Source organism: Hevea brasiliensis, chromosome 4 (assembly GCF_030052815.1).
Source record: "Hevea brasiliensis isolate MT/VB/25A 57/8 chromosome 4, ASM3005281v1, whole genome shotgun sequence".
In the NCBI taxonomy this organism is placed as follows: Eukaryota; Viridiplantae; Streptophyta; class Magnoliopsida; order Malpighiales; family Euphorbiaceae; genus Hevea; species Hevea brasiliensis.
The window spans coordinates 12048555-12106626 of NC_079496.1; the positions used below are offsets into that span (position 1 = coordinate 12048555).

General features: G+C 35.9%; 4 protein-coding genes across 4 annotated transcripts; all 4 read left to right on the forward strand.

Moving 5' to 3' along the window:
• Window positions 1–16374: 16374 nt before the first annotated feature.
• LOC110641926 (probable WRKY transcription factor 31) lies at window positions 16375–19312 on the forward strand. Its single transcript, XM_021793828.2, has 6 exons — window positions 16375–16722; window positions 16855–16959; window positions 17106–17270; window positions 17385–17807; window positions 18308–18421; window positions 18545–19312. Exons 1-6 carry the CDS (start codon window positions 16504–16506, stop codon window positions 19145–19147), a joined length of 1629 nt encoding a protein of 542 aa, XP_021649520.2. The 5' UTR covers window positions 16375–16503; the 3' UTR covers window positions 19148–19312.
• A 1192-nt stretch (window positions 19313–20504) lies between these two features.
• LOC110641937 (aspartic proteinase A1) lies at window positions 20505–26632 on the forward strand. The gene is made up of 14 exons (XM_021793838.2): window positions 20505–20923; window positions 21714–22093; window positions 22308–22368; window positions 23601–23695; window positions 23789–23901; window positions 24028–24196; window positions 24290–24329; window positions 24422–24486; window positions 25136–25249; window positions 25354–25418; window positions 25520–25676; window positions 25754–25873; window positions 26150–26238; window positions 26333–26632. The coding sequence occupies exons 2-14, from the start codon at window positions 21722–21724 to the stop codon at window positions 26415–26417; spliced, it is 1545 nt and encodes a 514-aa protein (XP_021649530.1). The 5' UTR covers window positions 20505–20923; window positions 21714–21721; the 3' UTR covers window positions 26418–26632.
• A 3146-nt stretch (window positions 26633–29778) lies between these two features.
• On the forward strand, window positions 29779–31999 carry LOC110642262 (mitogen-activated protein kinase kinase kinase 18). The gene has a single exon (XM_021794251.2). It carries the CDS (start codon window positions 29889–29891, stop codon window positions 31284–31286), a length of 1398 nt encoding a protein of 465 aa, XP_021649943.2. The 5' UTR covers window positions 29779–29888; the 3' UTR covers window positions 31287–31999.
• A 13262-nt stretch (window positions 32000–45261) lies between these two features.
• On the forward strand, window positions 45262–50680 carry LOC110642255 (imidazole glycerol phosphate synthase hisHF, chloroplastic-like). Its single transcript, XM_058146216.1, has 10 exons — window positions 45262–45323; window positions 45808–45863; window positions 46160–46290; window positions 46950–47012; window positions 47082–47144; window positions 47254–47336; window positions 47512–47620; window positions 47727–47780; window positions 50043–50130; window positions 50546–50680. The coding sequence occupies exons 1-10, from the start codon at window positions 45262–45264 to the stop codon at window positions 50575–50577; spliced, it is 741 nt and encodes a 246-aa protein (XP_058002199.1). The 3' UTR covers window positions 50578–50680.
• The last annotated feature ends 7392 nt before the right edge of the window (window positions 50681–58072 follow it).

A 58072-nucleotide genomic window follows, 5' to 3' on the forward strand; every position in this document is an offset into this window, starting at 1 on the left:
ATTATTTAGATAATAATGTTAAATATAAATCTAATGCAAGCAATCTAAATGAATATAATAACATGATAAAAATCAACTCAAGTTCAAAATATATTTGGCACTTAAGATTACGTCATGTTGCAAAAGATAAGATTGCAAAGCTGGAGAAAATGGGGATTTTATCCTCATTGGGTTCTGAACCTACTCCAACTTGTGAATCCTGCTTTCAAGGCAAAATGACTAGATCACTTTTTGTTGGACAAGGGTTAAGAGCTAAAAATATTTTGGAATTGATACATAGTGATGTATGTGGTCCATTTAAGGAAATGGCTAGAGGCGGTTTTCATTACTTTATTACCTTTACTGATGATAAATCAATGTTTGGGTATTTGTATTTGATAAAATACAAATATGAATCCTTTGAAAAGTTCAAAGAATTTAAATGTGATGTAGAAAATCAAATAGGAAAAAGTATTAAAACTCTTCGATCAGATCGTGGAGATGAATACTTAAGTACTGAATTTGATGAATACTTGAAAGAGCATGGCATTGTCTCCCAACTGACTCCTCCAGGAACGCCACAACTGAATGGTGCATCTGAAAGGAGAAATCGTACCCTATTAGATATGGTACGCAGTATGATGAGCTATACTAATATGCCAATCTCCTTTTGGGGATTTGCATTAGAATTAGCTTTGCATATTTTGAATAGGATTCCATCAAAATCAGTTTCTTCCACACTTTATGAGATATGGCATGGAAGAAAACCGAGTCTTAATCATGTTAAGATTTGGGGTTGTCCAACCTATATTAAAAAGGTAAACAGTGATAAATTGAAAACCAGATCAGAAAAAGGTCAATTTGTTGGATATCCAAAAGAAAGTTTTGGATATTATTTTTATTTGCCTACATCACAAAAGGTTATGGTAAGCAGAGATGCCATATTTCTTGAACAACAGTTTATTCAAGAAGGTGGCAAAGGAAGGCAAATAGAGTTAGAATTGGAGATTTCTGACCAACCAACAGATCAAATGGATATAGATCCATCTAGTCAACCTACACCTATTGATGAAACATCTACAGTAATTCCTCGCAGATCGACTAGGAGATCTCACCTACCAGTGAGATATGATTTTCTTCATGAAGATGAACAAGAGTTGTTTACTCATGAAAAAATAGATCATAGAGATGATCATCTTACCTATGAAGAAGCTATGTCAGATATAGACTCGCCTGAAGGTATTGTACCTATAGGGAATAAATGGATTTTCAAAAAGAAAATTAGTTCTGATGGAAAGGTAGAGACCTATAAAGTAAGGCTAGTTGCGAAAGGGTTTCGCCAAAGGCAAGGAATCGACTATGAGGAGACTTTCTCGCCTATTGCCATGCTTAAATCAATTAGGATTTTATTAGCAATAGCTGCATACTATGATTATGAGATTTGGCAGATGGATGTCAAAACAGTTTTTCTCAATGGATACATTGATGAAAACATTTTCATAGAACAACCTAGGGGTTTTGAATTCCAAGATAGTTCCAAGGTGTGAAAGCTAAAGCGATCCATTTGTGGGTTAAAATAAGCTTCGAGGAGTTGGAACATCCGTTTTGATGAAGTCATTAAGTCATTTGGTTTTATAAAAAATGTGGATGAAACATGTGTATATAAGAAGGTTAGTGATAGTGCTGTCACTTTCCTTGTCTTATATGTAGATGACATTCTGTTGATAGGTAATGACATAGGTATGTTGACAACTTTCGAGGTATAGTTGTCAAATACATTCTCCATGAAAGACTTAGAGGAGGCAACCTATACTCTTAGAATTCGCATCTATAGAGATAGAGTGAAAAGAATAATTGGTTTATCCCAAAATCTATACTTGGAAAAGGTGTTAAAGATGTTTAACATGCTTGATTCCAAGAGAGGATTGTTACCAGTGAGACATGGTATCCATCTTTCTAAAGAGATGTCTCCAAAGATGTAACACCCCTTACCTGGTCTACAGTATAGTCGAGTGAGGCGTGCTACATTCAGTGTCGGAGCGCCCTATTTTATCCTGTCTTATACCATATTAATTTAATTATATTATTTTACGTGTAGAAATTTTTTTTTTATCTCATTTCATTTTTATGGAGACCCAGACAGAGTCTTCCCTATTTTTAATTAGTGCATGGCGGGTTTTACTGTTACCTGTTAAAACAATTTATATCCATTTCATCTATTCATTCATCACATCATGTCTCATTTGCTCATATAAATTTTTCAAGAAAATCTAATAACTCATTTCATTCATATAGAGTCAAGTACAATATTTACAATTTATATACAATCTAAAATTATTTACATCATTTAATTACATACAATACCAAAATGAAAAATCCAATATGTACATGAGCTCTACCAAAAATAACTGATGAGGTGACAACCCACACTGTAGCAGATCTGGTCCAAGTCCGGTCTAAGCACTACTGCTGCTGCTGCTCTCCAGTACCTACGCGTGGTAAGAACCAACACGCTAAGCATATTGCTTAGTGGCGCATAAATTGAAATAAAAATATCGAAATAATTGAAATAATTATCCTGCGTATAACATTATAAAGAAATATACAATTATATGAATTTAAAGTCTTTTGGAAGCAATTAAGTTAATAGGGATATTTTTAGTCATATATATTATATTCGATCTTATATAATTTATATTGATGGTTCTTTCATGTACTTGTTTGAATTTAAAATTTTATTTCTCATAACTGTGCCCAAGAAACCTATGACAGACTATAAAGACTGGATACACGGGAGTATACTAGTTAGACATCCGCATGTCTATCCAGTATACAACGGTCATATCAAGCACATGGCCAGCGGATAGGCATAAGCTAGTAATAATGAAAATTGACATTATGGCCATCGGGAAGGCATAAAGCCAGTAGAACAATCATCTTAGACATATGTTGTCTGTCAATGATTATCCTTATGGGCAGTACTGCAATATGTAGTCCCTAATTGGTATACTAATCGATCTATGCTATATAAATGAGTCTAGGTATACTCTAGGCAAAATAATATTATTTAATACTCATAGTTTCATTGATTTATGTCATTTTCAGGCTTAGCAAGTTATTGTAATTTATTTTATCTCATATGCCAAATCATATTAGGAACCTTTCTCAAGGTCCAGGTTTAGTATCTTAGATTCACCTAGCAATTTGGCCAAGATGTGGCCCTTATTTAGCTACACTTCCTTCATGGAAGTTGTTTCTCTATGTCTTGTCTTAGTTTTCCCATTTGAATCATGTCATTTGAAGTTTTAGAACTCAATTTATGATCAAATAACTATAACTGGTTCATTTCTCAATTCTGGTTCCTTAAATAGGCAGATTTTGGGCTTAATCTTTAACTAATTAATTGAACATGTTGTAGACACTTTTAGGCTTAGTGTTCTTCATATAATTTATTACCCTATGCTTAGGGTCACTCAGAAATTTTAATTACAATTTTCTAAGTTTTGTAAAATTAATTATGGCCAAATCACTGGCCTGGACTCATGTGCCCTGTTCTACCAAGATTCATGTTCAGGTCAGAAACTTTGACTCCTATTTTAGGGTTCTTATATTCATAATTTGAGGACCATGTCTAAAACAAAGTTGGAGTCCTATTTCTTAGGGTTCCAAATCAGTATGGCTCATCCTAATTGGAGTTTTCTAGTGGGAGATATGGCTAAATGAGTGTTCTGGGGTCAAATGGTCACTTAGGTAATTTTCAGAATTCATATACTTACTTAACCTAGTAAATTGACCTAGTTTCCTTGCTTTCTGTGTCACACCCTACTCCTCGTAAGATATAACATGATCTCATAGTATATCTAATAAATTATCGTACTTCGTCTACCAGTAACCCTTTAAATATACTACAATAGAATTTAAAACAATTTCTGATCATTTTTATAACGGTGGGAACATTGAATATTTATTAAAAAGCCTTTAATTGAAATTTTGATCATGGATCAAATCCTCGATTAAAATCTGGTGTTACGAAAATTTTTTAAAATTTCAGCAGAGTGCCGACTGTATTTTGAGAAAACAGTTCTTCAAAACTATAAAATCAAAGTTAATATTTTCAATGATACAAATCAAGTATTTAAGTGACATTAGTCAATAATTAAAATTTTTCCAATCGTAATTGGACATTTGAAACAATTCCATCAACTATGAAAATAATTATTACAAAACAAGTAAAGGCATAAAAGTTTAAACCAATTAAACAGATAATCTCTTTCAAATCAATTATATCCAAATATAATTTTAAAATCACCATTGCTCACTTTCCAAAAACCATTTTTTATTCTCATTAACTTTATGCAGGACTAATCCGTAAGGGTCATCTTCGAAGTGATTCTCACTCCCTATGGTTGGGGAGATCGAATCGTGCTCATTACATCCATAACAAATTACTTTCGAAAATGGTCAAGTTAAACTTAGATCTAACCTTTGATAAGAGGAAGATCTAAGCATGTGCACATACCATGGTAATCAAAACAAAGCTAACTCCAGTGTCTCCTCAACAAATGAGGGACGGATAATAACTATGTCAAGCATTTGTAGTGACATATAAAATAATATCATAAATTTCATTATCCTTTTTGTGAGCATAAAATCACAATACAAATCAATTTCAATGCCAATTCCAATGACTGATAATTTCCATACCCATCACAATTCAAACTAGAATTTGTTCATGTCCCATGTAAACCATTTTTCAATCACAATTTTCCAAAGCCAATTTTATTCAATCCACAATAAATTCCAATAATTGCTAAAATAAATTCAATACTTGCTAAACATAATACATAAAGGAAAATAAAATTATTTAATCAAATGAAATATGCAAAACATAATCAACTAAAAATTAGTTGTGCATAAACCTCTTTGTTGGCTTAGTTTACTCCAATTTTCGTTTTTCCTTCGAAGATCCCTTTCAACCTGAAATATATAAATTTACAGTGCTTCAGTATCCATTCAATCCATTTCTAATAATCAATTCTAAAAATTTTGTTTTTGCAGACTTATCCTACCCATTACGGTTTAAAATTTTTGGTCCTTTACATTTTTGTGTATAGTGGCACTATTCAAGTCAACATATTCACTTTTTTATACTAAATAGGTATGTGAATTCTAATTACACCCTCATACCACATTTTAAATATCAAATTTGTTGGCATTAATTGCCAATTCAATTTCTAATTTCTCTAGGTGAAATTCCAAAAATTCAGTTTTGATTCACTATTTTATACTATTCTATTGGTCTATCTACAGTGGGAATTTAGCTAAGTGCCCTTCATCAAAGTTGTTCCTTATTGTCTTAGCTTTAATTTCCTTTTTGAATCACTCCATTTCGAGTTTTGTAGCTCAAGTTATGCTTATTTTTCTGAGGCTAGCCGGATTGGTAACAACCCAGAATTCTGGGCAAATTCTTGGTTCTGGCAGTTTTGAGCAACCAAATTTGATTGACAAATTGACTTAGTTCTGGGCAGAATTTGGGTCTATGTTCTCCATGAAAGTTGTAGTACTATATCATAGCTTTCTAATGGTTCAAAAATCAGGTTATTTGGACCTTCCTACACCAAGTTATGGCCAAATGAACAAATAGTCATTTCTGTACAGTGACAGTGTGCCTAATCCGGGTTTGACCTAATTTTTCACTAACTTAAAGTCATTTTCAGGGCAGGGTTTCTACATGAAAATTGTGACATTATGTGTCTAATTTCATCTCCAATTGGCCTCACACCAATTGGAGTATCAAAATTGCAGTTTTGGTCCCCTAAGTGGACCAAGGTCTGACTGTCCAGAATTAGACCCTTACCAATCCGAATTTGGTTTCACTTCTCACCATTCCAACACACACTAATTGGTCCCAATTGACTAAATTGAGTCACAATTAGGTCAATTTGTCTCAATTTCAAAAACCCCCAAAATTTTCCCTAATTTCTCTAAGGTCAAGAACCCTAATTTTCCAATTAACACCATTCATTCAAATTCACTTTACTAACCATGCTCAACACCTCTTAACACATCACAATTCATGTTTAATTTAAATAAACAACATCAAAACCCTAAGTACCATGGCTGGCCAAAATTCCATGAAGTTCTATACATGTTATTTTTTTTTATTTTTAGCAATTTCTAACTTAATTCTCATGCTTAAACATGAATATAAAGAGAAAGTTGGGAATAACTTCACTAACCTTACATGGAGCTTTCCTAACTTCTTAATTCTTCAAGCTTTCTTCTTCCTTTTGCTTCTAATCTTCCTACCAAGGTGTAATTTAAAATTTTCTCTCAAAAAAATTATGGGAAATATGGAGGATAGACAAGGTTTCATGAGCTTGTAAAAATGAAAATGGAGGGAGAGGAAACTAGAGATGGTTCGGCCATTACTAAGAGGTGAGGAAGATGACACAAATTCTTTTTACTTAATTTCTTATATATCATTTTAGTGTTTTGTCAAATTTTAATTGGGTAGTATTTTATTTATTTACTTATTTATTTATGATGCTTGCATGATATCATAAGTCACTACATTTAAAATTTCCCTTCTTTTTTTTTTTTCTAATTTGTCTCTTTATGTAGGCATTATCCCATAATTTCTATAAATTACAATTATAAATTTATGAGGTCATGCTTACCTCACTTGGATGATGTCATAAAAAGTTATTTTAATTTCTTTTCTTTTCTTTTCTTTTCCTTTCTTTTTCCATAACCTCTTCAATTTAAATCTATATTTCGAAATTTTAATTTCTTACATTTTATTAGATATTTAGGCCAATAGTCACCTCTAAGGGTGAATTGATCAAATTGCCCCTCGCCGATCTGACCCGGTTTACCAATAATTCTGTATTTCTTTCTGAACCCTGACCTAATTATTTGACCTACTTCTCATATCTTTTCTGCGGTTTTCTCATTTCTACCAACTTCGCAATAATTCTTAGGACTGCGATATCACAATGTCCTATACGAAATTGGGGTTACAACTAACCTCGCAATCACTTCCCAGTACAGTCACCCATTGCTGTGACCTTGGCTCATTTAACCCATTATACTTTGTTTTCTTCATTTTTATTTTAAGTTCATGTAATTGCTATTAATTTTTGTTCATGATTTTTCTAGATGTCACAGATATAGTTCTAGACATCCTGACTGTCCGGACAAACATTTGTCGCCGGAACAGTAAATTGTACGGGGCTGTCAAATGTGAGAGTGTTACATTTTAGGTTTTGATCAAATCATCAATGTTGTAGATTTATGTCTTGTGAAAATTTTTGCCACTGGTTTCATTGGATTTGGGTTTTTATAGACCAAGTTATGGCCATTTTTCCAAAACTGGTCGGGTAGGCTTATGTCCAGAAAATTCTGGGCAGAATGGATTCTAGTCAGTTTGGTGACCTCAGTTGGGCCAACAATTTCATTTGGTTAGATGCATTTTTAGGCTTGGTATTCTTAATGAGAGTTGTAGTCCTATGTTTAAGCTTTCCAATGGTATAAAATTTAGGTCATTTGGACCTGTCTAGAGGGACTTATAGCCAAATGAACATGTACTGTTCAATTGGTCATTTTTTTGGGTTCAGTGTTTGGATATCCGGATTGAGACAGTAAATTGATCAACTTATGGACAGAATTTGAGCAGGGTTTCTTCATGAAAAATGAGGTATTTTGAGTCTAGTTTCACCTTCAATTGGCTTCATACCAATTGGAGCTACACAACTTCAGTTATAACTCAAAAAGTATACTGGACTCATAAGTCCGAATTCCTGCATAAGAGAAGCACTCCCAATATTCATTCCTCCTTACTTCCAAACTACAATTTGTCATTCATAACACTTCTAAACATCATCAAACAATCTCACTTTGGTCAATTTCAAATAATTTCACAAAATCCCTAAATAGTTATATCAAAACCCTAACTCAAGGTTCACAACACATGAAATTTCCATTCACTTTAATTTCTAATATATACAATCTCATCATATGTCCTCACTAACCAATTTAAAACCATTAAAGTCATCAATTTCACACAACCCTCATGGCTACTGAAAATTTAAGTTCCCATATTCTCAAGATTTCTTTTAATTTTCATAAGATTTACACTTAGTTTGACATGTTTTTACTAGTTAAAGAATAAGAGAAAGTTGTTTAGTGCACTAACGTCTTTGATCTCTTTCTTGGCTTGTATAAACTTTGAAATTTCTTCACTTTATGATAATCAAAATATTCCTCTTGATTGTGAAGAGCTTTATGGATTTTAGTGGATGGAAAGGGAGGAATTTAAGCTTTAAAATCAAGAAAATGGTGGGAACTATGCTTCCATGGTGGATCGGCTAAGAGAGGGAGAAGGGAGAAGAAGACCAAAGGAGATAAGAAGGCATTAAATAAAATTTGTCTTATATATATATATATATTTGTTTTAATTTAATTGGGTTAATTTTTTTTTTAATTAATTCATCCCTATGTCATGCTCACATAATAAATACATTTAAATTTTTATTTCTTTCCTTTTTCCTCTTCTTTTCTTTTCTTTTTCTCATTTTCCTACCATAATTCATAAATTTTAATTTATTTTATATAATTTATTCTCTCTTATTTTAATTAACATTTAGGTCAAAATTCAACTCTGGGGTTAAAATGACCAAAATGCTCTTCATTGGACTTACCGGGTTATATTTGTCTGTGCTAATTTACTAAATTTTCTTAAATTTTTTCTTGGCATTTTTAGTGCCTTATAAAACTCCTAAAGCCTTCAATTTAGTCATATTATTTATCTTATAGGGTTTCCCTATGGATCTGAGATTGGCAACTATCTCTGCAGTTGCTTCCGGGTAAGGTCACCCATCACCGCGCCTCCCAGCTCGTTTAACCGAGTTGCACTTCGCTTCTTTTATTTTTCTTTGGTTTTTCTTAATATTTATTCAGTCAATTTATGCCTCCTCACTCTAGTTTAACTATAATTCTAGACATCCTAGCTGTTTGGACAGACGTTAGTCACCGGAACAGTAGAATTTACGGACTACCTAAGGTGAGAGTGTTACAAAAACACCAGAAGAAAGAGATAAAATGGCCAGGATTCCATATGCTTCGGCTATTGGAAGTTTAATGTATGCAATGATGTGTATTAGGCCAGATATTGCATATGCTGTTAGTTTGACTAACAGGTTTCAATCCAATCTAGGTTTAGAACACTGGATAGCTGTCAAGAATATCCTTAAGTATTTAAGAAGAACTAAGAATTTATTCTTGATTTATGGAGGTGGTGACTTGTAATTGGATGGTTATACTGATTCTGATTTTCAATCAGATATCGATGATAGAAAGTCTACCTCTGGGTTTGTGTTCATTTGTAATGGAGGTGCAGTTAGTTGGAAGAGTTTCAAACAGAGTACGGCTGCTGATTCCAATACAGAAGCCAAGTACATTGCTGCATCAGATGCTGCAAAAGAGGCTGTTTGGATAAAGAAGTTCGTGACAGAACTTGCAGTAGTTCCTTTCATTGAGTCAGTAGTTCCTCTCTACTGTGACAACAATGGAGCTGTCATACAGGCTAAGGAACCCCGGTCTCACCAGAAATCCAAACACATAGAAAGGCGCTACCACATTATCAGAGAGATAGTTGGACGAGGAAATGTAGCCATGCAGAAAATAGCATCAGCTGAAAATCTAGATGATCCATTCACAAAGCCTATGTCACAAACTCAGTTAGACCGACATCTTGAGAAAATGGGTCAAAGATATTGTAATGAATGGCTCTAGTGCTAGTGGGAGATCGTTAGTAGTATGCCCTAGAGCATATCATTTTATATGTATCTTGTACATATTTTATTAATAAAAAAAGGCAATATCACTTTTTCGTTTACATAATATATTTATGTGTGATAGAAAATGTCCATTGATATTTTGTTAGAAATTCTATTCTTAAGTTGTTAAGAATATGAGTGACAGTATTTTTAGCACAAAGTATCATAAATTGATTCACAATCGAGGATACTTCACAAAGGACATGACTTATCCAGAAAGATTGTAATCATGTTTGTTCCCAAGGTATTTATATGAAATATAAATAAGATGGAGTGGTAAGTCTCATACTACATAACAAACATGATAGGCACTTATACATGATAAATAGGTCGAACCAGTGACGCTTATAACAAGCACATGGAGTTTACTCTTATCAATGCATTGTCATATATCATATCAGTGCATATAATCTTTAGACCTAAGATAACACGGTTATCTTATATATAGGTAGTTTGAGTTTGATACTACTTTCATACTTGTACTGTGTATGAGTATATGGGCATGTGTTGGCTCCTACTAGTTATATATGGAGATAGGTGTTGATCAAGATACCCTAAGTAAATAAGGATAAAATCCTATGTTCATTTAATTGTTCTTGATGTTTCAAGTTCCTGGCCAGGACAAACAGATTTAGTCAGAAAAGAGTTTCTGATAAGAAAATCTAATTAATTAAGAACTGGAATTAAAAGAGAACATAATGTTCATAGCAAATGGGGTTTGACATTAACCATGACTCCAGCTCGAGTTGGGATTTTGTAATTGAAAGATTCTAGTGCATGGTAACATATGATTAAAGGTTCATTTAAGGTATTCCTTATTACTGATTGGGTGGCCATGGCATACTATGTTAGGTGTCAACCATAGTCTATGAGATGCCTGAAATGATTTAGAGAAATCATTTACGGTAAGAAAGAGTTCTAATGATGTTAAGAGTTAATATCATTTCTCATTTCCAATAAGTAATGAACCTAGTAAGTCACACATCTACACAAGCTAATCACTAATTAAAATGTGATTTAATTGATTAATTAAAGAGTTTAATTAATTAATTAAAGAGGTTTGGTTTGCAATAAGATTGCAAAGTCCCCAGCATGACTCGAAATCAAATCTAGGTTATTTGATGTATAGTATAAATTAAATTTATATTTAATTAAATTAAATATTTATTTAATTATGAGAAATTAATTAATGGAGATTAATTAATTTATTTATTTATATTTGATATAAATTGATTTAAAGAGAAAAAATTATAATTTTGGGTTGAGAACTCAAATTAAAGAGTAAGGGCAAATTGGTCTTTTCATATGGTGACACATGGCACCATGACATGGTGACACATGGTACCATATGATCTTGCCACTTGTCTTCCTATGATGGAAGACCACATGTCATGATTTAAATGGAGCTTGACACTTGGCTTCATAAGATTAAATCAAATAATAACAAGATGGGATCTTGAGATGACATGTGGCAAAGGAATTAGGATTTGACCTAAGTATATAAAGAGAGGTTATAAAGAAAAATCAGCCCACTCTCTCTTTCTCTCATATGGGACGGCAACATGGTGTCCCCTTCTCTTCTTCTATTTCTCAATTAATTCAAAGGGAAAAACTTAGATTTCTTCTTGAATTAAATTATTAGAAAGTGTTTCTAACACCCAATACATTCATACAACCTTCACAAAGCATAAACCCCATCCCATAATTGGTTGACAAGGCTTGAGAAGCCAATCTAGGGGCTGCCATTGCTGTCTTGGTGTGTGCTTGTGGTGAACAAACTAGAAGGACAACATTTGGGGTCCTAAGAACATCCTAAGATTGCATTAATTGTGCATCAAGAGATTAGTATCTAAAAATCCCTCTTTTAGTTAGGGTTTAATTGAATTAAATGTTAATTCATAATCTTTAATGGCAAATGAAATTTTAATGCATGCTAAAATATGTTTTGGTATGCAATTGGACATTGGAAATTGATTAGGTTCATAAAAATCTTGGTATGGTGCATGTAACCTTAGAAATAATTTTTGAAATTCACGGTTCTAATGCCCAATAATCACGCTTCCACTCCTTCATCTTTGACATCTTCTCGATGATTGGCTGATCAGGGTACCATGTCAAGCCCTTAGTTTCTCTTGGGTAAGTATGACTTAAAACCCAGAGATACAATAGCTGACTATAACATTTCAGGATCCCTTGGCCCTTTTGTCGGTAGTAAGTCAAAGATAGAAAGGTTTCTAATGATGGCAGGAATTGGGTATATATTCTATTTCTTGATTGCCAAAAATAACTCCATCACTTTGCATGTCACTACTTCCAAAGGTCTAGGTAGCAAGACTAACCCATAGATGCTTAAAGCCAATATCCTCATAGCAACCTCTAGCCATCCCTCTTAAATATATTGATCAAGAATCTTTTTAATATAAGACCATGACCAACCATGAGAATTGCCTTTGGTTGTTTCTTTAGCCTTGGCTTCTTCCACCGAAACACCCACTATGCTGGCAAACCATTTCCATGTTTGTCTATAATCAAGGTGGAGATATATGCGATTTTGAGCTACGTAAGGTATCTCCAGTAGAGACTAATACTCTTCTATTATTGGGGTTGTATCAATGTCATTAAAAGAAAATACCCTGTATATGGGGTTCCACATTTATAATAGTTCCTTTAACACTGAGTCTTGCACTTGAACTCATTGTAATAAAGTGATCTTCCCATAATTTCTTCTTAAAACCCGTCAAAATGAGTGACACTGGAGCTCAGAGAAGCCCACTGTCGGTCAACATCTCCTGGACCTCCGACGAGGAGGTGGTGGGAACAAGTAAGCGGGACGTCATCGCAGTTCAAGTCGCACCGATCACCACTGGTCCGAGCAAGATACCGATGAAAGAGTCTCTCCCAATTGATAAAGTGGTTTCGATCCTGGGTCGCTCCGAGCTAACTCAGATTAGCCAGGAGTTTAACCTCCCAGGCGAGGTGTATGAACTGATTCGATGCCACAGAGATTTCTGAGCCGAACACTTCTTTGAGGAGACCGACCAGATAGTGATATATGAAGAACAACTGAAGGCCGAGCTCCGATTCCCTCTAGAGTAATTTTACAAGGATATACTCAAGTATTATAGGGACTACATCGCCCAACTGCACCCGAACTCCTGGCGCATTATGGTCGCCTGTAGAGGACTGTACCGAGCCAAGGGGTTGGAACCCAAGGTCAGGGTGTTTCCCGAGCTGCAATGACTCAATCGAAAGAAGAATGATGAGTATTGGTCATTCCAGGCGAAACTAAACTACGGACTCTTCACCAAGCTCCCATCTTCATTAAAGGACTGGAAGAACTGCTTCTTCATACTCCAGGCCAAGGACCTTCAGGGGTTCGAAGGCATCCCGAGGAGCTGGGACCACTTAGCAATGAGGTCTGGAGGGAACTTGGTACTGAACCAGAACCAGGACGAGGACGCTATGGTTAAGGAATTGAAAAACCAAGTGAATAACCACCGGTTCGTTTGCTCGGACGTGATCAGTGCCAAACTCAAATGGTGGCTGATGAACATTATTGCTGGTGAACACGTCCCGCTCTAGCTCTCCGACCTCGGGCCTGGCAAAGGTAAATCCGATCTCCTTACTTGTGTTAAAAAATTCTCACTAACTCTTTTTGGTGCGCAGATATGACTAGAGCCGAAACTGAGTAGGTAGGGAGGAAAAGAAAGAGAGAACTCGTGCAACGGGTTCTCCAGAAGAAGGAGGCTGCTGTAAAGGCCACTGCTGCAAAGGCCGCTGCGGCCGCTGCTGCACGGGCCAAGGAGCTGGAGGCTCTTAAGTGGGCTTGGGTGGAAGCGACAGACTCCCCTAAGCAAACCGATGTAGAGCCAACCCTAGTAAGATCGACTCCGCCCCCTGAACCTGTACCTCAACAACTTTTACTTTCGAGCTCATCCAAAGTGGGCTCGTCAAGGCAGGCGACCTCTTCCGAGCGAACTCTCTCCCGAGGGGCTCAAGTCCTTCTGAGTTCTCTAGAGGGGAATCAAATAGTAAGGGGGAATATCGACCTAGCTCGAGTCACTACGGTGACAATAAGCTTCCAAGAGGACTGAGCTAAGATGTTTCGAGACAGCGTGGATGACCTACTTAGCCACTCTATGAGTCTGAGCTTAGAGGCGATCGCCAACCAACACATGGTGTGGGAGAAGGTTAACTTCTTAAGGAAGGAGACATCCAAGGCGGTCCACGAAGCTCTCGCATTCAAGAATCAATTAGCTAATGCACACACTCAGATCGTGGAGCCAGAAGGACAAGTGAAGTCTTCAGAGGAAGTCATAGCTCGGCTACAGAGAGAATTGGAAGATGCGCACACAAGTTGAGCTATTGACTTGGCTAAATTTTCTGAGGATCTCCGGGCTAAGGAAGAAGAGCTGAAAGCCAGGGAGAACGATGCCCTCGAAAGGGAGGCGAACGCATATGTAAGTGCCCACGGAGACTTCTTGACCGAATTATTGACACGCTACCCTCAAGATGACTTCACTTGGCTGGAGAAGCTCACTCCGGGTGCCGGAGAAGTTAAGGATGTGAGTGAGGCTCAGGGGGTTGAAAATATATATTGGGCAAAGGGGGGTGAAAATGTAAATGTGGATCGGGCAGAGGGGAGTCAACCTGAGGCGTGACTGTGCTTGTAATAATTTTTCAGAATTTTAATGAGGTACCTTTTACTTTTCAAACTTGTCTCGTTATTATTTTTTATTTGTTATTTCTGAACTTCCTGACGCCATTATTTGTTGAGATCGGACCATTAAACATATGAGATCGGATAATCAATGAAAATAAAAACCGACTTAATAATTCAGACTAAACTCGACTTGAAGAAGATTAAGCCGAATTGGAATTTTGTGCAAAATTTTAATGAGATCTGATGAAATCGGGCTAATATCAAATTGTCTAAATTACCAAGTGATATGAGACCGAACTTTAATGTGATCGGGCAAAACCGGACCAAGACCGAACTGAATCGAAGGGGGATCGGATTTGAATAGTCCACCTAATAAGGTGTTCAGATCCTTCTGGGATCGGTGAACCTCACTATGTTCAGGTCTGGAAGCTTGTAAAACTCAATGAATTCCATTTGAGCTTTATTGGTTGACCAAAATATAGTGTCTACATACATCCACCACTGATTCTTATTGCATAGAAAAACCAAAATTGATAGTGGGTTTCAAACGCAATTGAGCTTATTATCGTTTCTAATTTCTATTATTTAATTATTTTAAAATTAAATAATTATATAATAATTTTAATATTGATATAGTGAAAATAATTAAAATTAGTTTAAAATGAAATATATATAAATGTGAAAATATAATAAATTCAATACTAATAGGACTTGAATCCTTGACTAATTTTACTAGACCAAGTAACGTTTCAAAAAACATTAATAGATACCATAATATGAACACACTAATCATCACTATCTTCAACTGCCACATTTTACACATTCAATATAGACAAGCAATGTTATCTTAATTATAATAGCCGCAATTTATGATTTTTTTGGCCAAGTCCATGACAAGGGTTTAAGGTAATTTACAAAGATCAAAAAACCAATCGCATAAGTCAAATTGGCATATATGCTTTTAATATGAATTTTTTTTATTTAGATCCAATTTATTATAAATTCAAGATACAAGATGCACAATTAAATCTATCTATTAAATTTAAATATATGAATCTTACATATTTACATTTTGGATAAATGATAGATCAGGTTAATATAATCATTTTATTCATGTCTTAATTTCATCTTTTTATATATTTACACAAAGAAAATTAATTAATTAATTAATTACAGTTCATTTTCATCAAACTCGAAACACAATCTTTCTTAATTATCAATAAGCTAATTCAGGTAATTTGGATCTATATCCCATCATTGTGTCGTATGAAATGTGATGACAAGTTACGATTATTTTATTAGTCATCTCTATACCATTAATTAAGATAAGATATATCCTGCTAGACCTAGAAGAGATGCACACTATATCGCTCTAAAGTGGGATTCGCTTTTCACAATTTCAAGAGATGATCTTTATATATATATATATATATATATATATATATATATATATATGTACGTGTGAATGGAAGATTAATGTGATATATATATATATTTTGGTTCATTTGACTTGATTGAGATGGAACTCATACATGATTGAATTGATAAACGAGGGCACCCATTTCTATTGTCAATATGAGCAGACAGAATGCGGTTTAGTTTCTTACCTACATGATTGTGTTCTATTTTTTTTTTTTTGTGTTCTATTTTTTTTTTGTGTTCTATTTTATAAACAGAAGAAAATCTCCCTCTCTATCTCTCTTAATTATATATAGGATCAAGAATGCAAACAAAGCCACCTGTCCAATTGACGCACGACCTTACCTCACTTGGCCAATTCTTTTCTGCATTTCACGCTCTAAGATGGATCACTCTTTTCACATTTGGTCTTAGTCCACTTCATCTTTGTTGCCTAGTCCAATGCATTTGTTCAAAAATGACTTCATCTCTTTCTCTCTCTCTTTCTCTCTCTACCCATTTCCCTCTCCTTTTTAATGGACAAAAGTAAGAAGACTCTCTTGTGGCGCTGATCCCACAAGTTCCTTGATCATTTCCCCGCCGCCTGGAATAAACACTACGTGGATGCACGATATCATTGTCATGGACCCATCTACTGATCGTCGTGTAAGCCACTCTTGCGATGATGGGCATCGTTCCATTTCCCATGGAAACAGAATAATTACTGAGATGGATTTCTTTGCCGATGCAAATTGTCCCAAGCAAAAACCTCCGCCGGCTGCTATAGTCAAGACAGAGGCTATGGATGATGGGGTAGGGCGACAGAATGAAGAAGATATAAATGTAAGCAAAAACTATATCACCCACAATCTCTCTCTCTCTCTGAATAATATCGGTTCTTACAGGAGTTTTTGATTCGTTATTTCTCTGTGTTTCGATCCTTATTTTTTTTTTTTCCTTATTACAATTACCTAGACTAGTTTGAATCTTCTAACGGGAAGCATTGGTCGTGATAATAAATCAATTGTGGAAGATGGAGCATCTCAAAACAAGGAAGCTTATAATCAAAGAAAGAAAGAGGTATATATGGAACCGTGATCTACATATAGTACAACAAAGAAAAGTTAATTTTTCATCTGGAATTTGAATTTTGATGTTATTTTATATTCTTTTTTTCTATTAAAAGATAGTTATTCATTTCTCCAAGTGTTTTTTTCTTGGTTCAGCTCGAACTTTTACACGCCAAAATAAACCACATGAACGCAGAAAATCAGCGTTTGAAAGGCATACTTAATCAGGTGAACAACAACCACTATTTCCTACAGATGCACCTTGTTGCACTCATGCAGAGGCTCCAGAATCAGAACACTATAACTGTGAAAAATGAGGAGGTAACTTAATCTCTCTATACACAACCACACACCCAAGTAGCAATTATCAGATCAGAATAAAATGATGCATACTACAGACAAGTTCTTAGTAAAGATTTGCCACCAATTTTTCAGGTGATACATGGAACGCTTGAAGAGAAACAGCATGTGGGATCCATCATTGCAAGGCACTTTTTGGATCTGGGTAAAGCTGAAATAGGCGAAATAGGCGAAGGTTGTTCACAGTCAGTGTCTGAAGAAAGATCTCGGGATTGCTCAATATCTCCTAATATAGTTGAGTCAATGGAGAATAATAAGCCACCAGTGGTCAGTAGTAGCTCTATTAGTGGAGTTGTTCCAGTTCTTGATCATTTGAAAAGGAGTGCTGGTGGAATAAAAAATTATGAGACTTCAGAAGAAGCATTTCATGGATGGGTTCCAAACAAAGTCCCCAAGTTTAATACTTCAAGGGACGTTGACGATGAACAGAAAGCAGTAACCTCGTCTATGATTAGAAAAGCCCGTGTCTCAGTTCGAGCAAGATCCGAGGCATCCACGGTAAGTTTTGGTTAGCCATGCACATGTATACTCAGGCACCTAATTTAGTGGGCGCATTTGGTAGGATGTAAATGCAAAGAAATGTAATCAATTAAAAATTCAATAGAACAATGAATTAAAAATTCATTTAATTAACCCATGAGCTTTACCCATTAATGCTGAAGTTTAATTACATTACTTTTAATTATATAACATACTGAACATTTGCTTAGTGCAATTCCTGTAATACATTTTCCACAAAATGTTGATTAGCAACAGAGGAAAGTAAGCTAGACAATAACACAGCACAAACGCATGCTATAAGATACATGCACCGCTCAATAGGAAGTAGGAACGCAGTTTCCTCTCCGCTACTCTCTGACGGCCGAAAGAGAAAGACACTTGAAAAGGACCACCAGAAATCATTTTGCTGGTCCTTGTTTGTAACACGAGCTCTTTTTCTTAATTAATAAGGATAGTCTAATACTGTTACTAATCAATCTTTGATTACTATATGGCAGATATCTGATGGATGCCAATGGAGAAAATATGGGCAGAAATTGGCTAAAGGTAACCCATGTCCTCGATCTTATTATCGATGCACTATGTCATCTGGATGCCCAGTTCGCAAACAGGTAAACTACTCTATTTCTTCATTTTTTTTTCTGGATAATTTAAAGTTAATTAATTAATTAGTTCTTATAAAAAAAAAAAGCAAATTAATTAGTACTAAAAGGTTCTTGGTAAACAATATTTAGGTACAAAGGTGTGCAGAGGACCAAGCAGTCCTTGTAACAACCTATGAAGGTTGTCACGACCATCCACTCCCTCCAGCCGCAATGGCCATGGCATCTACCACATCAGCAGCAGCATCAATGCTACTTTCAGGGTCTATGCCTAGTCCTGATGAGTTAATGAACGCTAATTTATTAGCAAAAACTTTTCCTTGCCCACCCGGCTTCGCAACACTTTCAGCTTCAGCTCCATTTCCTACTGTAACACTGGACGTCACTCCACCTCCAGCTTCCAACTCCTCACAGAGACTTCAAGGGCATTTCCTCCTCCCTTCTCTGAACTTCCCCAACAATTTCACGTCCACGCCGCATGTTTCTGCGCAAGCCCTCTACAACCAATCTAAAGTTTCAGGTCTTTTAAGCCCCCATAAGGGAATGGAGCTGCCTCAAATAATACCTCCATTGGCGGACAGTACTGTTAGTGCAGCAACTGCTGCTATCACTTCAGACCCTAACTTCACTGCAGCTCTAGTTGCAGCGATCAGTTCCATCATTGGCAATATTCAAGCAAACAGTAATTCTAATAGCAGCCCCACATTGAGGAACAGTATCGACAACAGCACATAAAATAGCACGACTAATCAATTAGCTTTAGCTTTTTGTGGTAATAGAGTTCTCTACACGACGAGAAAGTCTAGACGTACAGTTCGAACATAATAATAAAAAAAAAAAAGTGGACGAATATTCGTATTGATCGACAGTGAAAGTGCAATGAGAATTTCTTTGCCAATATGAAGGTGTTTAGTTTCAATATACTTCTCCTTTTTGGCCTAACAGAAGAGTTTAATGGGATCCTATTTACTTGTCAATTAGCATTCTTACGTGACCCTGGTCAGCAATTTTACTGGTATGAGAAGCATTAAAACTAGTATAAGTACTATCATCTAGGGTTCCAATTAATAAACCATATATACTTGCCTAGTAAGGTATCATCAAGATATATAGAATGATTGTTCCTACTTTTTCCGTCATGATGTCAGGATGATTGTGAGCGATGGTTAGTTTTCGTATAATTTAGTGTATAAAATTATATTTTTCTTAGTTAATTTGATGACTTTAAAAGATTAATCTAATTGCAAATTGTTTACTTCTATTAAAAACTATTAACTAATATATATAATGTTGACAAATGTAATTATATTTCACGACCTGACATGGGCATGGCACTATTGTTTAGGGATGAATCCCATGTTTTATTTTTATTCATGAATGCACAGCATGTTTATGGACAGTTGGTAATTCATACTTGGCTTATATGTACGTAAAAAAATTGGGATTAAGCTATGTATATCACACCTCAAATGATTCCACAGATATCATAGGCTAGATTAGGTCTGATATAAAAGTGGGCTGGAATCTGTACTCAAATTGAGATATATAATTATATACGTGCTTACTTGAGAAATTGGATTAGTTCATGGACGAGGGTTAGGCTTACACTTTTCTCAAGAATATGCCAAGATCTTATAATTAGGTTTCTTTTGGAACCAAACATGTAAATGACCTGCGAGTTAAAACTTTGTTGCAAAAGAAGAACCCTAGGTGTTTTTATTTTTTTATTTTTGTCAGGTGTATATTTTGGTGGGGGCAACCCCAAAAAATTACTTAGAGTGAGCGATGTCTTAACCACTTAGCTAAGCCTGGACTAACTTTGAGGTGATAGTTATAAGGATAAAAGTTTCGATTTACTGTTTATAAATGATTCTCAAACATTTAATTCTCGATTCGAATAGTCCTTTAAAATTTGACATTAGACTTGAAATATGTAAATTATATAAAAATAAAAATTTTGTTTTAATTATATTTATTCTTATCAAAATCTATAAATTTTAACTACGTGGGGCAATTATTTTGAAAAACTTTCTGTCGGTATATGCATGAGCGTATATCACTGGAAAAATTAAAATTCTTTGTCACAGTGATTTGATGAATAATCTAATAATTTTTAGCCCAAATATGGAAATGAATTCAGATATTTTTAGAGGGAGGAAAGGATAGATTCTTTCTCCAAACCAATCCAACTAATGTTTGTTCTTGCACAGCAAATTTTCACGTTGTAATTAATGAGAGATTTTTCTATTTTTTTTCCTTTTTTCCAGCCGAGTCTCTGTCTGGTTGGAGAAAGCTATAAATCCTCATGGACTTCTGCAACACCTAATAAAAAATTCCTATACTCTTAGCATATAAGAAAAGAATATCTCACCAAAGACACGTGTACGGCTCTAGCTTCCCAAGTTGCTCGCTTAAGTCAATTTCTCCCTTTCAAAAAATCAAACCGGACGTAAATTTTTAGTCCCTCAGTGGGTTTCTCATTTTTCCTCCCTCAATCGATCGTCAGAAACTGTGAGTGATTTTGATCTTAAGCTCATGATTGCTGTTGGATTTTGTTTTTATAATCGTTTTTAGTTGTTTGAATTTTTGTAATTTTTATCGCGCTATATGATTTTTTGTTTGGGGTTTTCTTTTTGATGTGTGAATTTGACTGTCTAGTTTTGTTTGGCTGCTCAGAATCTGTGGGAAAAGGAATTGGTTTTGTATTTTTTTTCTCTGGTTTTTGAATTTTATGGGACCCGGCTAATCTAGTAATGCTTTCATTTTAGATTTATGGAATTCTTTGTGAATTTAATAAGCGTGGGATATCGTCCATTTTGGAAATTTATTTTCTGATTTTCGTTTATGATTCCATCTAGTAATAGTTTAAGTTCTACAATGGATTTAGTTCAACACGATTATATTCAGAAGTTCACCGAATGCAACTTAAGAAATGCTTGGTCAGAAAAGAAATAGAGTATAATTTAGATAGTAATTGTTTCTCATTTAGGGGAAAAATGGTAGTTGTTAAAAATAAGAGTTGTTTCTATTTCAGTGTCCAACTTCCACTATTGAATGCTGATTTTTTGTACTAAGAAATTTCTCTTATAACATGACTGTGCGCCTATGTGCACTTGTTGCATGCAAGTCAAGCTTAGGTGAGTGAGTTTAGATAGTCTGATCTTTTGCTTGTGTATAAGTTTGTTGAGAGCACAAGAGATAAGAGGTTTTGTTATGTGTTCATGTGATATTTGCCATAATCCGGTTTAGGGTTTTGATCTATTATAATTTATTTGGTGTATTCTGTTTTTGAATTGCTCAGTTTTCAACATGGGTACAAGATCCAAACCCATTACTACTGCTCTTTTCCTTTGCTTCCTTCTGTTGCCTTTGGTTTTTGCTGCACATAATGATGGATTGGTCAGAATTGGACTGAAAAAGAGGAAGTTCGATCAAAACAACCTTGTGGCTGCGCAGTTTGAGTCCAAAGAAGGAGAGTCATTGCGAACTTCTTTTAAAAAGTATCATTTCCATGGGAATTTAGGTGATGCAGAAGATATTGATATAATATCACTAAAGAATTACATGGATGCCCAGTATTTTGGTGAGATTGGTATTGGTACTCCCCCACAGAAGTTCACTGTGATATTTGACACTGGTAGTTCTAATCTCTGGGTGCCCTCTTCCAAGTGCTATTTTTCAGTAAGTTCTTTGCCTTAGTTAGAGGGTCATTATGTGATTTTACCTTACAGCTTGGGATTTTTCATCACTTGGAAGATCAGATTGAGAAGTATTATGTCGGAGGTCTTTAGTTTGTTCTGAAGATTTTGTCTCAGATACTTAATCAATGTATAAAATTCTCTGGAAATAAAGGTTTGTTATACGGTGTAATTTCTTGTCTAACTTCTGTTTTCAGGTTGCCTGCTATTTCCATTCCAGGTACAAGTCTGGCCATTCAAGCACCTACAAGAAGAATGGTTTGTACTGCATCTCAATTCATTCTAGTGTTTATGCAATTTTTTTTTAAGTTTCTTTTCTGTTTTTGTGCTTAATTTCAATTGCATAGTTTTTAGCTGGATGTATACTTATCAGAAATTCAGAATGGAAGTCCATTCATTTTTGTGATTTATTTCTCATGGTTTTATATGTGTGCAATAATGCCCGTATAAGCATTATTCCAATATAGTTTTCCCTTTGTATTTCTAATTCATTAATAATATGGTTCCCATAAGATTCCTTTTTCTACCAAAAAAAAGTTGTGAAGCTGAGTGAAGCGGATACTTCTAATTTCACAGCCAGCAAAGAAACAAGAGACCTGAAATTGAAGCGTTGTAACACCCCCCCTTCCAGAAGAGTTACGGTCCTGAAAAAGTGTGTAGGGAGGATAACCACAATTATCCACATGAATTAATAACCGATTTTCTTTTCTTGACAAAATAGCTCTAGCTCTGGGCAGTTAATTTTCAATTGGGGTCTTTGTATTAGCAGATCATGATGCTGTTATAATTTCTACTTCCTAGTAGGTTATGGTTTTGCGTGTCTAAATGTAATTTGGTGCTGCATATCTTCTTTGGTGAGTGCGTGTTACACACACACACACATATATATATATATATATATATATATATATATATATATATATATATATAACAAGCTACAGTGGGCATGGAGAATACAAGAACAAGCAATGCAGTCTTCTGTTGTTATTATAAATTATTCTTAAAATTTGCACTGTATCTTCCATATGATGTGTCCGTAGTTTACTCCCATGCATGAGATGATTTCATGATATTCTGTCTTTTGTGGCCTGGCTTCTGCCATGGATTTTTGTTAAGTGAACATTAACTTTGCTCACGTGTATTCTTCTGTGCAAGTTTTTGATGAACTTTGCTTCCTACACACTGATGGATCTCATGAATATTTGCTCAGGCAGATGTACATGCTTATATGTTGCAATTTTTTATTAGTTGATCATTGAACATTATGTCTTTAACTGATTTTGTTTTTATATGAGCTTTCTTTGTATGTTTGAGGACAGAAACATTGTTGAGATGCTATTGCAGTTGTAGTGATAGGGCATACTGCATCATAAATTTTTTATTTGCAAATGATCCTGAGTGCATGCACTGTGTGTGTTGATATGTTTGTGATTTGGTGAGAGAAACTTTCCCTCTGAAGACCTAGTGTGATGTAATTTCATTCAACACAGGAAAATCAGCAGATATCCATTATGGAACTGGTGCTATTTCTGGCTTCTTTAGTCAAGACCATGTAAAAGTTGGTGGTCTTGTGGTCAAGGATCAGGTAACTTGAAGCTGGTTACTTTATACTATAAATGCATTAACGTAATAATGCTAGTTTGTGGTTTGCATTTACTAATGAGGTGGTATATATTAGGAATTTATTGAAGCTACTAAGGAGCCCAGCATCACGTTCTTGGTAGCAAAGTTTGATGGTATACTTGGACTTGGATTCGAAGAGATATCAGTTGGAAAGGCTGTACCTGTGTGGTATATAATTGCACATTGTTCTGTTTTGATAGTTGATTGTTCATTTTTTTTGTATTGATCATGCCTGGAAAGTTAAAGAGTGTCGGGACTTCAATTATTGTATAGCTGACTTTAGAACCATCACAGGTACAACATGGTCAATCAGGGTCTTGTTAAAGAACCTGTTTTCTCATTTTGGTTTAACCGCAATGCTGATGAAGATGAAGGAGGTGAGATCGTTTTTGGTGGGATGGATCCCAAGCATTACAAGGGTGAGCATACATACGTCCCTGTGACACAGAAAGGGTATTGGCAGGTTGGTTCTCTAAGCATCACTTCTACCATCTGTAATATTTGGATATTGATGATCTCATGATTCTGATCATACCTTCTTTTCTTTTTTGGGTAGTTTAACATGGGTGACGTCTTGATTGATGGTAAAACAACTGGTAAGCAAATCAGTAATCATGTTTCACTTTGTTTTATGGAGAATGTTGTTTCTTTGTATCATTTATGATCCTGATTTTTGTATCTGTTTCAGGAATTTGTGGCAGTGGCTGTGCAGCAATTGCTGACTCTGGAACTTCTTTGTTGGCTGGACCTACTGTGTGTAGTCAAACCATGTTTCTTTTGCATTATAATTATGCATATTGTTTGATGTGTTGGTTCCATCTTGCCTGAGGGGACTATCATGACCCGATCATGTAGGTTTTCAAAATATAGATGCACCAGGGAAAAGGAAGGAGATAGTAATTCCCAGCAGAATTTCATATAATCCTGTTTTTTATTTAAAAAAAAAAAAAGAGCCATGATGTGCCCTTGCTTGCTTCTGAATGACAAAAGCGAGATCATTTGCTGTAGGAACTAACTAACCCATATATAGACTTATCATTGTTCAATGGACGGATAATGAATTATGTTTCTACTTTTCTCCAATTGGATATCCTGCTCTAGTTTCCTTCCAATTGGGTATTTTGCTGAGAGTTTATTTAATTTATTCCCTGCTTGATGGTAGCACTTAAGGTCTTTTGTATTTGATACAGTAGTCAGCCGTTTGATTTTAGGTTGTAGTAAATGTTGTTGCCTATTTTGCAAGGAACTATGCATCTTTTTTGGCTTTTGGGCTTTCTTCTATGTTGGACCTTTTTTGGTAGCATTATCATCTGGGTAGTTGATGGTGATATTTATTATTGTTTGATGAGCACTGTTAGTGTCTGCTTGTGTTTGACTTGTACTGTCTTTGCATTATTTGCAGGGCATCATTGCTGAGGTAAACCATGCCATTGGAGCAACTGGAATTGTTAGTCAAGAATGCAAGGCTGTTGTTGCTCAATATGGAGAAACCATAATTGAGATGCTTTTAGCAAAGGTATCGGCTAAGTTACTGCACAGCATGAAGAAACTGTTCATATTTTCTGATGTTCGTCTTTTCTCATTGGATGTTCTAAAAATCATCTTTATTTTATGTGACAGGACCAACCACAAAAAATTTGCTCACAAATTGGTTTGTGCACATTTGATGGTTCTCGAGGTGTAAGGTCAGAGCGCATGTTTTTCGCCATTGCATCTATTAATATGTTTCTTTTGCTGTTTGCGCATCTAAAAAAGGTGAACTACAATTCATTTTTTATGTGATCAGTGTGGGCATTAAGAGTGTCGTGAATGAGAATATTCAGGGAGTGGCTAGTGGTTTGCGTGATGCAATGTGCTCTACTTGTGAGATGGCAGTTGTATGGATGCAGAATCAGCTCAAGCTGAATAACACTCAGGAGCGCATACTTAACTATGCCAATGAGGTAAACTTAACTACAATTTGGCATTTCTAATTAAATTGTACTTCACATTTGCTGATACTGTAATTTTGTTATTACAGCTATGTGAACGATTGCCCAGTCCAATGGGAGAATCAGCAGTAGATTGTGGTGGTTTGTCTACCATGCCTAATGTTTCATTTACAATTGGTGGGAAGGTTTTTGACCTCTCCCCTGAGCAGGTATGATTGATCATTTGGCTTTGTTGGGTTTGTCTGTATTCCCAGAGCATCACATGTACCTTGGTACCTGTCATGTTTACCCACATTACTTGGATTTTGAGTTGAGAAATGAAAATTGACCTATGGATTCAGAACACCCTACCCACCCCCAACAAATAAAATGAAATAAAATTATTCATTTCACTCTTTGGAGTAGCATAATTTTCCATAAGCAAGCTTATATGTCACGTTTTTTAAGTGTTTCACTGGCTTGTATATTTTTTGTGATGGTGATAGTATGTCCTCAAAGTGGGTGAGGGAGAAGCCGCCCAATGCATTAGTGGATTTACAGCTTTAGATGTGCCCCCACCTCGTGGTCCCCTCTGGTATGCCGCACTCTTTATCATAGATGCAAAAATTCTTCCGTCCAAATTTACTGGTCTAAATGAAACGTCAACTTTAATGATTACTGCATTGCAGGATATTGGGAGATGTTTTCATGGGTCGCTTCCATACAGTATTCGACTATGGTAATAAGAGAGTTGGATTTGCGGAAGCTGCATAAATAATTATCCCTCGTTCATCTGTATGCTTTTTACATGAAAGTGTTTCGTGGCCGACCTTGACTTGCCAGAATGTAAATATCAGAACAGTAATGTGGCTTGTTATGTTGTCAAACTAGTACAATACCTTCACATCTCGTAGTATGAAGGTTGACAATATGAATGTTGGGTCTTGGAAAAGAGCCTTAAATAATAGTATATGTAAATTTTATAATCATCAGGCTTGTCCGCAGCCCAGTGTGAATGCCGTGTATTCGTTAAGCTTATACGAAGCTAATCCTAAATCTTTTTAGGTGGGGAAAGAAGAGGGGAAAATAATAATAATAATAATAATAATAATAATAATAATAATAATAATAATTGATCGTCTCCATTTCCTTGGCCGAGTTTGTATGGGTTTTACATGTTACATAGCTTGGTGAATGCCAGATGAAGTTAGAATATCTAAACCTATCCATTAAAGTGAATTATGGAACACCTAACGGTACAAAATTTTACATGCATAGCTTGGTGGATGCCGGATGAAGTTTAGAATGTCTAAACCTATCCATTAAAGTGAATTATGGAGCACCTGGCTGTACAAAATTTTTACGCAACCTAAAAGTTAGTGTTCCTTCTGATCTACGTGTGTTAATCAATAAAGTGTTTCATTGTATGTCATAACTCTGCCTTGTCGCATAGGCTTCCCAGTCCATGCAACGGGCACAATAATCGAGTCGAAATGAGAGGTCGCTCTCTTATTGCACCGTCAGAGTCTCATCTATGTAGAGGTTTGAGCTAAAGGTGGCATGAGAAATTGGATGTCCTGAAAAGTTGATGGGCCTAACGTGCTTGTGATCTTTATAATCCAGTCAGTTTATGCGGCTGAGTCTTGTATAATGCATCTAAAAATTCTAATAATCGAACCCTTTTGGATGCCTTTGCTTCTGCGTCATGGAGCCTGCTTCGATGGGCAGATTTTCTAGCTAAGCCAATCCTATTAGGAAAGAAGCGTGGAAAGAACGGAATCAACACCTTGTTGCAAGTTAAAACAAAAAGTAAGACCCCAGCAGGCACGTTTTGCTTGCTGTACTGTGTTGCATAGCTGGAAAAAGGGGTGGGATTAAAATTTGCTTCCATGTTAAAAGGGACTTTGGCACCGACTAGCTGCAAAGGGCAATTGATGACCCCACTGTCATCATCCAAAGGACGCAAAAACATGGAAAGAACATGAAAACTTGGGATTTGCAGGTATTGGGAAATTAAATCCATGGACCATAATCTTTTTCATGCAATTACCCATTTCTCAAGCTTTTATCACTAATTTAGAATATGAACACTTTATTTAAAAAAATTATATTCATAATATCACAATCTAAGTACACTTGAATTGTAGAAAACCACAATTAAATGCTCCAAGGATCTAGGAGAACCTTACTTTGACAATGCTCACCCAAGCATACACCAATTGAAGCACCTGCGATCAAAAAATTACACTGAATTTTCAATCCAGTGGAACCAAATTTTGTTTGTTCTAGGCTAAGAAAACTGCAACATTTGCAAGTTGCTGTATGCACGCACGCACTTGTACCAGCCTATGGATTCTAACCCATTTACTGGTTGCAGCACTCATGCCCTCATTCCAAGAAACGTGCCCCTCTGCATGTTATTGTGCAAAAGCTCTCAAGCCAAAAAAAATGTGCTTACTCTTGTGCCTTTTTTTTTTTTTTTTCTTAGACACTGTGCCAAGTTGTTCCTCATTCTCTGCCGAGACTAGGAAGTTATCCTCCACTTGAGTTGATATGCATGGTTAACCAAAAAGGTGAATCTGACCCTCTCCTTGTTTGGATGATAATTTCCCATGATTTCATAATATATGGCATAGTAATACTATTTATTTGTAAAGATTATTATGAAAATGATGGTTTAAAATTGTAAAGTGATGATTCATTAACTATGATTTTATCACATATTATCAAATTACTAAATAAGTAGTTTTATATGGTTTAAAATTTTTGTATTTCAATTTTATACTTACACAATTTATAAAATTTTAATTATATCTTTTTTTTTTTTTATTTAGAAACATTCCTTAACTCTCATCTTCAGTCTTTCCCTTCGACAAAAAATTTTTAGTCTCTCCCATATAAGCTAGTCCTCCATCATCTCTCATAGGTCCTACATATATCATACCATTATTCCAAACATGTTAACATTTAAAATCATATAATATAATACAATACAATACAATATGATATTATACATTAATAAATCATGCTGCACTATCGGTTTCAATTTCTATTCATGTCTGATTTTCAAATTTAATGATTTAATTTTTTTTTAACTTTTTTAAAATAAAAAAAAATCTAGTTTGGCTTGGAATCGAGTTGTATAGTTTTAGTTTAATTTATGTCTGATTTATTCGCAGTTCGAGTCAAACACGGGTTAATCAATTCTGATTCTGAATCGCTCAATGTCCGGGTCTAGTCATAGGTGATTCAGATCCATTTCCTTTCAGCATGACACACCTATCACCTTTTCACAAATAGAAATTGCTTGATGACCAAACAAACACATTTGCCTGAATTTCTAATCCCTGTTTCCGCTACTAAGCGCAACTTGTAACGAAGTTTTGAACTTGTATTCTAATGTAATCCCAAAGACAAGCTTGGGTTAGTGTTTTCTTTTCTCATAATTATGCATTTTTTTGTGCTGGATGCCCCCCATTACTTATGCATTGATAATGATTCGCCAAATCAAAAATCAAAACGCCTGCAGCAGGCCTGTGGGCCATTTGAGTCATGCTACTCGGTTTTGTCGGCTGATGGAATTTTGAATTAGGCCCCCAATTTCACGTTGAAAAATTAGTGCCAGTTTTAATCAAACGCTGTGTTTAGGTCCCAGCAAGTGGCTTCAGTCCTCCAATTCTGACGCAGTCTTATTCATTTTAGATTATGTGATTATAATAATTAACAGCTTGGTTAAATTTGCAAACGCGGTTTACATTTGACAATTACATAAAATTTGCCTTTGCCGCCGCAAATGCTACTCCTCTAATTTGGGATTATTCTTTATAATCACGCTTCCTTGCCACATTTTCTCATGTCTTCGTGTGGATGGCTTTATACGTATCTTCCCCTAAGTAACCCACCGTCCACAAGCGGCCGAGCTGCCAAAGTCCTCCCTCCTCTTGCCACGCGGTTCCCCTTCACTATGGGACAACATTACTCAAATTTGGCCAAATTGAACAAGAAAAATACCCTTTAGATTTAACTGGGAGCTGGCGAGAATACATAAATCCCATTTTGTACTATGTGTACAACTCCAAAACCAAACGACAGGTCGCATATGTATTATATCCGGTACACGCACTTTAAATAGCTAAACCACCCACCCCCCCCCAACTAAAACTCAAACCTCCTCCCACTTCATTCTCTTCTCATTTCTCGTGTCCTCTCTCTCTCTCTCTCTCTCTCTCTCTCTCTCTCGCCAATATGGAGTGGACTAGGGGGCCTGTTGTCGGCCGTGGCTCCACCGCCACTGTCTCGTTAGCCACCTCTGCCTCCACTGGTGAGCTCTTTGCTGTTAAGTCCACGGAGCTCTCTAGGTCTATGTTCCTGCAAAAAGAGCACTACTTTCTGTCTAAATTAAGCAGTCCTTATGTAGTCAAGTACTTAGGCTATGATATTACAGACGAAGATAGTAAGCCTATGTACAATATTTGCATGGAGTACGTCGCCGGCGGCACCCTCCACGATGCGATTCGGAGACATGGAGGTCAGCTAGATGAGCCGACGATAAGATTATACACACGAGATATCTTACAAGGCTTGGAGTACTTGCATACGAATGGCTTGGTCCATTGTGATCTCAAGAGCAAGAATGTTCTGATAAGCAAAGAAGGAGCGAAAATTGCCGACTTTGGCTGTGCTAAATATGTTGAAAAAGTTGGTGGTTGTGCCATGTCAGAATTTTCTGGTACACCGGCGTTCATGGCGCCAGAGGTAGCTCGTGGAGAAGAGCAGGGGTTCCCAGCAGACTTGTGGGCTTTGGGGTGCACAGTCATAGAAATGGCAACTGGGACTATCCCATGGACAGAGCAACAGAATGACCCAGTATCAGCTTTGTATCAGATTGGGTTCTCTGGTGTGGTGCCGGAGTTTCCCAGCTGGTTAACAGAGAAGGGTCAGGATTTCTTGAGCAAGTGTTTAAGGAGAGATCCAAAAGAGCGATGGACGGCTAAAGAATTACTCGATCATCCATTTCTTGGTAATTTGGACTTGGAGCTTAGGGAAATGGAGGATTTTACCACGACTTCTCCAAGTTGTGTACTGGATCAAGACTTCTGGGATTCAATGGAAGCATTGGAAAGTCCTCAGGGTTTAACACTTGAAGGTTTTTCGAATTCTCCAGCTGAAAGAATCAAGAAGTTGATTGAATGTACTTTCCCTGCCGAAGTACCCAACTGGACTTGGGCCGAGGATGATTGGATTACAGTTAGAAATAGTGACACTGAGGAAATCTTGGTGGATACGCCTTCAGTTCCAACTGCATTCTTGACCTCAGATTCAATTTTTTATGAACAAGAGCTTGAAAGATCAATTTTTTATGAAGATTTGCTAATGGAATTCTTTGTTGAAAATGAAAACATCAGCAATAATAGTAATGTTAGTACTAATGAAGGATATGATTCTGTATCAGAAAATCTCAATTTCGAGACATATAATAATAAATCTTGTTTTCTTAAATCTCATATCTTCTTAGTTGTCTGTTTTAACTATATATTCTTGGCAAATATTTTCCTTGACAAACCAACAGCTCTCTTTTTGTTTTTCCGGTTAAGCCAGATACAGATGCCGATTCCTCTGTTCTGGATTATAGGGTTGACTTAGAACCCAAGTCCTGCAACGGTCAACCTTGGGTTTGGTTTTAGAGGCCTGTGAAGTGTGAACAGAGAAGACTTTAGGTGAATGTTCCATAGTCAATGTCGGCTTCCTGCTATTTTAACAAGTCAACTAAAAATTTTTAATTTTCCCCCTCTCTCTTCCAAGTCCTTCAACTTGCTCCAGGTCCAACTGAGTTGGCCCTTATGGGACCTGGTAAGACACGAGTACCTGTTCCACAGCTGTTTCTTAAACCCTTCAGTGTGGACCGTGATTTGTTGTCTCATAATGGAAGTTTTGAACATCATAATCCATAGTTGGTGGCTCCACTCGTCGGGTGTTTTAGTGGCATTTAACTTTTTCTTGGCAGGTGAAAATGCAGGAACTTGGTTTCCCACTGGAAATTTATAAGGGAGGTGATTAGTTGGCTTGTGTCCTCGTAGGATATGGTTCCTATTACATGGGGGCACACCACTATTAAATGGATGGCTGCATTTTTCTACCAAGAAATCTCTGATGAGTCTACTGAACCTTCCTTTTCTTTCTTTTTTTTTTTTTTTTTTTCTCAGAATCCTTTCATCTCAATTTCTCAATATAAACCTGATCCCTAATTGTCTTTTGGCATGAGTGGTAATAATCTTTGGCTGGAAGGAAAGAAGCCTCCTTTATGTGTTCTGATCAAGTAGGCTTTGACTCTAAATAAAGTCTAAGTTATTTAATAAGTCAATGGCTATTAAGATTATAAAAAATCCAATGTGAAAAGAAGAGACTTTGGTTAGGCAAGTGGGAAAGTCAACATCTTTTGTTTTGTTTAGGCAAGTGGGGGAGAGAACATCAATGAATTATGACCAAGTAGAAGCTTTTTATGATAAAAAATACTAGTTGTAGTTGACTGTATCTAAACGGCAATTAAGAAGAATCAATTTGGAATATGTCTGCAAATCAAGAGCATGAGAATGGAATCTATCCCTTAAACAATTGTCACGGGGTTGACTATGATGGAGCTTGGTTTTCTACCATTTCTTGCAATGTTATACAAGTTACTTCAAAGGCATCAAGTTGCCAAGCTAAAAAGAAATTGTTATTATGCAACTTTTGACAGGTTCTATTCATGTAACCTTCCATGACTGGCAATTTGTTCCGTATTTCTACAGGCGTATGGGTCGTTCTTTCTTCAATTTGAGCTGCCATTTCATTATCTGTTCAGGAGGTGACATATTCTTTGGACTATTACACAATTAGGATCATTGAAACTGAGCTATTGGACTAGTAATTCAATGGTCGAGTGTATGACAAAAGATAATCCAAAAGGCGAATATATGGCTGTAAGCAGTAGAATTCCAATCATAAATTAGAAAGGCAATAGATCATATGGCTGGGAATTGTTGGTGTTATTGTGATCTCTGGCACGGCATGTTCTCACATACAATTTCTATTTATCAATGTAAAGATACATATTTCCTGCAACTGTGACACTCAGAGAGAGAGAGAGAGAGAGAGAGAGAGAGAGAGGCCACATTCTTCTATCTTTTAAACAACTATGATTTTTCATCAAGCATACAATGGAGTCCTTGCATTTCTTTTGGAGACATTTTCCGACTCTTTTAACTTTCTGTTCCTTCATTCTCCTCCATTGTCCGATTTTTCTTGCTTCCATAATCCACTTTTAATTTTTTCACCTCTTCCAGCTCATTCCTTACAAGATAAAGTTCTTTGATATAATAATGTAGCCTATCTGTCATCATTGCAAGGAATAGAGAGAACCCTGTGAAATAATCAGCAAGTCGGTCGTTGTAACTTCTTATTGAGGGGGAAACAAAAGATTTAATATATGTCCTGAAAATGCTAAGATTTTATGCAAGTGGTAGGTAGGGAGAGTTTGCTCAAGAGAAAATCTTTCCAAGTCACCTGCTGGGTGACAGAAAATTCCTCACATCTTACAGCTTTCTAGATTCCTAACTATATATGCAAACAACATTTAAAGAAATGAAACAACTAAAAATTTTTTTCCCAGCAATAAAACAGCACATGATTGATTGATGTACTATAGGTTCAAAAGCGCCTCTCAAGCTTGAAAATTTGGATCCAGAAATTCAGAAACCCAAAACACAGAAATTAAGCGCCAATATATGATAGATTAGACATGTTAATTACCCATTGGAGATGCTTCCAACAGTTTTTCTGCCATGAGAACCTCATCAGTTGAATTAACCACACCAGACTCCAGAGCACGTTTGTGAATTTCCATTACACTATATAAGATAGCACTAAAACACCACAAGCAAGATAGCTACCACAGTTTTTGCCACCAATGGAACCTCTCCTCGCTTCAAATGGTCGATCCCTACAATCAACAGGTTTCTTAGAAGGGTTCTAAACAAAAGGGCTAGAATCAGAGCCATTTGAGCAAACACAAGCGAATACAAAACACTAATCATGTCTGAAACCCACCAACAAGTTCTTTTTTTCTATCTTTTCCTATGGTTCAGAGAATTTGCAGAGATCTTATGGGATGAAAAAGGAGATAAAAAAGTAAGCCTCTGTGTTATGTGCTTTTCAAGACTCACAATTTAGTTAAAGAATATTACAGCTTCCATGATCTGAGGTAGCAGCAGAGAATATCTTTACCGTGGGAAATCAAATGGTGCACGTTTGCTAAGAATTGGCAATTTAATAACCCGCAAGTTCAGTTTCAGATGTACATATTTCCCCTTTTAGGAATTCTGACAGCAAGAATGAATACTGAATTGAGTGAAATGAAAAAAAAATGGGAAATAAAACGACGTCGTTTTCCTTGACTCTATTCTTCGAAATGCTTCGCTAATTGCTACTGCACGCCCAACCAGTCCCCCGCTTCTAATGGAGAGAGCGGTTTCTGTTTTGGAGAGCTGATGGAGGCGGTGCCATTTGCTTCTCCTTGTCCTTCTTCTTCTAAACTTTCCAGAGTTTCATCTTTGTCCTCGTCTTCTCTCATTTCACTTCCCAAAAAAATTCTATAATACTGACCTCAGCCTATCAAAGTTCAAGCCTCCAAGAAACCTCTCAGTCCGGGGTCTTCTACCTCCGATTCTGGTCCCCTTTCTTTCTCTCTAAGTACACTTTCATCTTTTTATACTCTTTTTTCTCTGCATATATGATCAGAATTCTTGCTTGTTATCTCCTTTTTCAGTAGTGACAATGCTCGACTATGGCGCCGGAAATGTCCGTAGTGTGAGAAATGCCATTCGTTATCTGGGCTTCGAACTCAAAGACGTACGCTTGCTTCATTTCTTTGAATCGTTATTGAACCATAAGACTATGAACGACTATGGCTTTTGATTCTGATAGTCTCTTGATAGTATCGTTTTAATTTTGAAAATCAAAGCGTCCAATGAGTAACTTGATGCAGGTGCAAACTCCAGCGTACATTCTAAATGCAAACCGTCTTATTTTTCCTGGGGTAGGGGCTTTTGCGGTCGCCATGGATGTCCTTAACCAGACCGGATACGTGCTAAATGCAGTTTGAAACAATTTGTGCGCGTGAAGCTATGAGTTTAAATCAATGTTTGGCGGTTGTTTAACTATTTCATTACATGGAAGAAACTTTCTCCTACTTCTGTTTTTTGCATTCTTTCAGGATGGCTGAAGCACTATGTACCTACATTGAGAAGGTCGCCCATTTTTAGGCATTTGTCTTGGACTTCAATTACTTTCGAGTCTAGTTAGGAGAATGGTCCAGGCAAATTGTTTCATGTCTTCTTATTAGAAGTGGATCAACCTGAATAATTTTGGTTGTGGAAGTGAAGGATGATGCTAATCTTCCTGTTATATTTTCTCTCTCAGATGACCAAATTATTTTTAAAGTGTCATAAAAAAGAATCTGTAGAAGATAGGAAGTAAAGTGCTTTCAGCTTTTTAAAGCTAAGGTTGTTAATCTCTTATTTTGTCATCATACTTCAGTTGCAATGCTAGCATATCATCATCTTAATCATCTTCACCTTCATTTTATTAGAATAGATAAGACATCTTAGAAAGGGGGCTCCTCAAAGGTTAATGGTTAGAGATTGAGGAAGAAAAATCACTAATATAATTTTGCTAAATATATAGAGGATCTAATGTGAAATTGTTGCTGAATTGGTAGAGCAGTCTGTGATACAAAGCATATGCTGATAAGATGCTATTTTCTCTACTTTTCCTTTTAGTTTTCTGATGTCTGAAATTTTACACGTACATGTGTCTCAGTGAATGGTCTTGGCTTGATAGTGATACCTGGTGTGGTGGGGCCTTTTGACTCGTCAAATGGTTTCAGAGTAACCCATATCGGCTGGAATGCTTTGCAAATTGCAAAAGACTCTGAAATTTTGTTTAATTTTTTTGTTTTAATCTCTTTTGTAACAAAAAAAAAAAAAAAAAGACTGAAATTTTGGATGATATTGGAAACCGCCACGTGTATTTTCTTCACTCTTACCGTGCCATGCCAGTGTGTTTTTCCTTTCCTCATCTTCCCAATTTTTATAATGAGGCGATTGCATATGTGCACCTTTGATTTGCGTTGATCTGGTGATCTAAATCCTTCTATATTCTTTTGCAGTCACTTGAAAATAAAGAATGGATTTCCTCTACCTGCAATTATGGTGACAACTTCATAGCATCAGTTAGAAGGGAAATGTGCATGCAGTTCAGTTCCATTAAGAGAAGTTGTGAAAATCCATATATATTTATTATTTATTATTATTTTATTTTAATTAATTAATAATAATTTAATATATTTATAAAAATATATATATATTTTATTAGATGGTTTGTTTATTTATTTTTATATATATATTATTTTTGAAATTAAATATATATATACAATTTAAACAACTCAGTTCAATAATAACTCTTATCCCATTCTACACCTAATAGGACTCTTGAAATATATATATACCCTAATCATCTCTTCTGCTAAACTTTGCTCTCAAAACCTGTTTGTCACCTCCTTTTTCTATCAAATACTCTCAACAGAAAATCCCTAAATTTTTCCTTCTCTATTCATCATATTCGATTCTGTTTTCAAGGTAAGAATTCTCAATCCTTATTTAATAATGGGTGAATTTGATTTTATTTTCCTTCATCGATTTGTTACAACTACTCTAGAAATTTATTTTTTTTCCTTTGATCATTGGTATTGAATTGGATTGATCACAATTATTGTGAGATAATAACCTTCAATTTAGATTTTATATATATATATATTTGTTGGCTTCTCTTCGCACGCATTCTTTGTTGGCTTCTCTTCGCACGCATTCCTGTGCGTTATATTTGTTGGCTTCTCTTCGCACGCATTCTTATGCGTGTGTGTATATATATATATTTGTTGGCTTCTCTTCGCACGCATTCCTGTGCGTTATATTTGTTGGCTTCTCTTCGCATGCATTCATGTGCGTTATATATATATATATATTAAAAATCATTTTATTTTATATTTCTCTTTAATATTTTGGGTGTGTAGGAGATTCGAATATTCAATCAGCCAATTGAAATTGTCTTTCTTTCATTGAAAATAACTATTGTCTTGGAGGTTCCAGGTGAGTGGTAATTATAGTACATAGCACCGTTTTAGTCACTTTTAAAATTTCTTAGCATTAAGTTTGTTATTAAATAAAATTTTAAATCAATATTTTTAACGATTATTTTATATATGATTTTTTAGAGTTTTATATTATTATTGAATTTTATTTCTATTTTGATTAAATAATTGATTTTGTCAACTATCTCTGCATTAGACCCATTAGGATTCCGGGAACAGGCCTTTAATGTATTTATATTGATTGATATTTGACTATAAAATTTACTGATGTGTTACTGAATTGATTTGAGATTGATTTGATTTTATTGATTTGATTTGAAATTGATTTGATTTTATTGAATTGATTTGAGAGTGATTTGATTTTATTGACTCTCTGAAACTATTGAAATACACTATTGGAATTGCACTATCAGTTATTATTTGCTATCTGAAATTTTTATTGATTTTGATTGATTTGTACAAATTGATTTTCTGTTTTGAATTGGTACCTGTGCCCAGTATCTGTTTCTGTTATCTGGCCCCGCCGTGTGGACTATCACGGTATTAGGTTGCATTGCCGAGTCATGCATCATTGCAGTTTATGGTTTGCATTAGTATCATATGCATTGATATCTGTGAAGGAGGAGGAATGTATCTAATATTTGGTAGCGCGCTTACCATCTGGCCTTTGGTGATGTGGTGTATTATCACCCTGGTGCACTGTACCATAAAATTTTTATTGAATGAATTTCTTTTATATTTATGTTTTTATGAATTTATTTTATTAATGATTTTTGACAGCATGAGCATGATTTTATTGAATAGAAAAATTTATTGTGAAATTAATCAAACGTCTGCCTGTTCCTATTCCGTTGTGTGCTATAATTATCATTCACTGAGCATCTAGCTCAAACCACGTTTTCTGCATGCATTATCATTTTGGATCAGTAGAATTCTGCAGCTGATCCAAATATTCACTCCATTTTCTGGAGAGGGACAACTTTGATTGGTTCTCATGGTATGCCCGAATTCATGTTTTCTCGGGCTAATAATTAGTTTAGTTTATTGAACAATTTAACTTTTTATTTGAAATCTGTAGAGACTCCGCAGTTTACCTATGGGATATTTATGATGTTTATTCAGCAGTTTATTTATTTGGATTTTGTCTATTTTTGGGATTAGTAATTGACAATATATTTATTCAAGATACTCTGATAAGGCTTGCATGATTTAAGAATACTTAAACTATGCGCCAGTCACGGTTCAGAATTTTTGGTCGTGACAAAGTTGGTATCAGAGCTCGATTGAGGTCCAGTAAACTTGCGGAGCATAGGATCCTTAACGTCTTTTCAGTTTATCATTGCTTCAGATATCTGCGTCCTTCGTACTTTTTCGCTTATCTTAATTTGGCTCACATTTTCAAATTTAATGCTTGTTTATTAAAATAAATAGGTGCCTGGGTCTATTAGACGTAAGAGGAGAACTAAGGCCAAGGGTCTTAATGGTGCAAACCTTGATCCAACAGGGTAGGTACCACCTCAAACTATTAATCAGACATCTGAACAGACGCCTATGGCTAAGACTGGGGCACAACCATTCCAATTAGCTACTGCAGCTCAAGCACCTAGGGCTGGTCAAGTTACTGTGGCAGATCTGGCAGCGGGATTACATGCAGTGAATCATGCTGTTAATACTATAGCCGAGTACCTTACAACTCAACCACAACAACCAGTGGTTGGCTCTACTTCAGCACCAGCTCAGGATAGGGCTCGATTCCTTGACTCTATAGATTTTCTCAAGCTAAAACCAAAGGAGTTCACTGGAGAGGATGCATTAGCTGATCCCTTAGATTTTCTAGATGACATGGAGAGGTGTTATGACACTATGGGTTGCAGTAGTGCTAGGATGGTGATGTTGGCAAGAAATCAGCTTAAGGGAGTTGCTCGTGAGTGGTATATCTCTAAGAAGAATGGGAGACCCGAAGGTTCTATCCTTTGGCCTGAGTTTCACTCTCTCTTCTTAGAGCGATTTCTCCCTCCTAGTGTTCAAGAGGCTAAAGCCTTGGAGTTTGAAACCTTGAAGCAAGGTAAAATGACAGTTACAGAGTATGAGATGAAGTTTACAAAATTATCCCGTTTTGGTAAACACTTGATTCCAAATGAGGAGAAGAAGGCTCGTAGGTTTGAAAGGGGCTTACGAGACAGGCTAATTGATCGTGTAGCTCCTTTACGACTACCTAAATATGAGGAGGTGGTTGATCGGGCTAGACAGATGGAGATGTATGATGATGAACGTTGGGCTCGTGAGCAGCGCAAGCGATTTAAGAAAGATAGTCAAGGTAATCAATTTAACAGAGGACAGAGTCATCAGGGTTCTTATCAGGATAATAAGCAGGGTTCTCAGTCTACAGTTGGCAATAGGGCACATCAATCTGGAGTTGGTCAGGGACGTGAGCAGAGGACACATGCAGGGAATGCTCGGTATAACCAGATTAGCACTGAGCCTATTACCACTCTTTGTCATCATTGTGGTAAGCCACATAAGGGCACTTGTCATTGGGTCACTGGAGCATGTTTTAGTTGTGGACAACTGGGACACCGTAGACAGGACTGTCCTACTAGTAAGACAACTCAGGGTGCTGGTCAAGCAACACATTCTGCTCCCTCTCAGGTTCAACCAGTTTCACAGTATAGTGGTAGAAATCAGGGTTTTGGTGGTCGTGGACAGGGTGGTAGAGGTTCTGGTGGTAGAGGATTTGCTCAAACTCAGGGACAGACATCTGGTGGTAGAGGTCAAGCTAGAGTTTTTGCTTTGACTCAGCAGGATGCTCAGGCATCTAATGCAGTAGTGACAGGTACACTTCCTATTTGCTCATTTGATGCTAGAGTACTGTTTGATCCTGGTTCCAGTCATTCCTTTGTTTCTCCATACTTTTCCATGAGATTTAGTACACCACCTACTTTGTTAGAGTATCCTTTATCTGTATCAACACCTATGGGGGATGCAATAGACACTTATATGGTGTACAGGGGATGTATAGTTCACATTGGAGATAGGGAATTAGCTGCAGATCTTGTTTCCTTGGATATGTTTGAGTTTGATGTGATTTTAGGCATGGATTGGTTAGCCACTTATCACGTTTCATTGGATTGTCATAATAAAGTTGTACTCTTTAAAATTCCTGGGGAGGCAGAATTTCAATTTCAGGGAGATCGCAGTATGGCCTCTAGTAATCTTATCTCTGTAGTGAGTGCTAGACGATTATTGCGAAAGAGGTGTAAAGGGTATCTAGCTTATGTTAGAGATGTTCAGGTAGAAGGTGCAGGTTTGGAGAATATTGCAGTGGTTAAGGAGTTTCCTGATGTGTTTCCAGAAGATTTATCAGGTTTACCCCCGGAGCTAGAGGTAGAGTTTGGTATAGACTTAGTTCCTGGAACTGAGCCCATATCTATGACACCTTATCGTATGGCACCAGCAGAACTTAAGGAGTTGAAGGAGCAACTACAGGACCTACTAGATAAGGGGTTTATTCACCCTAGTGTTTCTCCATGGGGTGCTCCTGTGTTATTTGTACGAAAGAAGGATGGGTCTTTGAGAATGTGCATTGATTATAGGCAATTGAATAAGGTACCTGTGCGTAATAAGTATCCTCTTCCACGCATAGATGACCTGTTTGACCAACTTCAAGGTGCAAAGTATTTTTCCAAGATTGATCTTCGATCTGGGTATCATCAATTGAGGGTCAAGAAAGAAGACATACTCAAGACAGCCTTTAGGACTAGGTATGGACACTATGAATTTCTTGTAATGTCTTTTGGTCTTACCAATGCTCCGGCCGCTTTTATGGATCTCATGAATAGAGTTTTCAAGCCTTTCTTAGATCAATTTGTTATAGTGTTCATCGATGACATTCTATTGTGCTCAAAGAGTAAGGAGGAGCATGAGCAGCATTTGAGAATTGTCCTTCAGACCTTACGAGAACACAAGCTATATGCCAAGTTCTCAAAATGTGAGTTTTGGTTAGATAGTGTGGCCTTCCTAGGCCATACAGTATCTAAGGATGGGGTGTGCGTTGATAAGAAGAAAGTTGAGGCAGTGCTTCATTGGCCTAGACCCACAACTGTGTCAGAGATTCGTAGTTTCTTGGGTTTAGCAGGGTATTATAGACGGTTTGTTCAAGACTTCTCTCGTATTGCAGCACCTTTAACTAAGTTGACACAGAAGAATGTGAAATTTCAGTGGTCTGAGGCTTGTGAAAAAAGTTTTCAGGAGCTTAAGACTCGCTTAACTACTGACACAGTGTTAACCCTTCCATCTGGATCAGGGGGTTATGTAGTATATTGTGATGCTTCTAGGATTGGTTTAGGATGTGTTTTGATGCAGCATGGACGGGTTATTGCATATGCTTCTCGTCAGTTGAAAAGACACGAGTAGAATTATCCAACTCATGATTTGGAAATGGCTGCAGTAATTTTTGCTTTGAAAATCTGGAGGCACTATCTGTATGGTGAGACTTGTGAAATCTTCAATGATCACAAAAGTCTCAAATACATTTTTGACCAACGTGATCTTAATCTTAGGCAAAGAAGATGGGTAGAATTGCTGAAGGATTATGATTGCACCATACAGTATCACCCTGAAAAAGCTAATGTAGTGGCTGATGCTCTAAGCAGGAAGTCTTCTGGTAGTTTAGCCCATATATCTATCAAGATGAGGCCTTTGATTGGTGAATTACATGAGTTGCTAGATCAGGGAGTAGAGTTTGAAATCATAGCTGGATCATTCTTAGCACATTTTCGAGTTAGGCCTATCTTGATTGATCGAATTAAGGCTGCTCAAAAGAGGGATTCTCAGCTGTGTGAGATTATAGATAATATTCATCAAGGCCAAGCTCAAGGATTCATGTTAAATGATGATGGAGTTCTTCGTTATGGCACTAGACTTTGTGTCCCCAATGTTGATGAGTTGAGAAGAGAAATCATGGAGGAGGCACACCATTCTGCTTACACAATACACCCAGGTTTAACTAAGATGTACCGTGATTTAAGGGAGCATTATTGGTGGGGTGGCATGAAGAGGGATGTTGCAGACTTTGTTGCTAAATGTTTGACTTGTCAGCAAGTTAAAGCAGAACATCAGAGACCATCTGGGTTACTTCAGCCATTGCCCATTCCCGAGTGGAAGTGGGAGCATATTGCCATGGACTTTGTTGTGGGTTTACCTAGTACACGAGGTGGTTACAATGCAATCTGGGTGATAGTGGACAGGTTGACAAAATCTGCTCATTTCCTTCCTGTGAAGACTACATATGACTTTGCTAAACTTGCACAGTTGTATATAAACAAGATTGTTAGTCTTCATGGAGTTCCAGTTTCCATTGTCTCTGATCGTGGTACTCAGTTTACTTCTCGATTTTGGAAGAAATTCCAAGAAGCTTTAGGAACACGAGTAGACTTTAGTACTGCTTTTCACCCTCAGACGGATGGACAGTCAGAAAGGACCATACAGACATTAGAGGACATGCTTCGTGCATGCGTTATGGATTTTGGTGGCGGTTGGGATCATCATTTGCCTTTAGTGGAGTTTGCTTATAATAACAGTTATCAGGCAAGTATAGAGATGGCTCCATATGAGGCATTATATGGTCGAAGGTGTAGGTCACCGGTTTGTTGGGATGAAGTTGGAGAAAGAAGGCTTACTAGACCAGAGTTGATACAATTAACTTCAGAGAAGGTTCGACTAATTCGTGATTGACTTTTGACTGCTCAAAGTCGACAGAGAAGTTATGCTGACCCTAAGCGTAAAAATGTAGAATTTATGATTGGTGATCATGTATTTCTTAGAGTTTTCCCTATGAAAGGAATCATGAGGTTTGGGAAGAAAGGGAAGCTTAGCCCTCGTTTTGTTGGTCCATTTGAAATTTTGGAGAGAATTGGAGCAGTTGCTTACCGTTTAGCCCTTCCACCGGGTTTTGCACATGTACATCCAGTTTTCTATATTTCTATACTTAGGAAGTATGTACCAGATCCATCTCATGTTTTACAACCTCAAACCATGCAATTTAGGAATGATGTGTCATATGAGGAGCAACCAGTAAAGATTTTAGATCGACAAATTAGGAAACTCCGGTCTAAGGAAGTGGCTTTGATCAAAGTCTTGTGGCATAATCACTCAAGTAGTGAGGCCACATGGGAGACAGAATCTGAAATGCGAGCCAAATATCCTTACTTATTTGATTCTTCAGGTTAGAATTTTGTTTATTCAAATTCGGGGACCGAATTTTTTTTAGGGGGGAAGTATGTGAAAATCCATATACATTTATTATTTTTTATTATTTTATTTTAATTAGCTAACAATAATTTAATATATTTATAAAAAAATATATATATTTTATTAGATGGTTTGCTTATTTATTTTTAGATATATATATATATATATATATATATATATATATATATATATATATATATATATATTATTTTTGAAATTAAATATATATATGCAATCTGAACAACTCAGTTCAATAATAACTCTTATCCCATTCTACACCTAATAGGACTCTTGAAAAATATATATATCCTAATCATCTCTTCTGCTAAACTTTGCTCTCAAAACCTGTTTGTCACCTCCTTTTTCTATCAAATACTCTCAACAGAAAATCCCTAAATTTTTCCTTCTCTATTCATCACATTCGATTCTGTTTTCAAGGTAAGAATTCTCAATCCTTATTTAATAATGGGTGAATTTGATTTTATTTTCCTTCATCGATTTGTTACAACTATTCTAGAAATTTATTTTTTTTCCTTTGACCATTGGTATTGAATTGGATTGATCACAATTATTGTGAGATAATAACCTTCAATTTAGATTTTATATATATATATATATATATATATATATATATATATATATTTGTTGGCTTCTCTTCGCACGCATTCCTGTGTGTGTGTATATATATATATATATATATATATATATATATATATATATATATATATATATATATATATATATATATATATATATATATATATATTTGTTGGCTTCTCTTCGCACGCATTCCTGTGCGTTATATTTGTTTATATATATATATATATATATATATATATATATATATATATATTAAAAATCATTTTATTTTACTGTTATTTGATATTTCTCTTTAATATTTTGGGTGTGTAGGAGATTCGAATATTCAATCAGCCAATTGAAATTGTCTTTCTTTTATTGAAAATAACTATTATCACGGAGGTTCCAGGTGAGTGGTAATTATAGTACATGGCACCGTTTTAGTCACTTTTAAAATTTCTTAGCATTAAGTTTGTTATTAAATAAAATTTTAAATCAATATTTTTAACAATTATTTTATATATGATTTTTTAGAGTTTTATATTATTATTGAATTTTATTTCGATTTTGATTAAATAATTGATTTTGTCAATTATCTCTGCATTAGACCCATTAGGATTCCGGGAACAGGCCTTTAATGTATTTATATTGATTGATATTTGACTATAAAATTTACTGATGTGCTACTGAATTGATTTGAGATTGATTTGATTTTATTAATTTGATTTGAGATTGATTTGATTTTATTGAATTGATTTGAGAGTGATTTGATTTTATTGACTCTCTGAAACTATTGAAATACACTATTGGAATTGCACTATCAGTTATTATTTGCTATCTGAAATTTTTATTGATTTTGATTGATTTGTACAAATTGATTTTCTATTTTGAATTGGTACCGTGCAAAGATTCTGCTTTACATTATCCGCCCGCCGTGTGGACTATCACGGTATTAGGTTGCATTGTTGAGTCATGCATCATTGCAGTTTATGGTTTGCATTAGTATCATATGCATTGATATCTGTGAAGGAGGAGGAATGTATCTAATATTTGGTAGCGCGCTTACCATCTGGCCTTTGGTGATGTGGGGTATCATCAACCTGGTGCACTGTACCATAAAATTTTTATTGAATGAATTTCTTTTATATTTATGTTTTTATAAATTTATTTTATTAATGATTTTTGACAGCATGAGCATGATTTTATTGAATAGAAAAATTTATTGTGAAATTAATCAAATGTCTGCCTGTTCCTATTCCGTTGTGTGCTATAATTATCATTCACTGAGCATCTAGCTCAAACCACGTTTTCTCTGTCTGTTATCTGTTTCAGATCAGTCCATTTTCTGGAGAGGGACAACTTTGATTGGTTCTCATGGTATGTCCGAATTTATGTTTTCTCGGCTAATAATTAGTTTAGTTTATTGAACAGTTTAAGTTTTTATTTGAAATCTGTAGAGACTCCGCAGTTTACCTATGGGATATTTATGATGTTTATTCAGTATTTTATTTATTTAGATTTTGTCTATTTTTGAGATTAGTAATTGACAATATATTTATTTAAGATACTCTGATAAGAGTTGCATGATTTAAGAATACTTAAATTATGCGCCGGTCACGGTTCAAAATTTTGGGTTGTGACAGAAGAGCGGAGGCAGAAGAGCGGAGGCAAGTCTTTTCTTTCTTTCTTTTTTTGTCCTGTTCTCATGAAGTTTTCAAAAATGTTAAAAAATTTGTTGATGCACTACAGATAATCAGGAAAATTGCATTTTTCCTCCATCTTTTTTCTTCAGGTAGTAGGTTGTTTAAGGAAAAAATTTATCTTCTTTGAGTCGTTGCTGCCAGATTCTTTCTTCCCTTGTAATGTTTGAATCTTTTTTTTTTAATGTGCAACGGATGCAGGTACAGAAAATGTACTAGATATCTACAGTTTTGCTTTTTCCTCTATATCTATCTCCAACACAACTCCCACACCCCCCCCCCCCCCACCGGGCAAAAAAAAAAAAAAAAAAAAGAAAATCCCTCTTCCTCTAGTCTTACTTTATCTGAGGATTAGGTGAACAGTTATTCAAATGGGAGTGCATTGTATCACATAGTCACTAATATCAAGAGTATTTCCTGACATTGTGAGTTTCTGAAATGAATGTTACAGATGTTGGTCTTTCAGTACTGAGAAGATTTTTGCTTTCGAAGTCATCTCTGATGAAGGTAGCCTTTGCAGCATTGAAATTTTTGTTTTTCTGTCCTTATGAATTCCTCATTAGACTATCTAAGAAATTAAAACTTCATTGACGACAGAAGCCTAGAGATGGGAAGGCATCAAAACTTGCAAAGAGGGTAATACTTGTTAAACCTAAATTTTGTTTAAGTTGTTTTAAATATCTTTTTTTCCAATAATTTTTTCAAGTTTTTGTGACTATTTACATTTGGTTGACCTGATTTACTTTTTTTGTGATTTTTAACTATTATTTTGTCTCATTGAATTTTATATGCTTGTTAAAAAGGTTCTATTCTAAGTGATATTCCTTCTGTTCAGGTAATTGCTTGTCTTGATGTGAGGACAAATGATAAAGGAGATCTAGTTGTAACCAAAGGAGACCAGTATGATGTAAGAGAACAAACAAAAGAAAATGAGGTATGGCTAAAAATTTACGTTGCTGAGGTGTTACAGAATTTTGTGGTTTTTAGGTTTTGATCTGCTAAAAGATCATATTGCTTGGTTAGGGGGAAAATAATAGTGCTAATAAGTCATCCAAACATTATAAATCTTCATAACTGGAAAAGGAAACAAATTCATTTGCAAATAACCCCATCCTATCACCCCTCTCCCCAAAAAAAAAAAAGTAAATTGAAAAAGGTGGTGGTGGTGCATAAATAACGTGCTATATTGATTTCTCCTATTACCTTTCTGTTTACCTTGTTAAAGGCTTTAACTGCTTCTGTGTGAGATTTTCTTTCTCAGACAAGGAACACAACTTCATTGTTTAAGTTAGCATTGACGAGACTTTGATGGATTATTGTGTTCTCACCTGAAAATGAGAGTCGTGATAGTTGAAATAAATTATTTGTTATGATGTGAGAAGTACATTATTATGGTGGCATTTCTTTATGCTGATGGATTAACATCTTTGCTTGACAATAGAAATTGAATTTATTGCTCTAGTTAGATTCTCGGAATGTTCTTGCTGCCTTTCCTTTTTTTTTCCCTAAATGCTATCTCTAATTGTAACTACTGGTGGCAGACATATTGTATTTGCATCTGGCAATGGTTTTCATTGGTGAAAATTTTTGCAGGCTAGAAACCTTGGCAACCCAGTGGAGCTTGCTGGACAATATTACAAAGATGGGGCTGATGAGGTATGGTTTAATACTTATTGGCCTATAGAGCAACAACGTGATGTTTAACATCTTAGCATTAAATTTCAGGTTAGTTTTCTGAATTTTACTGGTTTCCGAGGCTTCCCTTTAGGTGATTTGCCAATGTTGCAGGTAGGTTTTTTGGCAATCGCTATTATACCAAATGAAAATTAGAAAAAAAAATTTGTTGTCAACGTTTTGTGAGATTCCTCATTTTTCTATTGCTTGTAATTTTCTGAAGGTTTTGAGGTACACTTCAGAAAATGTTTTTGTACCACTGACTGTTGGAGGTGGAATTAGAGATTTTACAGATGCTAATGGCAGGTATAAATTATTTTTGTGTGGTAGATATGTGTTTTGTTTCTTTAATTTTTCAACAATTTTTGCAAGTGATCTTCTCCATAAATTCCTCTATTCTGTATTGTATGATCAATCTTCTGGATTCTTTAAGGATTAGTAAGGTATGTAAATATATATCATTAGTCCATTCTGTACTCAGGTACTATTCTAGTTTAGAAGTTGCTTCAGAATATTTTAGGTCAGGTGCAGATAAAATTTCTATTGGAAGTGATGCTGTCTATGCTACAGAAGAATACTTAAGAACTAAAGTATCCACTATATTCTATGATCTATTTACTTAAGCTTTCTGTTAATGGCTGTGGTCATGGTCTTGCTTGTGTATACTTCTAATAGCTCTTGGACTCTTCCTTGTAGGTAAAGACTGGAAAGAGCAGCATAGAACAGATATCTAGAGTCTATGGAAATCAGGTAATTTCTTGCTATCCGGTATGAATTCAGTCTTTTTTGTGTTCTTTTGAAACAACATGTTCTATCATGATAAACTTCTTTTTAATGATATGCATAGTATCAATGCATCAGTATGTGTGAATCCTGCCTAATTGACTTAGTTTCTACACTATATTTAATGATATAAAATTGACTTCTCAGTTTGGTTCAGTTTCTGCACTATATTTAATGATATAAAATTGACTTTTCAATTTGGTTCCTCTTTCTTTCTTTCTTCTTCCCCTTTTTTGGCTCAGCAAACAGATAACTGTATAGAACAGTAGAGGCAGCAGTGCAACCCAAATATAGCAAGGAGAAAATAATCTACAAGATAGAAAATGGACAAAATCTATACAAGTAAGCAAGGGTTCTAAGTCTACTTTCTAAATAACAGAAAGAAATCAAAACATAAATTTTCATGTGTTCAAGTATTTATGCTTCTTCAGGCCTACACCTTATCCACCCAACAGCTGAATAAACAAGCTTCCATAGCTCACTAGATTAATTATCTTACTTTTGCATAGAAAGCTTTCAATCACCAAATTGTTCTAACAATCATTGAGGTTAATATTCTCTCCTCAGGTCTCTCCCAGGTTTAACTGGAAAAAAAGGGGGTACCTTCTTAGGTGTATGTTATTGCACAGCATCTTCCTTGATTCTTTAAGAACTGCTTAATTATAGAATTTCACCTGAAAGTAACTTGGACCCCTCAATCTTGTGCAGTCTACTTTGTGCATATCCATCGTATATAATTAGTTAACAAACCTCAAAAGTTTCTCTAAATTGTAACCTTATGATGCGGGACCTTTTCAAGTGAAGAAGTCAAGCAACAATGAAAGCATGCTAGTGTGAAAATGGGGAAAATAGCAATTTTAGCAAATTTGGGCAAAGTTGATTTTTGGGACAGGAAATCCCACACGCAGGTGTGAGATTTCCCACACCCAGTTGTGAGATTCTCTGGACAAAGGCAACAACTTTTTTTTAGTTAATTTTCATCTCCAGCAGTCCTAATTCACCTAAGACGTCTTATGAAGACTTTTAGCAGCTGTAGAGATTATATTAGGATTAATTAGGAAGTCTCCCAATCTATTTAGGACTTACTAATGTTTTCACCTTATCTAGGATTTAGATTTTTTCCAATTTGATCTAGGATTTCCTATTATATTTTAGTTTATCTAAAGTTCTTACGTAGTAGTTTTATATTCCTATTAGGTTTAGGTGATTAATATCTATTATATATTTGGGAGACAGATGGTTATCAATAAAAATATTATAGAGAATTTTCTCTATTTTTCACTTGTGTATGGAATGTATTCTTATTTGAGCTTCACGCTGCGTCATCTTAACTCTCGACTGTTTCTCATAGAAGGCCATGTTAGCAGAAAATGCCCTTGAGCGCGCACACTCACGCATATTAGAAAATAGAAAGAGAAAAGAGGACACAAGAATTCTAAGTGGTTCAATAAGTGTGCCTATATCCATGGATATTTGGCTGCTTTTTCGCTATCGAGAATGAGAATATTACTGCCATATTTATATTGATCTAATCCTTGTACACCTAGGATTCCTAATACAAATAACATTCTGCCCTTTGTCATGGATCTGCTCCTCTTAGTCTCAGGCCTTAGTGAGCAATAATTTTCCCTTTAACAAATAATGAGCCATAACTCAACAGGCCTCAACTCAAGGATGATTGTGTATAAGAATTTATCAAGACATCCTTGTCCCTTGCCAAAAGGGTAAAAGAATGATGAGTAAATTGTCATTTAAGGGTTGGAAGTTCCCCACCAAACGGCAGCCTCACACTATAAGTGATCATGTTTCCATTGAAGCCCTCTCACCAAACTTCAAAACATTCACCAAGCACCACTTATGTGAAATATATAAATTTAAAGTTTTCAATCACATTTTCTCCCTGTTATATACAGTTCCATTCAAGAATTTGTTAGGTTATTATTCACCATAAAATATGCAACTGTAAAATAGATATTCAAATGGAACTTTTTCTCACTGCTCATCTAACCAAGGAGCGATGGTATCATTAATAACTTTTTGGCCGGTTTTTCAAATTTTTTTTCTTTTCTTGTTCCATCAATAGAGTCATGGTAATTCATTGATCTGAAGTTTATGCTGCAAGATCACTTATTATTGAAAATTGTGCTTAGACAATGTTGTCAGTTGCGATTACTGTCAGAAAACAAAGATCTATCTGTTTGGTAACTTCTGTTAACACTGATATTGCAGGCAGTGGTTGTAAGTATTGATCCTCGTAGAGTCTACCTCAAGAATCCTAGTGACTTAGAGTTCAAGGCTGTAAGGGTTACTAACCCAGGTAAGCAGAATTTATTTATGCTAACCTTTTCCTATACTTCTAGAATCTATTTTTTTCCCCCCTTTTTCACTTCATACCATAACCTTTGTTTAGATACATACGAGATGGACTATTCCTGAATCTTAGGAAGCATAAGTAACACCAATGCTAATAATAGCAACATCCTAAGCTCACTTAATATCCATATAGGTTTTTATAAACCATTATTTTATTTTCCTTTATTTGTTCTTCTTTCTCATTTTCACTGAGTACCAATGGGTTTAATTAGCCATGCATGCATGTCCATGTGTGTGTGAGTGAGTGTGAGGTTTTTTTTTTTTCGTTGTTGGGGGGGTGTGGGGTGGTGGCAGGCATATTATCTTATCTACTCGGATGGTGCAAGGCATGTTTATTAGGCTTTAATTATTGGTTTCAGGTCCAAATGGAGAAGAATATGCCTGGTATTAGTGCACAGTAAGCCTTGTTTTCTTTCTACTGTTCCACATGCAATGAAGTCAAACCCATACTCTGGAACTTAGGGATGTGCCAATTTTATGTTGTTTGGTCTAGCCAACAACTCCGCCTAAGTAATTTGCGCTTAGCCGGTCCCAAGCCCTAATAAAGGAGGAGGGTTGCGGTAGGTGACAACCGGCGTAAAAATTTCGTCACACCTTATGATATGGATTCAAATGATATAAACGTTGGGGCGTCCTCTACTAACGACGCGCTATATCGGAGCCCGAGTGTAGTGAGAAATATGCAAGGGTGTAGGGCGTTCACCGAAAACGACGCGCCATGCCGATGCCCGGGTGTGGTGTTAAGTGAGCAAGGGTTCCCACATCATGGACAGGTGTGGGTAAAGAAGTTAGTCCATAGGACAGATAGTAGAATAAATAGTGGAACAGAACACAAGATAGACATAGAAAACAATAGAAGATATCATAGAAGGAGACCAATTAGAAAGGAGCAGGATAGGAGGAGTATCAGGATTGGTACTTGGAATGTTGGATCACTTACAGGAAAATTAATGGAGCTTGTGGATACCTTGGAAAGGAGAAGGGTGAATATTGCTTGCATTCAGGAGACTAAATGGGTAGAAGAGAAAAGTAAGGAAGTGGGTAATTCAGGGTACAAACTGTGGTTTACCGGAAAGGAGAGAAACAAGAACGGAGTGGGCATAATCATAGACAGGACATTGAAAGACGCAGTAATAGCTGTGAAAAGAGTAGGAGATAGAATTATACTAGTAAAGCTAGTACTAGAAGGAGAAACAATAAATATAGTTAGTGCTTATGCCCCACAAATAAGACTAGACAGTGAGAGTAAACAAAGGTTTTGGGAAGATATGGATGATTTAATGCAAAGCATACCGAATGAAGAGAATGTTTTCATTGGTGGAGATTTGAATGGACATGTAGGAAGTGATAGACAAGGTTATGAGAATGTTCATGGAGGTTTTGGTTTTGGCAGTCGAAATGAAGAGGGAAAAAGCATCCTGAATTTTGCTATGGCATACGACCTAATACTGGCAAATACTTACTATATAAAAAGAGAGTCACATTTAGTGACTTTCAAAAGTGGGCAACATAGAAGCCAAATCGACTTCCTCTTAACCAAGTAGAGCTCTATATAAGGATTGCAAGGTCATTCCAGGAGAGGCTTTAACAAGTCAACATCGGCTGGTGGTCTTGAATGTCAAGTTTATGAACAATTCAAGTAAGGTCAGAAGAAATAGTGTAGCTCGAACAAAGTGGTGGGAGTTCAAAGGAGTAAAGCAAGTGAAGTTCAAAAATGAGCTTCTCGAGTCCGAAGTATGGAAGCTGGATATGGAGGCCAATGATATGTGGATACAGATAGCATCAAAGATTAGAGAAATAGCTAGAAAAGTACTTGGAGAGTCTAAAGGATATGGACCACCCTCAAAAGAGAGATGGTGGTGCAATGAGGAAGTACAAAAGGCAGTGAAGAGAAAAAGGGAATGGTATAAGAAATTACCTAAATGTGATAATAATGAGGCATATGAACAGTACAAGATAGCAAAGAAAAAAGAGGCAAAAAAGGCAGTTAGTCAAGCAAGAGCACAGGCCTTTGAAAAGTTATATGAGAAACTTGGAACTAAAGAAGGGGAGAAAGATATTTATAGATTAGCAAGGAGGAGAGAAAGGAAATGTCAAGATCTAAACAAGTTAGGTGCATTAAGGATAAAGAAGGACAAATGTTGGTGAAAGATGAGGACATTAAAGAAAGATGAAATTATTTTAATGATCTCTTTAATAATAGTCAAAATGGTAATAGCGTGAATATAGATTATAGAACAATAGAAAAGAATGTGAATTATACTAGAAGGATTAGATCTTTAGAAGTAAAGGAAGCACTTAAGAGAATGAAAGTAGGTAAAGCCTGTGGACCCGATGAAATACCAATTGAAGTGTGAAAGTATTTGGGAGATATGGGAGTGGCATGGTTAACTAAATTATTTAATAAGATTCTAAACTCAAAGAAAATGCCTGATGAATGGAGAAAGAGTATTTTAGTATCTATTTTTAAAAATAAGGGAGACATACAGAGTTGCTCAAGCTATAGGGGAATTAAACTCATGAGCCATACTATGAAGTTGTGGGAGAGAGTTGTGGAGCATCGACTACGTCATGATATTTCTATCTCTCTCAATCAATTTGGTTTCATGCCCGGTCATTCAACTATGGAAGCGATCTTTCTCATTAGAAACTTGATGGAGAAATATAGAGATGTGAAGAAAGATCTACACATGGTTTTTATTGATTTGGAGAAGGCTTATGATAATGTTCCAAGAGAGGTCTTATGGAATGTGTTAGAACAAAAGAGGGTATCTATTAGGTACATACAAGTATTGAAAGATATGTATGAAGGAGCAACTACTATTGTGCGCACAATGGGAGGGGCCACAAGAGATTTTCCGATCTCAATTGAATTACACCAAGGATCAGCCATAAGCCCTTATCTTTTTACATTAGTTTTAAATGAACTGACGAAACATATACAAGAGAGTATTCCTTGTTGCATGATGTTTGCGGATGATATTGTTCTGATAGATGAGACACGAGAAGGAGTCAATAGAAAACTAGAACTTTGGAGAAATACTCTAGAGTCAAAGGGTTTTAAGTTAAGTAGAACGAAGACAGAATACATGCATTACAAGTTCAGTGAAGGCAAAACTGGTGATAGGGAAGGAGTTAGTTTGAATGGAGTGGTACTGTCCCAAAGTAATCACTTTAAATATCTAGGCTCAGTCCTTCAAGTAGATGGGGGATGTGAGGAGGACGTGAGTCATAGGATTAATGCCGGATGATTGATGTGGAGACGTGCCACGAGAGTTTTATGTGATCATAAGATTCCCAATAAATTGAAAGGAAAATTTTACCATACAGCCATACCACCGGCTATGTTATATGGTAGTGAGTATTAGGCACTGAAAGAGTCGTATGCATCTAAGATAAGAGTTGCAGAGATGAGAATGTTAAGGTGGTTGAGTGGCCATACTAGACTAGATAAAGTCTGTAATGAGAGTATTAGAGAAAAGGTAGGAGTGGTGCCAATTGAAGATAAATTGAGAGAAGGGAGATTGAGGTGGTTTGGTCATGTGAAGCGTAGACATACGGAGGCTCCAGTTAGACAAGTAGAGCACATTAGGTTAGAGGATAGAAAGAAAAAAAGGGGTAAACGTAAATTGACTTGGAGGAGAGTAGTACAACATGACCTAGAAGCATTACACATTTCTGAGGATTTAATCCAAAATCGTTCAAAGTGGAGAAAGCGAATCCATATAGCCGACCCCAAATTTTTGGGATAAAGGCTTAGTTGAGTTGAGTTGAGTTGAGTTGAGTTGAGTTGGTCTAGCCAACCAACAACTATATCCCTTCACATGAGGGTGAGGTTGGGCCCAATTTAGGCGGACTTTTATTTAACTGGCCTGAACTCCAGCCTGGCTGAGCTTTTGCCTCCAAAACACTTTGTGCAAGTTGAAGGCTTGAAGCCCTTTTTTTTGAACCCCAAGCCTCTGATCAACCCAGGAAAAAAAAAAAAATATATATATATATATATATATATATATATATATATATATATATATATATATATATATTTCTCCTCATCATTGTTTGACACCAAAATACTGATTGCATTTGTTTTTTGTCCTGTTTCTGAAGGTTAGTGGTGGCCGAGAAGGTCGATCAATTGGAGCCTGTGAACTTGCCAAAGCAGTTGAAGAACTGGAAGCTGGAGAAACATTGCTGAACTGCATTGATTGTGATGGTGAGAACTTTCTGTCAGTATTTTTCAATGGTGTAATTTTCTTTTGAACATTTGCCTTGAGAGTACATCTTAAGAAGCTTTGAAGTTTTTCTTCAGAAAATTGTAGCAAAAACATATTGATTAGCCTGACTGGTTCTTTGTTTTCCAAAAATGGATGGTCTACATTGAAACTATGAAGTGCAAATCCCATAGTGATTGCAACTTTGGAGTGTGTCCTACGGAACTTTGAAGTCATTCTTCATAAATAGACAGCAAAATATACTGATTTTAACATAATGACTATATTGGTTCTATCCTACTAAAAATGGATGGCCTTTGAAACTACAAAATCTGTAGTTTGTTTTATCTGCAAAATAGGAATGTCCTCCAAATTATGTTTGATTCATTCTTGAATTATTTTATTCCTGTATTTTCATTTCTCATGACAAATACTCGTCTTTTCAGGTCAAGGGAAAGGATTTGATATAGATTTAATAAAGTTGATCTCTGATGCTGTTAAGTATCCCTGTGATTGCAAGTAGTGGTGCAGGTGCTATTGAACACTTCTCCAGGGTGTTCAGAGAAACAAATGCATCTGCTGCTCTTGCTGCTGGCATTTTCCATAGGAAGGAGGTATAGCTATATATCTTGGGAATTCAGTATTAGTATTCTATTATTAGTCTTTGCCCCAATCAAAATGAGCTTAGGAGTAATTATTCTTTAATCATGTGGTTTTCAGTGTTTTGTTTAACTCAACTCAACTCAACTCAACTAAGCTTTTATCCTAAAAATTTGGGGTCGGCTATATGGATTCGCTTTTTTCACTTTGAACGATTTTGGGTTAAATCCTCAGAAATGTGTAATGCTTCTAGGTCATGTTGTACTACTCTCCTCCAAGTCAATTTAGGTCTACCCTTTTTTTTCTTTCTATCCTCTATCCTAATGTGCTCTACTTGTCTAACTGGAGCCTCCGTATGTCTACGCTTCACATGACCAAACCACCTCAATCTCCCTTCTCTCAACTTATCTTCAATTAGCACCACTCCTACCTTTTCTCTAATACTCTCATTACGGACTTTATCTAGTCTAGTATGGCCACTCATCTACCTTAACATTCTCATATCTGCAACTCTTATCTTAGATGCATACAACTCTTTCAGTGCCCAACACTCACTACCATATAACATAGCCGGTCATATGGCTGTACGGTAAAATTTTCCTTTCAATTTATTGGGAATCTTACGATCACATAAAACTCCTATGGCACGTCTCCACTTCAACCATCCGGCTTTAATCCTATGACTAACATCCTCCTCACATCCCCATCTACTTGAAGGACTGAGCCTAGATATTTAAAGTGATTACTTTGGAACAATATCACTCCATTCAAACTAACTCCTTCCCTATCACCAGTTTGGCCTTCACTGAACTTGTAATGCATGTATTCTGTCTTCGTTCTACTTAACTTAAAACCCTTTGACTCTATAGTACTTCTCCAAAGTTCTAGCTTTCTATTGACTCCTTCTCGTGTCTCATCTATCATGACAATATCATTTGCAAACATCATGCACCAAGGAATACTCTCTTGTATATGTTTCGTCAGTTCATCTAAAACTAATGTAAAAAGGTAAGGGCTTATGGCTGATCGGAAAATCTCTTGTGTCCCCTCCCACTGTGCGCACAATAGTAGTTGCTCCTTCATACATATCTTTCAATACTTGTATGTACCTAATAGATACCCACTTTTGTTCTAATACATTCCATAAGACCTCTCTTGGAACACTATCATAAGCCTTCTCCAAATCAATAAAAACCATGTGTAGATCTTTCTTCACATCTCTATATTTCTCCATCAAGCTTCTAATGAGAAAGATCGCTTCTATGGTTGAACGACCGGGCATGAAACCAAATTGATTGAGAGAGATAGAAGTATCATGACGTAGTCGATGCTCCACAACTCTCTCCCACAACTTCATAGTATGGCTCATGAGTTTAATTTCCCTATAGTTTGAGCAACTCTGTATGTCTCCCTTATTTTTAAAAATAGGTACTAAAATACTCTTCCTCCATTCATCAGGCATTTTCTTTGAGTTTAGAATCTTATTAAATAATTTAGTTAACCATGCTACTCCCATATCTCCCAAATACTTCCACACTTCAATTGATATTTCATCAGGTCCACAGGCTTTAACCACTTTCATTTTCTTAAGTGCTTCCTTTACTTCTAAAGATCGAATCCTTCTAATATAATTCACATTCTTTTCTATTGTTCTATAATCTATATTCACGCTATTACCATTTTGACTATTATTAAAGAGATCATTAAAATAATTTCTCCATCTTTCTTTAATGTCCTCATCTTTCACCAACACTTTTCCTTCTTTATCCTTAATGCACCTAACTTGATTGAGATCTTGACATTTCCTTTCTCTCCTCCTTGCTAATCTATAAATATCTTTCTCCCTTTCTTTAGTTCCAAGTTTCTCATATAACTTTTCAAAGGCCTGTGCTCTTGCTTGACTAACTGCCTTTTTTACCTCTTTCTTTGCTATCTTGTACTGTTCATATGTCTCATTACTATCACATTTAGGTAATTTCTTATACCATTCCCTTTTTCTCTTCACTGCCTTTTGTTCTTCCTCATTCCACCACCATCTCTTTTTTTAGGGTGATCCATGTCCTTTAGACTCTCCAAGTACTTTTCTAGCTACTTCTCTAATCTTTGATGCCATCTGTATCCACATGTCATTGGCCTCCATATCCAGCTTCCATACTTCAGACTCGAGAAGCTCATTTTTTAACTTCACTTGCTTTACTCCTTTGAACTCCCACCATTTTGTTCGAGTTACACTATTTCTTCTGACCTTACTTGAATTGTTCATAAACTTGACATCCAAGACCACCAACCGATGTTGACTTGTTAAAGCCTCTCCTGGAATGACTTTGCAATCCTTGCATAGAGTTCTATTTGTCTTCCTGGTTAAGAGGAAGTCGATTTGGCTTCTATGTTGCCCACTTTTAAAAGTCACTAAATGTGACTCTCTTTTTATAAAGTAGGTATTTGCTAGTATTAGGTCGTATGCCATAGCAAAATCCATGATGCTTTTTCCCTCTTCATTTCGACTGCCAAAACCAAAACCTCCATGAACATTCTCATAACCTTGTCTATCACTTCCTACATGTCCATTCAAATCTCAACCAATGAAAACATTCTATAAATTGTGTGGATTGCAGGTGCCCATTCAGTCTGCAAAAAAGCACTTCTTGAAGGAAGGCATAGATGTTAGAATCTAAATGGATTTTGTTTCGGAAATATAGAAATGTTGCAGCTAGAGTCGTTATGTGGGCACTGGTAAACTTAAATCTGATTTCTATTTTTTTGTTATTATTAAAAATTTTATATAGCTTTTTGTTTGATATTCTTTTAGAATTCAATGTTACAATGGTTAATTACAATTTCCATCTATGATTTACATGCAAGCTCTCCCTTTTTCTCTGCCATCTCAAAGGCTCACTTCCAATTCTATGGTAGCTTTGATCAGCTTAGAGAATCTGGCAGAGCTTCATGCATCTCAAACACCGTTCCGTCTTGCTCCGCAGTCCACAGTGGCTGAAGCACCAAACAAAACCGATAGAATGAAATTTTTATCGAGACATTTTGATTTGTTGCACAAGGAAATTATTTTTCTAGCGG

Bases quoted from the DNA above. Each gene is read 5' to 3' on its own strand.
- LOC110641926 (XM_021793828.2), top strand. From the start codon at position 16,504: ATGCACGATATCATTGTCATGGACCCATCTACTGATCGTCGTGTAAGC. The intron at 16,960-17,105 runs GTATATATGGAA...TTCTTGGTTCAG, and splicing joins ATAATCAAAGAAAGAAAGAG to CTCGAACTTTTACACGCCAA. The intron at 18,422-18,544 runs GTAAACTACTCT...AACAATATTTAG, and splicing joins GATGCCCAGTTCGCAAACAG to GTACAAAGGTGTGCAGAGGA.
- LOC110642255 (XM_058146216.1), top strand. From the start codon at position 45,262: ATGCGCCGGTCACGGTTCAAAATTTTGGGTTGTGACAGAAGAGCGGAG. The intron at 45,864-46,159 runs GTAGCCTTTGCA...CTTGTTAAAAAG, and splicing joins CGAAGTCATCTCTGATGAAG to GTTCTATTCTAAGTGATATT. The intron at 47,781-50,042 runs GTAATTTCTTGC...CTGATATTGCAG, and splicing joins CTAGAGTCTATGGAAATCAG to GCAGTGGTTGTAAGTATTGA.
- LOC110641937 (XM_021793838.2), top strand. From the start codon at position 21,722: ATGGGTACAAGATCCAAACCCATTACTACTGCTCTTTTCCTTTGCTTC. The intron at 23,696-23,788 runs GTAACTTGAAGC...GGTATATATTAG, and splicing joins GTCTTGTGGTCAAGGATCAG to GAATTTATTGAAGCTACTAA. The intron at 25,874-26,149 runs GTATGATTGATC...TGATGGTGATAG, and splicing joins TTGACCTCTCCCCTGAGCAG to TATGTCCTCAAAGTGGGTGA.
- LOC110642262 (XM_021794251.2), top strand. From the start codon at position 29,889: ATGGAGTGGACTAGGGGGCCTGTTGTCGGCCGTGGCTCCACCGCCACT.